Raw genomic sequence first — 60,948 nt, forward strand, 5'->3', positions numbered from 1 at the left:
TTACTGAGCATGTTTTAACTGTCGAGTCATCAACTGGAGGGGAGGTCAGCTTTATCCCTGGACCTTTAATAATAAAGGACACAGCGCTTGTTTGTTTACTACTTAGCATTAAATGTCTCATTAAGGTAATTGCTTTAGAATAAATAGCAATAAAAAAATGCTTAAGAAAAGGGGATTTAAATGTTTTGTAAAATACGCTGGTGTAAAAAATTATTTCACACAAAGTAAACTTCTAAAGCCTTATTTAACTAATTAAAATAATAATAATATTTATTATTATTGTTGTTATTATTATTATTATTAATTATAATTTATTTATTATTTTTATTATTAATTATTTATTTATGTATTATTATTGTTGTTGTTGTTATCATTATTATTAAAAATAATTATTATTTATTTATGTATTATTATTATTATTGTTATTATTATTAATAATTATTATTATTATTATTTATTTATGTATTATTATTATTTATTAATATTTTTAAAAATTATTGTTTATTTATGTATTATAATTATTATTATTGTTGTTATTATTATTATTATTATTAAAAATAATATGTATTTTTTTTAATTATTATTATTATTATTATTATTATTATTATTATTATTATTATTATTATTATTATTACACATGCAAAGTAGAAAGCAAATACACTATACAGCCAAAACTATTTGGACACCTAACCATGACATCCCATTAGACATCAGTGGAATTGCTGGACATCCCATTCAAATACAGTGACCTCTATATGATCTTTTCAGCTATTACAACAGCCACTCCTCTGAGAAGGCATCTTACAAGAACTATGTTTGTTGGAATTTGTGCCCATTCAGCCAGCCATTTGTACGACCGGGCAGTGATGTTGGTCAAGAAAGCCTTAATTGCTAAATTGATGTTCCAGTTCATTAAACAAATCACACAAAGGGAACTTCTAAAGCCTCATTTCAGTAATGAAAATATTGATAATTATAATAATTCCACATGCATAGTAGAAATGATTTTCCCTAAAGCAAATACACTATATGGCCAAAAGTATTTGGACACCTGATCATGACATCCCATTACACATCAGTGGAACTGCTGGACATCCCATTCAATTAGAGTGACCTCTATACAATCTTTTCAGCTATTAAAACAGCCACTCCTCTGAGAAGGCTGAAAACGTTCAGATCTATGTGGCCGGACTAAAAGTACAAGATTAGTGTATAATGTGTGTTCCAGGATTTTGTGCTTATGTATTCTGATCTTAAGTTTCCCAAGCTTGGAAAAAATAGAAAGCATTTCATACAGTATAAATAGCCATTAATGGTGAAGCGCCCTTGAAAAGCACAGCATCAGAATGGAGTGTGTGTGGTCCAGGCCTCACACAAGTTCCATGCTTCAACTGCTGCTGCACCTCTGTAAGTGCTAACATGTATGTTAGCATGTGAACCTGAAAGCTGCGTCTAGATTTGAGGAGACAGGATGCATGTTCACATACGTGCATACATGTAATACAGTGTTAAAGTTTGTTCATAAGTGTGTTTGCACGTGAGAACGTTTTTGATGGGGCCTCCACTAAAGTTCTCCTCTGGTTGCCAAGCGAATGCCATATGGGCGGCCAGTGAGGGTGTAGCTAAGGTCCGTTCCCAGAATTGATATGGTAATTAGGTTGCTCTCTTTCACTGAGCGCTGAAGCACCGGTGGATAGCAGCACACACACACATACGCACTCATACACACCAAACAGGCTGTGGTACAGGCCACCTCCAGTCCACACAGCTTTTCCAACAGGACCAAACCACCTGTTTGATTTTCCCAGGGAGGGAGGGAACGAGAGAGCGAGAGGAAGGGAGGGTTAAGGAATGTGTCCTGCTTTTGTCACACAGTGTCTGCTTCCCTCCATTCTCTTCCTTTACATTCCTGCGAACACCCCTCCACACATAAACACTCACACACACAAAAGCCCAACGCAACAAGTGGCGCCGGCTCCCAGATGGTCCGGCGCACAGATGTAGAGACGCTAGAACATGTGACTCCACTCAGAGTGCGCTCACGCCTGCTTTTCTTACTGTAAACGGTGAGAAAGAAACATGAAAATTAGGACACACTGGTTCCAGTTCTCCAGAATAGAGTTCAATAGCTTTAGGCCTTATAGTGGCGGGTGTGTCAGTGGAATGGAAGTGCTTTATTAAGAACCTGTGAATGATATTTGTACAATTTCCAACTAAAATTATATGTGACAGCATTTGTTAGCATTTATAAATACTTATATATACTTTATTAACGTCTGTATCTATTTCTTACTAATATTATATTATAATATTTTTATCTTATGGCACATTTTGAGTTTTTTAATGAAAAGACAAAATAAAATAATATAAAATTTACCACAAAAACAAACAGTAATAATAATAATAATCATAAAACTATTATTTATGACTTTTTGTTTTAGATATGAGAATAGTAATTTAATTTCATTTTTTTACCACTGCTTTATCCTGGTCAGGGTCGAGGTGGGTCCGGTATCACTGGGTGCAATGCAGTAACACACCTCAGACAGGACGTCAATTAACCATGTGTCCTCATCATCTGTATGTAGACGACTGACTGGACGATAGCACAGCTGATAATAATAATAATAATAATTAGTAATAATAATAATTATTATTATTGTTATTATTATTATTATTATTATATGTGCAGAAATTATCATACAAAATAATTATAATAATCATGTAAAACTATTAATGTGGCACAGCTGCCTGAGTGGGGTCTTGGGTTCTTGGGTCTTGGGTTTAATCCTCAATTCAGGTCACACTGTCTGTAATGAATTTTGAATGTTTTTCCTTCGGGTTTCAAAGCAGATAATGATAATAATCTAATAATAATCTAATAATAATAATAAACAATTAACATTTCTATAGATGTGAGGTTCCACAGCATGCTTTCACCTTGGTCTCAGTGTTTTAGGTGCCATCAGACCCACTGCGTCCCTGACTAGGATAGAGCAGTTTGTGAAAACGGGTGAGTAAATACCCTCCTAACCCTAACCCTAATACACCCCCCCCCCCCATTACCATGTTAAAAAACTTAACAATTAAATCGTTTAAATCACTTTAGGTTTCATTGAGTGAGGGAGTGTTTGGCTGGCGGCTAGTCCTATTATGCTGTGTAACACTGACCAGGATGAAGCAGATTCTGAAAATGAATACATGATGAGTCATTTGGAATAATGATTTATGATTCAACATCTGGCAGACTGACAGACTAATCTTTGTATGCCATGCTGCATGCCAACAAGGATTCGATCCCTGACTCTGCAGACTGTCTGTGAGGCATGTTCTTTATGTGGGTAAATGTATGACTGTGAATGTATTCATGCCCTGCCTCTGGTGTTTCCAGTGGCTGGACACACCGTAACTATGACCAGGATGAAGCAGCTATTAACAAATTTTAAATGAAAACATTTTATTACCCTAGTTTTCCTAAAACCAGCTTGACTCCTGATGCGTATGTTGACAGCTCAAGGCGACGCTCCTCAAGGGTTTTTTTTGCACATGGGAGGTAGAATAAATTAAAAACCTCACCTGTGATGGGTGTTAATGCTGCAGGCTAAACACCTGTGTGATATGTATTTGCAAATAAGGAAGAACCACAGAGGCACCCAGCACAGGTGTGGCTTTGGTTGCATGTCCGCAAGAAGATTTCACACCGTTTCTGTGAAGGAAGAAAAACAATGAGTAAACTCAGAGTTATTTGGCCCAGGCTGCTCTAAAGACTGTGAAATTCTGTATTGCCAAATCTTCATTCTGAAGTTCCTCAAGCTTGTGAAATAGGGGGTGAAAACATGACACATATATAAGAAAATGAATGAATAAAGGATGTAATTTTACATAAAGGTATGTGGAAATGTATTAAATATATAAGGGCTTGGGATATAATGTTTAAATCTTATAGCCGTATAGCATGTCTCTATAGCACAATGAAATTTGTTGTGGTTCTCATGACCCGCTCAGTTCTTTTTAACCCAGTTCCCATTAACTGAATGCCGCACCACAGAGATGACCCACCAAATAGTCCTGAACCTCAAGATGTGCATGCTGGTAGCAGCTGTTTTCCCTTCACAAAGCTCTATTCAGCGTGAGGACTGCTGGAGGAGGACAATGCCTGGGTCCGGTCACTTATTTCTCTTCCGTTTTTGTGCCGAGATTAATTCCTCAAATCCGTTCGTACCCCAGTCTCCCAGGATGGAGACGCCTCCTCTTCTACAGAGTGTATTGTACTGGTTGCCTGAGAGAGAAGCCTATACAGGTCAGTGACAAGTGGACAACTGATCTGGCCCTCTCAGTGCTTTTGTCCAAATTATTGCACATAAATAATCTGGATTATTCTGGATTGGAGGCGTTCTCACTTCAGACAATGAAGTCTTCTTAAGGGTCTTTAGTTCAGCCTCAATTGCTTAAGAGGCTCCAGGATCGTCTTGTTTTTGCCAAAATTTTTTTTTTTTTTTTTTTTTTTACTTCTGTATTGGGATACTTCAATCTGGGCATACAAGTTTGAGAAATCAAAGCTGCAATATTTTGTATAGTAAGAAATAATACAAATACTTATTTTTGGCTTTTTAATCCTTTTCCATTGCACTGTTTCTTAGTGTATGCATCAAAATCCAGAACTATCCATGTTCTTTGCTTCAAATTGCACAGAGGTACCAGCAAAAGTGAGGCTGTGACATCATTCTCGACACTCGACAATGTAAACAACCAACAAACGTTGGATCATAGATTAAAAAATTTAGCGTACCAACATACACTATGGCCAAAGGTATGCAAACACCCATTATTATTGAGTTTAGGTCACATGTATTGCTAATGGGTGTTGCAATATGCTTCCAACTTTGCATTAACAGTTTGGGAAAGGCCATTTTCTTCTTTCGGCCTGACCCTGCCCCTGTGCACAAAGCCAAATCTATAAAGACATGGTTTTGTAAGTTTAACGTGAAGGAACTCAGATGACCTGTGGAGAGTCCTGACATCAACCCTATTAAACATCTTTGGGATAAATTGGAATGTTGATTGTAAGCCAGACCTTATCCAAAATCAGGGCTTGGCCACAAATGCTTGACCACAAATGCTTTGACTAAATGGGCACAATTTGTCACAGACACCCTCCAAACTCTTGTGACAAGCCTTTCCAGAGAAATGGAAGATGCTATAACTTATGTTTAACATGTCCACATACTTTTGGCCATATAATGTAGGTCAACACAAAGGTTTTCTTCACCCTGAAGGTGCAGCGCAAACTGACTGTGTGGGGTGTTTTGTCTCTGTGTCCCTCCCCACTGGTAGTGACAGCTGCCCAGTAGCAGCGGTCTTTCCCTCCAAAACCTAGCCATTATGCCCCAGCTGTGAACAGCTGGTCTCCACACACACTCACACAGCCTATTGCTGCTTATTCAATCATACAATGGCAGTGTGATGTAAATGAAACAGCAAGAGGATGCTATTCACCTTTAAAAAAAAAGAAGTATGAATCAGAGTTTATGTAAACAAGTCAAATGCACAAGTCCACCACTATACTGATGAGCCAAACCAATAGGACCATCCCAAAAACTGTGTATGGTAATGCATACTTCAATGTCAGGTATATAATAAATGGAATTTTGGTATTTATTCATAGTTCCTGTATTGCTGTGTGACCCTAATGAGGGACCAGCTGGTAAAGTCCTGGTAGCAGATACCACAGGACTTTTTCAGATGTCTCATGCAGTCAACTTCTCAAAATCCAAGGAGTAATTCTGTTCCTCTTTATGCAGCAGGGAATAAACACTGCAGTCTCTGTGATAGTGTTTATTCCCATCACGCACATACAATAATTACACACTCCAAACAAGCCGTTCCTAGAAGATGATGCAGTTGCAAATTAACTTCCAGCACTTGTCAGTGGGACTGAGAAATCCTTAAACACTGAGAGCAGGAGAAATAAAGGGCGGGTGGAGGAGCCTCCTGCATTATTAGATTTGCAACACTCAAGTCATTCAGAAACCCCCCCCCCCCCCCCCCCCTCCCCATCCCTAACCCCGTCCACCCCACCCAATCTTTCCTCTCTTCTCCAAACGGCCGGGTCTCTCTCCAGGCCGTCTCCAGCCGAGTGGAAACTACCCGGCCGCACAATGGCCGCCCTCTGAATGGAACTCTGGTGTGCCACCGGTGCTCTGTCACCAGCAGATTGGGAGCTAATTAGAAGCCATTAAGAGCCTTTGATAGAATGTGGGAGCCGGGCGAGAAGGGCTCGGAGGCTAGCTATGTGTGTGTGGGAAGCTAGCCTGGAGCAAGAGCACTGCTTGCAAGCTGTTGTTAAACTGGGTCCACCCTGAGAGCTCGGGTCAGGTGGTCAGATCTCGCAGAAACAATACAGGAGCAATGACGGCCTGCGGTAGAGATTGTAGACACTTGTTGTAGTATCTGCTGGTATCTGTAGATGCATTTTAAGATACTTGAATGCTAAAAAATATTCAAAGTATTTCAAACAGGTTTGGTCAGATAGAAAAGTTCTCTTGATTAAAAAATACCCAGAGTTGATGTCAATTTGAATATTTTATGAACTGAAATCCTATCCAGGGGGTGTTTCTGCTATTCACACAGTGTTTCTGAGTGTGCATAACCCACCACAACTCTGACCAGGATAAATCAGTGAATAAATAACCAACCCAACATACAGTATAGCCATCTATGTTCACCTAATACCAAGTACATAAACATGCACTTAAACATTGACTGGAAGTGTTGTTGTGAAATGTGTCTGTCTGTCTGTCTCTCTGTGTGTGTGTGTGTGTGTGTGTGTGTGTGTGTGTGTGTGTGTGTAGAAAGTTCGAGGATGACGCAGTTCTGAACACTGCACCCTCTTACACAGGCAGATCTTCACACAGGATATGATTCCCTCAGGAACAATTACCAACTGCCCACTCATCCCATGAGACAGGGGACAGAGACGCCACTCTTTAAACCAGTCAAAGAAGCTCTGTGAGGGTTGACATGCAATATCTAGACACAACGGGTGCCATTTAACTACTGAAGTCTGTCATTCTTTAGGATATTTGCCTGGCTTGTTTATGATAAGCTTGGCTGGGAGAGCACTAGTCCACCACTGCTAGGATCCAGGTTTTAAATCCTTAATCTACATGAAGACATAATTGGCTAAGTCTGAGGGAAAGGGGTGGTTGAGGCCAAATAATGATCAATAATGTACCATGACCCTTACCCAACTTTTTATGCTTGCAAAGAAAAACATGAGACTTTTTTGCCACCTTCATCTCCACATTTGTTATAACCATTACATAAAATGACCCAAGTTTTCACTACACTAAAAAGCAGCCCCAAAACATTATTTCTCCTTCACCAACCTTCAACCTTCACTTGGCACTTTTTATTCAGACAGGTAGTGCTCTGCTTGTGTCCCCCAAACCTAGGTTTATTTGTCCGGCTGTTTGATAGTATTAGATGGCAGTCATTTTTAACCCCAGTGATCATGTTTTTACTACTCTAGAGTCCAATGTTTCAGTGATGTTCCTCAGACCACTCCAGTCAACATGTGGTATAAAGCATGGTGATCTTTGAGTGTCCAGCTGGTCAGCCATAAAAACCCAATTCATAACGCTTCTGATGAACACGTTTTTCGAGGTTGCTTTTAAAGGCAGCTTCCCTATTTTAAACAGTGCATTTAAAGTCGAGAGGCAGGTTCTGCAGGCCAGATCATCTGACAAACTGGCTTGATGGAGAGGTGCCAACATATGACAATGCAGCTTTGCATGTAACTCTGCTTTGCAGTGTCACACATTTTACTGCTAGTGTTTATTTATGGAGATGTGTGGCTGTTTGCTTCATTTTTATGCACATGGAGCATGAAAAAAGTGCCAACATTATTTTGGCTATGTGTTGTTTTTAGTATATAACTTCTAATAAGTGACCTTGTTCGATAATGTTTTCACTAAAAACATGAAATTATTACATACACTATATACACAAAAGTATGTGGACTGATCATGAACTGGTTTGACATGGGCATTAATAGCAAGCTGTGAGAAGTTGTGCTCATTTAGTCAAACTGGTATTTTGAGGATTAGACAGTGATGTTGTATGAGAAGACCTGGCTCGCAATCAAGGCTGTAATTCATCCCATAAGTGTTTAATAGGGATGAAGTCAGGGCTTTCTCCAGGGAATTTCTCCACACCAAACTGGTCGACTATGTCTTGTTGGAGTTTGTGCTTTATGCACAGGGGTACATACATGCTGGAACAGAAAGGAGACTTCCCTAACCTGTTGCAAAAATGCTGAAACCATAATAATAAGACTTTGCATTTTAAATGAAGGGCCGTGATAGCTGAGTGGTTAAGGTACTGGACTAGTAATCAGAAGGTTGCCGGTTCAAGCCCCACCACTGCTAAGTTGCCACTGTTGGGCCCCTGAGCAAGGCCCTTAACCCTCAACTGCTTAAAATCATGTTCATGTCATAATTGTAAGTCGCTTTGGATAAAAGCGTCTGCTAAATGCCAGAAATGTAAATGTAAATGAACATGTCTTGTTTGGTAATTTCTTACTGGGTTAATGTGGGTGAATGTACGTACAAAGGGCATCTACACCTCCACGCAACTTCTTTCACTTTTCTTCATCTCACTCCTTCTCTTAAGCTCTGATGTGCAGTAAACAGGCTCTGCACAGTCCGGCCAGCTGTGAAGGCTTATTGTTGGCTGTCGGTAGGAAGTGCTGATAGCTTGTGTAGCAGAACAAAAGGCTGACTGAGCAAGTGGTGGGGCGCTCCAGACTTGCCGGCTCCAGCCCAGATTTCTCAAGCTGTGGTTCAACCTGTGTACTTGTGTTTTAACTAGAGAGCTTAGCCTCTGCATACATTCCCAGCTGCACGTGATAGTGGCTCAAACTTTTAGCACTCCAAATAAAAAAAATCAACAACTTTTTTTAGCATGTCACTATGCACTCAGAGCAGCAGTTAACTGTTCTGAATGTACACAATTTTACTAAGTACTCTAGAGCCTCTATATGCAAAAATGCAACAAGTGCATATACCCTATGAGATAAAATGCAAAAATTGCGTGTCATTTAAAATAATTAAGAGACATTTCAGTGTTGATTTGAAAGCAAAAATTGTGCAGGAACTCAAAGTAATCATATGCAACAAAATGTACTTATTAAATTGCAATGTAGCCTTTTATGCTAATAATTTTATGCAGATCAAGCAGAAATGCAACATTCTGTCCATTATTCTTAAAAAATGTATAACGTTTATATCGCCACTTTTCAACTCTCTAAATAACTGAAAAATATATTCAAATATAATACAGAAGTAAGAAAATCATGCACATTTTACATTATACAGTTTTTTACAATGGAATGGTATTGCAAATGAGCAAAGTTCCAAACAACAAGAACAAAAATGTATGATATAATTGTGCACAAATGAACCCTTACGTGATGCAATGCAATACCTACCACCCACCTGCAAAAACAACATTTTAAAATGACACTTTGTGGAAACTTTTCCAAATTTTAAATAAATAAGAAAATAAATTTAAACGTTCATTTTATACATTTTAAAGGTAATTTTAAATTAGCCTGAAATACAAATATTGTAAGGAAAGATTGTGCAGAATTGTTAACCATGTGTGATGAGATGCAAGATTATTAATGAAGGAATAAATAATAATAATAATAATAATAATAATAACAATAACAATAATGCAAAACAAAGAAAACTACAAAGAAATAAAAACAAAAATAAAGTTTAATTCTATACAGATTTTGGAATAATTTGGAAAGTGAGGGTTTTTTTACAAAAAGGCTTAAACAGTGCAAACAAAATAAATTTTAAAAATAGTGAAGAAGTGCTATTTTGTTTAACAGAATTAAAAATTAAAGACTGTGTAAAGGAATGCAAGATTTACTTATGTATAAAAGGAACTGAAAAGTAATCTAAAAACTAATAACGAATAAAAATAAATGATTAACTTAGTTTTAAAACTTTATGGCTTCTGCAAAAGTTCAACACTGTGAAGCGCAGTGCTAAACAGATCTGCATCTCTATACAGAGAAGAAAAGGCTGAGCGCTGTGGAGCTGTGAGAGGGGATGAAACTCTGTCCGGCTGCAGCTTTTCTCTGCTCTGAATCGAGCCTGTTTTTCGGTACAATGGCCGGTTTGCAGGTGCGGGTTCGGTAATCGCATCAGAGACTTTGCACCGGGTGAGAACTGCGCGCGCTGATGGTGCAGGTGAATGGAGCGCGCGCCCCTGCTGCTCGGGGTCGCCATGGAGACCGCCCGCGCGGCGCCAGCCTGACAGGCGTCAGTGCGCGAATGAATGGGTGACGTCACGGCCCTGGCGCCCGGCAGTCTGCGGTGGCTTGTTTGGACAATCTGAGCGCGAGGAGGAGGAGGGAGGGGGGAGAGGAGGGAGGGGGGAGGGGGGGGAGGGGAGGGGGGGGGGGGGGTGCAGCACATGCAGCTCAGCGTGTGAAGGAATTCAGCAGCTTCATCCAACACAGTTCTGCTGCAAAAACATTACAGGCTGCTTCTTTAAAAAGAAAAAAACGATTTAGTACAAACAGAAATAGACTAAGTTAAACTTTTACTTTAAACTTTGAGTCATAATGGAATTTACAACTTCTACACTAATATTTTATGATGTGTTTTTACAGCTTCATAAGCACTTGAAGGTCAGATAATAAAATGAACTGCATTATTAAATCATGTTGTAACAGTCTAAATCATGATGTAACATCCAATGTGCAAACTTGTAAAATTGCATAACATTTGTACATATTTGCAGAATATTTACTGTGCTAATTCTTAAAATAGGTCCACAAAAGTCTAAATTTGTAATAACCCAGTGCAACATTTAAATAAACACCAATGTGCACAATCCTAACATACAGTAAATAAACAATTTATATTGTAATTCTTTTGTGTGTAATATTTTTTATTGCCCAACAATTATTATTTATTTGTAGCATTGTAAACCACATAACAATGCATGTTTAAATGTAGTATCTTAGTCTTGTAACTCATTTGATTATATTCCAGTGGAACAATTTGTTGTGTATTCTTTCTTAATTATATAGGCATAGGGGATATAGTATATAGTATAATAAAATAGATAGATAGATAGAGAGAGAGAGAGAGAGAGAGAGAGAGAGAGAGAGAGAGAGAGATGGATAGATGGATAGATGGATAGACGGATAGACGGACAGACAGACAGATAGACAGATGGATAGACGGATAGACGGATAGACAGACAGATAGACAGATAGACAGATGGATAGATGGATAGACGGATAGACAGATGGATAGATGGATAGACGGATAGACGGATAGACGGATAGACGGATGGACAGATGGACAGATGGACAGATGGACAGATAGACAGATAGACGGATGGATGGATGGATGGATGGATGGATGGATGGATGGATGGATAGATAGATAGATAGATAGATAGATAGATAGATAGATAGATAGATAGATTAGATACATTAAAGCAAAAAGTATTAAAGTACACAAGTATTAAGTACAACATTAAATAAATTATTGAATGTAGTATGTATATAAATATCATTGCAGTAAATATTATCAGTACGAAATATAGACCTCAGTTGGGCAAATAAGATTGGTAGACAACATGTAATTATACAAAAATTGATTTTTTTCCTTCTTGATTTGTATAAATAAACCATAACCAACCCAACCCAAATTTACAAACAAGGTGCATCATAATAATGATAATCTTTTCACAAAGCAGATGAGCATCATTAGATTTAAAGATAATTAGATTCTAGGATCATTATATTCAGACTGTTTCCATGTGCTGAACTATTATTCTTGGAATTTGAAAGATGAAGAAGGCTGTTTTGGTGTGAAAGTACTGAAGATTGAAGTTTGGGGGTTAAGCAAGCCCCTCTGTGTACACCTGCAGAGTTGGGGGGGGGCTCAGACAGCTGGATTTCCACAGATCATCCGTAAAACACTCACATTTGTTTCCATTTGTAACACCATCCCCCTCTAAACAGATTGTAAACGTGATAAACGATAACGCGCTCTCATTGGTCAGGAGTGCAGGAGCGCTTGGTTTCTTATTGGCCCGCTGGCGCAAACATGCGCTCTTTGGCCCCGCCCCCCAGCCCCAGAACTGAATAAATAGCGCGCAGTGCGGCGTACTGGACAAACTGTCACTTCAACCTGATCGGATTAAACTCGGATCTTCTGCTTTCGCAAGAAACTTTAACTTCAACCACAAGAATGAAGGTTGTGGGACCAACATGCGCTCTGAAGAGCAAGGTCGGGGGTGAGGACGTGGTCCGATGCCTGTCTGACCAGAGCCTGGGCATCTCCAAGTGCAAGCTTCCTCTTCTGGATGAACACGTGAGCGTGTTCCTCCTGCAGGACATGAACAGCTGCTACAGCAAGCTGAAGGAACTTGTGCCAACCCTGCCTGCCAACAAGAAGGCCAGCAAGGTGGAGATCCTTCAGCATGTCATTGACTACATCTGGGATCTTCAGGTGGAGCTGAACGAGCCTGGCAGGAAGAACTCCACACCAAGAAACCCTCTCACCACCCTCAATGCAGAGCTGGCCAGCATTTCTGTCGAGGTAAATACTCCTTACCATGTATTATACCATGTATTATACCATGTATTATACCATGTATTATACCATGTACTATACCATGTATTATTTATAACAATCTGTGCTTGATCACAATGTGGTCAATCAAATAAAATCAGATCCAAATATCTAAATTTCTTTCTTCTTGTTGTTCTTACAGAATGGCTGCTGTTAAGACTCGTCATCCAAAGGACATCTTCAAACCAGCATCATCAGGGCTGTTTGACCCAAGATGCCTACCGAGTTTGATCCAGTGCCCAAAAAGACTTGGATAACTCCACGAGGACATTCCTCTGTTTTTGAAACCATGACGATCCATGATGATCATACGAACACATTTGAGGTGCCAACTGGATTCAACCCAGCTGCTGTGGAATCTACAGCATGTTAACACCCAGAATTAGTTTTCATTCCCGTGTTTTTAAAGTTTCTCTACTTTATACGCCTTGCAAGAATTGATTATTGCATTAAGCTGTAAAGCTTTGATTTCTCAGATTGCTGAGTGAAATGATGTATTGTATATTACAATGACATGTCTTATTGTTTTTGACAATGTATGATGTTTTTATTAAAACAAGACTAAAAACTTTATCCTTGACTCCAGTGATTTTTTGCACAATTTGTATTTAGGGGCACGTGTGTTAACTTTTTTATTCTGTAAACTTACTTGATTTAAAAAAGTAAACAGTTTTACAAAATCTGAACATCTGAATCAGGTGTTTACAAAAAAATAAGTGAATTTGATGGCTCTAATTCAGTGTTATTACCAATTGTCTGACAACTCTAAGGTTAACATCTTAGTTTCTAGTCATAACAGAATTGAATGTTTTTCAAATATCTACCATTTTTATTTTACCTTTTTAAAGAAAGAATTTAATAAAATAAGAAACAAAAATAGTTTCCAGTTGAAATTTAATAAAGAATCAGTATGTAATGAAGGGGTACATGCTAACTTGCACAAGATCTTTCAAGCATCCGATACAAAAAAAATTCCCTGCCATCTGTCAGGTGGCATTGCTTGGCATTGGCATTGCTTACAGCGGCTGCTTAAGTCCATGGTAATAGATGCTGGAGTAGTGTCATCAAAAACACGCCTTTTGTAGCTTTACTATGTAAATATGTAACATGAAAAGTACATAAAAGTGTCATGTACCTCCAATAAATGTAAAGTAGATGTACATGTACAAAATAAAATGTATAAGAGTCACATGTTGGTGGCATCAGTTCTAAAATTAAATCCACATGTTGAATGCAGCAAAAATGGGCAGCATGAAGATGAGTGACTTTCATAAGGGCCAAATCGTTATAGCCAGAGGACTGGGTTAAAGTATCTCCCAAACAGCAAGAGGTGCTCACAGGCAGCTGTGGTGAGTACCTACTGACTGTGGTTCGAGAAGGTAGAGGTTGCAAACACAGAAGAAACTGTGGCTCAGATTGTGCAGATAATTTTAATACTAATGATGAGGTAAATGTGTCACAGCACACATCATACCAGGTCAGTCAAAGTGTCCATGCTAATCCTGTCTACTGTACTATCGAAAGCACCTACAACGGGCACGCAGACCTTGGAACTGGACATCGGACAATGTCGACTGGTCTGACGAATCCTGTTTTCTCCAAAATAATTTGGACGGCTGGACAGGCGTGCATCATTTACATGCAGAAAAAATGGCACCATGTGCTATAGGACTATTCAACTCACATCTTACAGATGTTAAAGGTATGTCCTGGTACCAGATACCACAAGACTTCTATGGAGGCCTAGTCTCGGTGGGTCAGAGCTGTTTTGACAGCATATGATGGGAGTCGGACTCTCTTGTATTAGTAGTAGTGGATTAGAGAGACAGAAACAGACAGACAGACAGACAGAGACAGACAGACAGATTCAACTATTGTCATTGCTTAAAAAACAAGGAATATCAGTGAACTTATATATCTACATTTACAATAATAAATATATACACATCTATCTATATATATATATATATATATAATGTTAGGCTACATTCTAATCGTAAATATAAAAGTAAAAGCAGATGTTAAAATAAAATCTAGTGTAACAACACTATCATTACCCTGCAGCATCTGCCTGTGATGTACAACGAATAAATACTGCCAACCAACCCCGTTCTCCCTATCATAATATATGTTTTATTTATATTTTCAGTAAATAAGTGGTTATAGTTTTAATCCTATAGTTTTATGTATGTAGATGAATTAGTTGAATGAGAGGAAATGCGCATGATTCGCACTTTAAGATTGATGTATTCTCCAAAACGCGCCCCCCACCACCCCCGGTTTCTCTGCATGCGCAGCTGTGTGTGAGTGAGTGTGTGATAGTATGTGCCAAGGGCAGGAGGGGGGCAGGAGGGAGGAGGAAGAGGGGCAGGAGGGGAGGGAGGGGTGCAGACTGAGCGGCGCCGCGGTGCACCTGGGGAGCTTCAGGTTAAAGCGCGCTACATTCCAGTGCACACAGCTGATTGAAACATTAACAAACAGTGAAATCCGCAGAGGCTCGGAGGCGCAGATGCGCCGGGTGCTGCGCCAAGAGCAAAAGCTCAATCCCCTCTGGAGAGTTTCTCCCACACACTCACACCATCCTACACCAACTGTTTTTATATACAGGACAGTAGGTACAGGATGGGGGTACCTACAGTACCTATTGGGGAGGGGGTTAAAATAATCGTACATTTGAACTGATTTCTTTGCAGTAGTAAATGTATTTGTATTTAGCAGATGCTTTTATCTTTATTAACAGTACTGTGAAAGCAATTGGGGCTTATTAAGGGGCCCAACAGTGGCAACCTGGCAGTGGTAGGGCTTGAACAAGCAACCTTTTGATTACTAGTCCAGTACCTTAACCACTAGGCTACAACTGCCCCTAGTAATGTATTTATGTAGACTTTAGTAATGTAGACTTTAAAGTATGTCTGTGGGAATTTGTGCCCATTCAAACAAAAGTGCATTTGTATAGCTGTATAGCTGGGCACTGCTGTTGGTCAAGAATGCCTCAATTGATGTTCCAGTTCATTCCAATACCGTTCAGTGTGGCTGAGGTCAGGGCTCTGTGCCACTTTGATTAATTAATGCAGACCAAAAGCCCCAGTTCAACCCCTCTACTAAAGACCAAGATGAGTGGGTAAAAAATTAGAAGAGTTTTAAAATGCTAATTGTTTCTTACCATATACATCTTAAAGCTGAACCTGACAACAATGCGTTTGCAACAAAGCACTAGTGTTATATGTGGTGGCTAGTTTGGTATTTAAAGCATTTTGTTAATGCTTATTAATACATACAATTTTGTTGTTTAATGATGTGTGTACAAAAAGGAATATTTATAATATTTATAATATAAAAGTGCTCAAATAATAAAACACTTCTTTCCTCATTGGAGTAGTCTCTTCCAGGATGGCAAGGCCCCAATCCACATGACACAATAGGTCCACTAAACAGCTTGATGAGTATGTAAAATATGTAAAGCATATAATTTGGCTTTCTTAATCACTAGATTTCAATCCAGTGAAACAGTTAACACTTAACACTTGATTAAATTGTAGTGTAGCCAATCCAGCATTTTTAGGAGACAAACCCATATATATAAAAACCTCTTCATGACTGCACAATCATTTAGATACAGTGACCTTAGGTGAGGACGATTAAACCTAATCCAAAGGATCTGTGACTGTTTGGCCATAATGCAAACGGTAGAAGAGCAATAATGCATTGTAAAGCTTTGGCGCCCCCTGTGACTGAAATCCTGAAGTGACACCCATAATAAAGGCAGCAGTCCATGCATAACGTTTAAATAGAAATTTTATTTACAACAATATGAACATCGAGGAGAAGAATAAAATGTATTGCAATTTACATCTTCAGCTGCTCCCCTCTTAATATAACTTAAACCAACCCTGCCCACGACTCAAACCAAACGTGGATTTCGCATTTCAAATATCCGTATTTAACCATTATCCAACATAATTTTAAAAATAAAAACACAAAAAACTGTTGATTTCCAACCTATTAAAGACTGACATGTTTCCATTGTCTTTCGTTGGAGTCTCTTGCAAAATGTTGACAACTGTTGACATTTTTCCAATATGAACTGGCCTCAGAACTGAAGAATTACAACGGTTGTCTGTATGTGAAGGCCCGTGTACCTTGAACTCTGCATTTGCACAAATAACCGTAGAGAAAAAAACAATCACTTGATATCTTTGGATTGTGCAAATTCAGGTAGAAAAAGCGGAGTCAAAACACGAAACATTTCATGATAGTAACAGCTCATAGAGACAGGTCGAGCAAAGGGGGCTTCCTCCGTAAAATGTACACCTAAAATGCAAACTATGAAATCTTGCCTGCTTACAACAGATCCGATAGAATTTATAGAATTTCCCGCTTTACAAAAAAGTGCCCTGCAAAAACGAATGATGGCTCTCATGTCTGCAATACTGTAAAAAAAAAAAAAAAAAGACAAGGCAAGATCTGAATAGATAAAAGTCTTCTTAAAATTCCCTTTTACAAGCTAAAATAGAATTAAACCCAAAGCAATGTTGACCTAAAATAATATGCAGGACAGAGCCCGAATCTGTGCAAAAACTAAAAACAAAAATCCAGTATGTAATATACATATGAAGCGCACTGCATGTACAAGCCCGTTCTTATTCACATATAAAACAAAAAGCCCATTTAATACTGCAGTACCTTTTGTTTTCAGAGGGCTGCACCAGTTCTATAGTATTCATGACATTTCATCATACAAAGAAGTTTATTGCTCAGAGCTGCATATGGTGTCCGGAGAGTACGGCTTCTGTTCAGACTTGCTATAGTCAATGGCAAAGTTTCAGAATAAGGCTAGAACAAGCAGGAAATATTGCAGCCATCCTTTTTTCCTAATTCAGCTGCGTGATAAAGTGCATCCCCACCCGTCTGAGAAGCACCAGATCGGTTCTACAGCGAGAGAAGAGCGCGCTCTACTGGACAGAGAAGAGATCAGCAGCTCAGGTGGAGATGGATGGCTATTTTTTAAGCTCATGTACATTCCAGCTTCCTCTGCAGAATGTGCAGAAATGAGCAGTGCTGAGTGTCCTTTTCGGTTATTTGCTGTTAGTGCAGGTCGGACGAGGGCTTGGTTCGTTTGTGCTTTCTCGCTGAGGCGCTGCTCTGCTTCAGTACTTCTGCAAAACGCACAATATAACATTCATTTATCCAAAGCGACTTACAGTACTGTGACAGTATACTGTCTAAGCAATTGAAGGTTAAGGGCCGTACTTAAGGGCCCAACAGTGGCAACCTGGCAACCAGCAATCTTTTGATTATTAATCCAGTACCTTAACCACTAGGCTACAACTGCCCTACATTCAAAATGACACGCCAAAACAAAGTGTACTTATAAGAAGTATAGTAAGGTGTTAGCATTAGTTTCTATTTATTTATTTATTAGGATTTTTAACATCACTTTGGTTACATTCATGACAGGACAGGTGGTCACTGGTTACACGAGATTCATCAGTTCAAGTTTATTATCAAACACAGTCATGGACAATTTTGTATCTCCAATTCACTTCACTTGCACGTCTTTGTACTGTGGGAGGAAACCCACGCACACACGGGGAGAACATGCAAAGTCCACACAGAAAGGACCCGGACCGCTCCACCTGGGAATCGAACCCAGGACCTTCTTGCTGTGAGGCTAAATCCAGTGGTTCTGAACCTGTGGCCCAGTTGTTCGGCCTGCACCGTGTTCATTGGCATATAATTTCCTTCGGAAATAAAGTGTCTGTCTGTCTGTCTGTCTGTCTGTCTGTCTATTTATTATTGTTATGCATCAATGCACACACGACACCGTTACAATGACTTTAATTATTTAAAAATTTTTCATTATGTATGACTTGACTCTCTTGACTTCCTGCTTATGTGTGTGTGTGTGTGTGTGTGTGTGTGTGTGTGTGCGATGACTTGTAATAATTCTGCACAGGGTGCCAATCCAAGCTGAATAAAGGCTGAATTTATAATTTATATAATTATGTATTCTGCAGATTCAGTGTGTGATAGTTCAGACATGCAGTTTGTGTATTTATTTGGGTTTTAATGCTATGTTTAACACGTATGTGTCATTCTATGGTGAGATTATGTATATTATGTAAATATATATGTAGATAGGTATTATGTGTCTGCTTATTTTATGTTGTCTTTATAATTTGGGCTATTTTATATTCACAGTTTGTTTAAAGCTCACGAGTTTTAAGAAGTAAGGAGAATTTTGTATAACTGTATGCTGCTTTAAGCTATAGAAATGATGCGTACCTGATCAGGACCCAGTGGCATGCGACCCATGCCCATGTTCATTCCCATCTGCCCTTGCATGGGAGACATCATCCCTCCATACTGAGCCGGCGCCCCCTGCTGAGGGAACGGTTGCTGCTGCTGCTGTTGCTGCTGAGGGTATGAACTGTAAACAAAAACCACAGGAAATGTATTCATCGTTGGACTCCAAAAATTGAGATTATTTTAAATTTTAATAGATATTAATGATGATTTTATTTGCATTTACTTGTTCATAGGCATGCCGCCCTGCCCCCAGCCCTTCATCTCGGCCGACTGGTACATGGGGCCGCTCTGAGGGTGTTGTTGCATCATGGGATTCTGGGGGCCACCCATACGCACTGCAACCATAATCGGAGGACTGCTGTTGCTGCCCATGAACGAAGGGTCGTTCTGCTGTCCCATACCTGTAATCACGTCGTACAGAGTTAGCAAAAATACACACTGTTCTAAAGAGTATTAACATTAATATAATTTTATTTTAAAATGTAAGTTCTTGGAGATAAAATAATAATAATATTTTTAAACACACAGTGACTCACCATAGTTTCCTCCATAGTTGAATGGCTGCTGGCCAGGCTGGTTCATGGCTGTTGCTCCAATGGGGTTTTCCATCGCACTGGGGGCAGTGACGTTGGGAGGGGGGCTGAAGGCACCGGCCACAGCCTGCTGTTGTGGCTGCTGCTGCTGCATCATCATCATCCTCTGTCTCCTCTGAAGTATCTCTCGATTGCGCTGAGCCATCATCTGTGCGTTCAGAAACCCAGGCTGAGGAAAAAAAAAAGGGACGCCGTCCGTTAATCAGTCGCTTTCAGTTCTATATTACCAAGGAAATTGAGGATTATTATTCCTGTATTATCTGGTGTGAGAGGTTTCATTGTTGTACTTTGTGCAACTTTCGTTCAGGATTTCATGGGTGTCTGACATTTCTCCCCAGAGTCTGGGGTCTTCTCCTAGTATTGAGTGTTGGTGTGTCAGAACTGGAACATACTATTCTGACATACTATGAAGTTTGGGATGCAGCATGAGCCTCTATTTTTAAAAGTTGTTTACGCCCCAAAGCTTTCTCACCCCATCTGAGGGCCTTATGATGAACATACTTTTATGTAAATAATTAGTGGTAAGAGAACACCGTTTAGCTCCTAGCCTGCCTGCTGAATTTACCATCCTGCAAACTTTTTGTCACACATCCAGTTAAATGTTTGTCTGGTGTTTTATTTGTGCAGATGTATTACCTGCCCGCCCATGTTAGGCTGCATGCCAGGCTGCATGACAGGCCTCATTCCAGGATTTGCCACCGGTGCATTCTCCATTTGTATCGGCATACCCTGCCGGCTCTGGTTCATGAACTGTAAAACAAAAGAATTCGGTGTTAGTAAAGTAAAATATAGGCTGGTTACTCCAGTTTTATTTAATTGGTGTATTGTGCCCACTACAACAGACAAAAATAATAATAATTAAATAAACAAACTTTAACAGGCATATAAAAAAAGAAACTTGTACACGAACGTGTACGTACCCCTTGTGAAGGCTTTAGGTTACATCTTGTAAACCACAGTGGGACCAGATTGCCACAATTTTTATTAATCAAGTATATTTTGTTTTGTGATTCTGATATTTTGATATAAAAATTATGGACAAAATGTGGGTTGCTTAAATTTTTTTTTTAAACCCTGCACTAGAAAAAACACAGGGTCATTTGTCCATTTCATTGCATTGGCAGAGCAGTATGTTGATGCCAACCTGGAACAACCTCCAGGTATTTCATTGAATGTTGCATGAAAGAGCACAGAAATGTTTCTTAGCGGTTTTAGCCCATGCAAGTGACGCATCACACCAGCTCTCACCTGCTGTCCCTGAAGTCTCTGCTGAAGCTGCAACCTGAGAGGCTTGTTGGCGTTTATCATACGTGGGCGCATCATGGCTGCTCGAGTGTGCATGCCTGCCATCCCGGCCATCTGGGGCATCATGGGGTTAAAGCCGGGACCTGGCTGGCCCGGCATGGGGCCCGAGCCCGGCCCAGGTCCGTGTCCTGGCCCGTAGCCACCCTGCATGTTCATGGAGGGTGGGCCGGGATACCCTGCACCATACACAGCCTTAGGATCCATGGGCATCGGGGAATTCGGCGGACCTGGAAACGTTTCGGCAGGAGCAGATGGTTGCGCTGTGTTACGGCCCTGTGAGGAAAGCGAATACACAGTCATACTACGGTACACAAAATTATTTGAAATTATTGTCAAAGCATCTGAATATGTGTGTGTGTATACACAATGATCGGCCAAAACATTTGGACCACGCCAACAAAATGTGCATGGCAATGCCTATTTGGAACAATTGAGTAAAAGCCATTTCACAGCCAAAACTTGGGTAAATACGTCTTCATAATATCAAGTACTGAGGGTAGGAAATAAGAAAAGTATTGTTTTTATAACTCTGGTAAGGTACTGGTGTAATAATTGGAATGTTGCTGGTTCTAGCCCACTCTCTGCCACTGTTGGGCCCTTAAGCAAGACCCTGAGCCATCAATTGTTCGAACTGTATTAATTCACAATTTTATGTCGCTTTGGATAAAGTCGTTTGCTAAACGCCATAAATGTAAGAAGATCGTTCAAGAACGTTTCTCAGACCTGGCCGATGAGGTCTGGGATCCCAAGCGCTCGGTCGATTTCCTCCAGGTTGATGACGTCCGTGTTGCTGAGAATGTTGTCCAGCTGGTCCAGCAGAGCTCGCTCATCACTCTGGCCTTCGCTGGTGGTTGGAGGACCGAGCAGATCATCCAGTGGGTTGGAGAATGGCACGCTGCACAGACAAAAAGCAACTTGAGATCAAATTGTAATTAAAAACACACAACACGGCTAGAATGTCATGTATCAACTGCTGCCATTAATCCCAACCACAAACACCGGCGCTGATGTTAGAGGCACCTGCAGCTGTTTATGAGCTGTTGTGGAGCCCTAACAGAAGCTTTACCTGTCGGGATATTTCTGGATGGGCTCTCTTCACTTACAAATAATGGCTCGCACTGTGGTTTGGTTAAGTCCAATAACCACTGACTGAAATTGAACTAGGTTATAAAACTGGTTTTCAATGTGCTCCCCTGCAAATACCATAAACACCCTAAATGTATGTTTTTTTACCTGTTATTACTGGTACCCATGCCAAAGTCAGACCATGAAGGTGACCGAGGGGGGTGCTGCTGCCCTCTGAATGCATTCACTCCCATTCCCATTTCATTAGGACCTGCAAGCACAACCATTCCACAGACACCTCAAGTTTTTTGCATACACACCATCACTGCACGAGATGAATCAAGACTTTTAATTAGAAGTTGCGGACGAGCCTATACTCACCAATTTCCATTAACTGCTGCTGTAGCATGGATCTGGGTGTGGGTACGCTGTTTGATCTGTTCATCACGGGACCGCCCATCATCCCCTTGGCGTTCGGATCCACGCTAGGGCAGCCCATACCGGGGTGTCCGCTGGGGACGCTGGGGACGCCGGGGCTGCCGGCAGAGCCCGACATCCTCCAATCAGCACCTGAGCCCATCATGGGTGGCATCTGGTTCATGCCCATCTGCCTGTTAGGAACTCCTGCGGGCAGAAATGTGAGGTTTAGAATGCTAGTAAGAGGAAAGAAATGGTAGAAACACAGCTACCAAGTAATGAAAGTATTTTATTTGCTAAACTATTCATTAAAGAAGATGAGTAATTACGGTCTCGTCATCCTTACCCATATTCATGTCCGCACTCTTCTGCTTGATGAAGGAGGATGGGGCACTTCTTCTGCCTGTTCCTCTTGCGCCACCCATTGGTTTCCCATCCATGGACATTGCTCTCTGGAAAGGCACTCGAGGCCCAGGGGGTGCTACACCACAAAAGTACAAGCACAATGTGTTTTAATCTTCCTGTACTCTCTTATCACTGGACACTTTCTGACCAAAGAATGCTAGTGGCCAAACATCTCCTCACAGCCTTAACAATGATGTGCTTAGAAAACCCAACAACACTGCTGCACTTGCTGTACTAAACACCAGCATAACACACACTACTATGTTATTACCATGTTAGTATCATTGCAGTGCCAAACACATTTGGTTAGTGCAGCCCCTACAGTGTCCCTTTCACTTGATAAATGGGTTGGCATGGGGGGGTACCAGATTTTGCGGTGGGTGCTGTTTCCCTGGAATCACTGAGCGCAATGTAACAACCCGGAAAGAACACCAATCCACCACACACAGCCAAACATGTCAGTACAAATTTGCCCAAACTGCCCAAAGCACCACCAGGGGTTCAACCTGGGCTAGCGTAATTTACTCCTGTGCCACCCGAGCACCCCAAAACAGTCATGATCAGCATAAATCATTAAGGTTTGCTGACTGAGTAATAACTGTGACAGGTTTCTATTGTTACTGCTGTTAATAAAGGTTAAGGTCTTACGGATGATGGCGCTGTTGGGAGGTCCTTTCCCTTTTTCTCCGTCGGACCCGCCTCCGCTTCCAGAGTCAGACAAAGTCTCAGAATTGGATTTCCTTAAGCCTCCTAAGATGCTCTCCAAACTCTCCAGCTGAAAACAGAAACAAATTAGATGTAAATATGATCGTTCTCAGTTTATACCAAAGTGTATAAAATCCTTTATTTATTTATTAGGATTTTAACGTCATGTTTTACACACTTTGGTTACATTCATGACAGAACAGGTAGTTACTGGTTACACAAGATTATCAGTTGATTTATTACACCTGTTAGTAATTGTTGTAGCTGAAAAGCACGAATTCGAAAATTAGAATGGGTGTCCCATTACTTTTGGGATGAACCATTGAGTAATATTGCATGAGCTACAGCACTGGCTGGCTTGAGATGTCTTGGAAAGAGCACAAGATGGGAAATAGAAATAAATCAAATACATTTACAAAAAAATTGGACATACCTCATCAGCTGGGTCGCGCTTGATCTTGATATCGTGGCTGCCGGAGTCTGAGGTTGTGACTCCTCCCCCTTGCCTGACCCTATGAGCCTCTAGGTCATCCAGCGCCGGCTTGACATCGCCAATGCAGGGGTCCTTGGCATCGTCCTTGTTGAGAAGATACTGAAGCAGGACGTTCGGCTTCTTCGGACTGAGCTGCTCCTGTTTGATCTCCACCCTGACGCCCTCTTGGCCCTGGTGCTCGCCACCCATGCTGACCTTCCCGGTGGCCTCGGCCGTGATGCGCGCCACCTCGTCTGGCGTGTTGCCGTTCTGCAGAAGCTTGTGGAGGATCTTGTGTTTCTCTTGAAGCGAGCCCACGCCCGTGGATGACACGCACCCCGGACCCTGCTGCGGACCACCGGCTCCCGACGAACCAGAGGACGAGGACGAAACCCCGGTGGAAGATGGGCTGGTCATGCAGCCGCCAGCCTCTTTCAGATCAGGAGTGGAAGGACGGCCGGAGGAAGGTCCGCCGTTGTCCGCACCCAAATTAAGCTCTTCTGGTGGAGACGTGAGCAGCTGAAGTAGCTTATTATGGCCTTCCCTTCGTATCCCGTCAGGACCCACCTGACCGTCTTTGCCGCACTGGCTGTCTGCCTTGTCCGCCAAGGTTTCCGATGAACTTGTATGCGGGTCAGGTCCAGCGCTAGGTGTACCAGCAGGACTCTTGGTTTCCACCATATTGGCTACTTTAGTGGCGCTGGACTGGTTTGGCGGACCAGGCTGAGTGGAATTGATGCTAGGGGAGCTGTCCAGTTTGTGAGAAGGGGAGCTAAGTGCCGAGGGAAGGGAGGAACCTACTCCTTCACTAATTGCCTGCAGGGCATTTAGGGAGCTGCTTGAGAACGTGCTGCCACCTGTTGGACCGGAGGAGCCGGTGCTTCCGGATATTGCCATGGAGCCCATAGGAGAGTGCATACCTGCTAAACATAATAAAGCATAAATAAAGGTCATAAATGGACAGTTCTTCATGTTTGCAACCATCACAAATAATCTATTATAATCAAATAAAATATTTTAACATTTCTAACACTCTGTAATTAAGAGAAAAATGTGTGTATGTCTCAATTGCATACCTCCAGGAGAGAGGGCGCTGATCCCTATTTTGGGGCTTCCTCGTATCCGTGGAGAGCCCATGATGTTCTGCTGATTTGGGTTCATACCCGGACTACTATGGGACGGACTCGTCATGACCATCCCATAACCTCCGCTGTGGAAGTGCTGCTGTTGCTGATTCATTCCCGGATGTGCCATCTGACCCATGGGATTCATCTGGTTCATCTGATTCATGGAACCCATCTGATTCATTTGATTCATCTGGCCCATCTGATTTACTTGATTCATCTGGCCCATCTGATTTACTTGATTCATTTGGCTCATCTGATTCATCGAGTTCACCTGCATCATTTGGGGCATTTGATTCGGCTGGTTCATTCTGTTTCCGGGTCCATACATGGGGCCTCCTCTGGGTCCCACGTGCCCCGAGTCATTCATGACGTAGCCCCTGGAATTGGCCATGGCCATCTGTCCGCCGGAAGCCATGTACATTTGGGAGTTATGGCTGGCACCTCCTATTCCTTGGGACCGCATTACACCTCCTTGGTTTGGCCTGTAACCGTTCTGCTCCCTAAAAATAAAAAACATTTAAAATTGGAACAGAGCAGGTCTAACATAAGCTAAAGTTAAGGACACCAGCAGTACTTGTTAGATGGAAGGAGTACAGCTTGCATACCTTTGCAGTAGATGAGTGGAAAGGAAGTTTATAGGCTCGTTGGTGTTGGGGTTTCGGCAGAGCTCGCTGCGTGTCTGGGCGGTTACTGGAGTTCCGTCAGAAAGAGAAAAGTGGTAGAGTGGAGTCTCTGCGCGACCTCGTGCATATACTAGCGGAAAAAAAAGATACACCGTGAAATGAGCCTTTTTTCGTGTATTTGCAGTGAAATTTAAGATTTACGGTTTGTGTTTAACGATTTAACAAGTACACTATGAGGCGGGTCCTGGCAATCCTACGGCAATTCAGTTAGCAATTGGTTAGTCAAAATGTCCAAGGTGTTGAAGTCTACAGCGGATAAAAACACAACTCGGGTAACTAAATTTTTGACCAGTTTATATCCCCATAGGACCCCCACTGACCAGGTGTTATTGGACTTTTGGACCATACTCTGCACTACAGTGACACTAACATGGTGATTAGAGGATACTGTGTTGTACTGGTAGAAGTCCATGAGGTCATTTTAAACAATAAAACCCACCCAAGCCACTAGCAATTAACGCAAAAAATGCATCAACACATTTATTCACTAATACGGTCACACAGACAAACACCTACCCTCGTGGAAGTGTCGTTTGAAGGACCAAGGCTGGCCTTCGCTGTGATGCAGGAACATTTGCATACACCTTCGCACCAGGTCCTCCCAACCAGGACGCATGGTGGCGTGTAACGCGTTCTGCTGTTCGATCTCGATCAGCTTACCTGGAACAATAAATAATAAATAAATACACAAGTTCAAAATCAATCGCATTCACGTTTCATTACCTTCTACTAATGTCAATACTATTAGTATCACCAAAATGTAAAGCACTCTTAAATACGTACAGGTAATTAAATCAGAAAATGTATCTATCAATCCATACATGACTAAATTGGGAGAAAACTGGAAATGGGATTTTGTATTAGTAGTAACAATATGGGACAATCTGCATATCTGGTGCACCGTCACTGGTGTGAGAAGGACGGGTTGGCGTACTCACCTGAGAGCTCATGCCTAGTACTGAATCTCTCCATTCTCTCCACTGGTATTACTCTTCGTGCCACACAGATCATACACAGCTGCAGGTCTGTAACACAACACACACATTCATGAGTTCAGACATCTAAGATTCGAAGATCTAAGCTTGTGTCAGTGTGTGGAGAGAGTCTGTACCTTCACCCTCCTCCATCATGGATTTAGGCTGGGTAAGAGCGAAACACTGCATGGTCTCATAACGAGGCCTTCCTGCTCCGTCCTCCGCTCCGGGCCCTCCATGGCCGAACTTCACCAGCATCCGGCAGTTAAACGTGTGACTCTTCTGACGGGAAGCGTCTCCTGTCCATGAAACACCATTCGGTCCTACATTTACAAACAGATTGTAGATTAATAAGCGCAACAGTGGCTCCATGCATTTCAGTTCAGTGTTAAAGCGTAAATAATTATTTAGGTGAAGAAAAGACACGCACCGTTGGCCTTGGGCAGGTTTTTCTGCAGCTCCTCTCCATCCTCCGGGTGCAGGATCTTGTAGACGCTGGTGTTGATCAGCTCCTCCTGCTTGTACTGCAGATACTGAGTCACGTTGTCGGACACAAACACGATGTTTCCCTCACGGTTCACTACGAACAGGAATCCATCCAAAGCCTGAGAGACAGAAAAAAGATTGATTAGGCAAACACTGCCGGGCTCTTGCAAGAAAAAAGTCAGTGAACCCTTCAAAATGATGCATTACTCGTGGGCTTAGTCATAAACACATTTAATGAGCATTTTAGTTAAGATCTGCACTTAATTCAAACCAGAAATGTTCATCTTATTGAACATCTGATTTACAAACCCAATTTTCAGAAAAGTGGGGATATTTTGTAAAATGCAATAAAATCAAGACTTGATTCTATAGAAAAAAAAGATTTCCAATGTTTTCACATACCAACTTAATTGTATTTTGTACATACAGTATTTACAAATTACAATTTGATACCTTGAACACATTCAAAAACACTTGAGACATGGCATGTTTACCACATTGTTACATTACTTTTTCTATTAATCACACTTTTTAATGGTTTGGAAACTAAGGACACTAAGTGGAATTTCAGCTAATTTTTGCTTGATACAAGACTGCCACTCATTCTCCTCATTACACACTATATACTTTCAATAGAGGACAAATCTGTACTGCAGGCAGGCCAGTCGAACATATGCACTCTTATAGGCAGTTGGGGTGCATGTAGAATGAGTCCTGGCATTGTCTTGCTTAAACAAGCATGAGCTTCCCGGGTAAAGACGTCGCCTTGATGGCAGAGTGTACCGTCACAGATATGCTAGACATCCATGCTGAGACCAACATCAATGCCATGACAGATGCTGGCTTTTGCTTTTTGCACGGTCTTTGAAAAAGAGAACTCAATGTCTTATTTAGACTCTGTCCCAACATTTTTTGAGTTTGTTGCAGGCATCATATTTGTTTACATTTACAAAATACAATCCCACTGGTAAGATTTTTTTTTATGTCAGTTAAATAAAGGTTCAACAACATCAGAAAACATTCTACATGACCAAACAAATAACTAAAATAAAGCAAACATATTAAATATGGGAATATAGAACATTTCCACATACTACAGTCAATCTCCTAACCTGCAGCAGCAGAGGGCCAAGATGGTCCTTGTCGATGACCCCCTGACCTGTGGAGGACACGTCTGCCTTTTGAACGTCGTCATCGCCGCAAGAGCTCTTTCCTGTTCATAAAACACCACAAATGAAAAATTCGTTTTGGATTCAAACCACTACCATACTAGAATAAAGAAAATCCACTGAATATAACTGCAGAAAAACTACTTTAAGAGATTGTTTATTAAATGTTGGACCAGGCACTAGATAGCAGCACTTCACAGAAATCACTGGTTCTTAAACCAAATCGCTTCAGCAGTAAATGTGGATCTTTTACCGTGCTCCTTGATCTGCCGAATCTGGCGCACTGTCTCTTTAAGAATGGCGCATTTGTCCGGTTTGACGTTAAAATTATCGATGTCGCTGAGGTTAGCAGAGATCAGTTCGGCGAGCTCTTCGATGTATTTGCATTCCTGCTCTCTCCTACGCTTATCACACCTAAAAAACACAAACACGCGCACACACACACACACACACACCTATATGGGTGACTGACATTCGCATACTGGCCACTTCGTTGGAAACACCTGCAGAGCTGACAGGAATTCTGAGGTAAATCAAAAGTGCTTAATTACATGGATCTCGTTTCTTAAAAATCACAAATTTCATGGATTTTTTAAGAAAAATGCCACATTACACACAGCAGTCATTAAATTACACATAAATTAAGTGATAAATAAGTAAAAGTTACAATACATAGCACAGCCTACCTTAATGGTCGAATGTAAACCTAGAACAATCAACGACGGTTTGAGGCTCCGTCTCAAATACGAAAATACTCGTCCCTGTTTTGAATCACCCCCCACTGCGTCTACAGAACTGGTTGAGTGTTTTCCAAACTCAGTTACCCGAGTTGTGTTTTCAGCTGCTTTTCTTCGACATCTTGCACATTTTGACTAACTGATTGTTAACTGAATTGCCGTAGGATTGCTAGGACCGCCTTGTAGTGCAAATGAACCAGTAAACATCCTCGATTCCTCTTCAAGGAAGGTTTTCCACAGGATTCTGGACTGCGTCTAATGTTAGTCGGGAAGGCCTGACTCACAGTTGATGTTCCAGTTCATCCTTAACACTTTAAAGGTCTCACCAAGAAAATAATGTTTAAAAATTATTTCTTTGCATTTTTAGTTTCTTGAAGTTCTTGAAGGACCTGAGTTCTTCCTCTCCAGTAAGCTAAGAACAGGATTCTGGGACTACATTTTGCACAATATTACTAGATATATGTAGATCTGTTGCCTGATCTGAAGAATCACTGTTCCTGGTGCGACATGCAGAACCATGGATCCAACATGGCATTATTCAGGTTAGTTAGGTTTGGGTTCTTGAATTCATGTTTATGCCAAATTCTGACCCTATTATCTGCATAGTGCAACAGAAAACACTTCCCAATCTAGAACTGTCCAGTTTCTGTGAGCCTGTGCCCACTGTAGGCTCATATCTGAGTTCTTGGCTGTCGAAGCCCATCGTTCCTCAAGGTTACTCATGTTTGTTTGTTCGGCGATGCTTTTCTGCTGACTGTTGTTGCACAGTAGATACCATCAGCTAAAACCAGTCCGGTCATTCCACTCTGACCACAGAAGCATTTGTTTACCTGCAAACCAGTTGATCATTTGATGTTTATTTTATTTTTTACACCATACTGTGTAAACTCCAGACACCGTTAGTAAAAATCCTAGGTTAGCAGTTTCTGACATACTCAAACAAGCCTGTCTGGCACCAACAACCCGGCCATGGTCACCGAGATCCTGTTTCCCTATTCTGAGGTTATTATTAAACATTAGCTTGTCTGGATGAGTTTTTGCACTTTGCTGCCGTGTCATGAATTATCAACAGGATAATAAAACAACAGAGCAGGTACGTCATCAGCTTCTCCACCCTTGACATGGGGTCAAAAGTCTACAAATACCTATCTAAATTAAGTTGTTATTGAGGTGTTTTAGTCACACCCAATGCTAAGAGGTGTACACAGTTATATTAAATGGATTGTATGCTTTAGACTTAGTAGGAACAGTTTGGGGAAGATCCTTTCCTGTTCCAGCACACAAAGCTGGGTATGGAGAGTCTCTCAGGGTCCCAACCTCACCCCTGTTAAACACCTTAACCCTTTAATGGTCGAGCTTACTTTGAGTCTAGAAGCTGATCTTAACTAAACAGTATTCTCTTGGCAGGACCATTAAAGTGTTAAGGATGAACTGGAACATCAACTGCGAGTCAGGCCTTCCCGACTAACATCAGCGCCTGATCACAAAAATGCTTATTTATTTTAGTTGAATAAGCCCAAATTCCAATAGACACAGTCCAGAATCCTGTGGAAAACCTTCCTTGAAGAGTGAAGAGGCGGCTTCATTATAGAATGGCAAAGTCTCATGTCCACATAATTTGGCCATTTAGTGTTTAAATGAGCTGTATATTTTCTCATACACACACACACTCACCCGAGTCCTGGCGTGTCACACGTGGACAGTTTGCGTTTCCGATCGTAGAACAGCGTCTCCTGAGAGTTATCTCCTGCTCCGCTCATTTTCAACACATACCAGCACCTGGAGACACACAGAGACGTAATACAGACAGAACACATGAGCAAACACCCCACACACACAGACACAACCCACCCCGCTAACACGGCACCGGAGATGAACCCACGCTGTGACTGCACACCTCGGTGTGAGTAAGTGAGTCGTAGGACAAATACGTAACGAACTCGTCGAGTGTGGGTGAATCGGACAGCCTGTTTTGATGGGTTCCCACATAATGCTGAATGTGGAGAATGTTCCGGGCGGGCAGACTGTGTGTGAGCGTATACGCTGATGATGATGGAGTGAAGCAGGGACCCCGACTAGATTGGGTACGACTAGATTGGGAGGAAAATCTGTTCATGATTCCCAGTTCATGCCTCGTCACATGTTTCTCAGAGGACCACCTAAAAGGAACTTCAGGAAGGCAGCCTTGAGGCCACCAGTAGGATGTTTAAAACTGTCCATTAAGGAAGAAGACAAACAGGTACTGGGGTAAGATGCTTCTAAAACACACACCTGAAACCAAATATTTACATACACTCACAACTGTACACTCATAAGCAATTTTATGAGCTGTGTTTACCATACAGGATAAATGTTGTTGGTATACAAATACTGACTGTAACTCAAGTGTTGCTCTACACACATAGTTACCCACTTCAGTTAGTTAGCAAACTTCGTAAGAGAATGATCACTTCTCATCTGAAAAATTAAAATAATAATATGTTTGGGATCGTTCACCGTCTACTGTACCTAATGTGAAAAGAAATCTGGGGGTCTGTGTCGGGCAAGGCGTGTGACCTTTAGGTTCAAAAGTACTTTGGAAAACCATTGTCAGTGAAAACCTGAAACTACTACACAACTAGGGCAGTGGTGGCTCAGCAGGTAAGGTACCGGACTAGTAATTGGAAGGTGGGTGGTTCAAGCCCCACCACTGCCAAGTTGCCACTGTTGGTTCCCTAAACAAGGCCCTTAATTGTCACTTTGGTTCTTTCAACGAGACGATGCCAGACATGATTCTGCATGTATAACAACAGTGTGGCTTCGTAGACGAAGAGTGCCTGTGCTCGTCTGGCCTGCCTGCAGTCCAGACCCGTTTACTATTAAAAATGTATGGCACATACATGACGACCACAGATTGTTTAGCAGCTTAAGTCTTGTAGAAAGTTTAATTCATAGGAAAGGTGATGCAACAGTGGGAAACCTGCTTCTGTCCCATTTTTTATTTGCTCCAGGCATCAAATTCTAAATTTGGTTATAATAACTAAATATAAACAGTTGTTGAGCACCACAGAGGCTCAAACTCTCCACAGCCACCCATAAAATGCCAGAAAACGTTGTAGCCTTTCTGCAACAACAACACTAATAGTCCACGTTGCTGTAAGTCAATTTTTGAATTTTTTCCCCCCTCAAAAAAAATCATAACACGTCTTCAACAAGCGTATAAACTTTGGATTCTAGCTGTAGAATTTGCAGACACGAAACTTCCATCGTTTGCCTGTTGCGCCCCCTCCGACACGCAGTCAGTACAGCCTGCATTTTTCACCCGCACGAGCCGAGTTCATACACCGAGAGACACTGCGCACGGAGGGTCACACCCCCCTCAATGTTATTCCTCAGCCCTGTGCAGGCGCCGTCAGTCAACCGGCAGGGGTCGCAGTCGCACCAGTTATGAGGACCTATGCCCCGACTCAGTAAACCAGTAAACCCTGAACGTTGTTCATACTGCCGCCCAACCCAGTCGGAAAGGCAGAGCTGAGTTTCGATACGATGTTTCTAGAAACCCAACTTACCGCTGCGCCACCTGAGCGGCCCGTTTGCCTGTTCTTTACATACTTCTCCACCCCCCCCCACCTGCATTCTTTACTGCAGAATTCTGATCAACTGCACTCTCTCTCCATTCCTACGTTCTCCTGCAGCGTAATCCACCTTCCTCATGCACGTCCGTGTGTCAGCGCGACCTCGCCGTACGAACGACCCCTCTCAGAGTTCAGCGGAAACCTCTCAGAACAGGCCATCAGGTCACTTTGCTTTTCCCTCGGCCTCTCTCTCTCACACACACCCTTCCCATTCCCGTCCCCTTCCACACGGAACAGAGCCACGCATTCCTGCATGAGCTCATCATTCCTGAGACGGAGCGTCGGACCAAACCGTCACTTTACGCAACGCGCTGCGGCGCCTGCCCGGACACGTACAACTTCCACTCAGACACCTTATATCACAAAGCTAATTCTCATCAACTCGTTCAGCTCCCTGCCTCCTCCTCACCTTTGCAGTCAATGTAGAACGATGACATTCACTCGGTTCCTCCTCACATCCTGCAAAACACACACACACACACACAGAGTGTGAGCTGTACGGCTAAAATTGTCGTCTTAACATTCAGTATAGATCAGCACTTTTCCCAGATCAGCCTTTACACCATACACAGAGATAGATTCACCCGATCGTAAGCTTGTTGGACATCCGATCACAAAAGCATGGGCATTATTATTGATTTGTGTTGCTCTTGTGTGAATACGTTAGTATGTTAACTACGTTTGCTACGGTCGCTCAGGTGGCACAGCGGTAAAACATGCTACCACACCATCTGTCGGTTCGAATCTCAGCTCCGCTACCGGCAGGCTGGGCGTCTGTTCTAACGAACGAATGATCGGCTCGTTTGCAGGGATGAAATTACGCACAGAGACGGGGATAATGAGGATCAAGGCGTGTCTCTCCGGACACAAAGCTGATCCACATGTAAACTCGCCTCGTGCAGGTGAACAGATGCAGTCGGCTACTGCACACGTGTCGTTTGGTAGCTCCGGTAGTAGTTTGTAGAAAAGAATCACACGTTCACTCACCTTTAAGTGACCCTGCGGCAGCTTGGTTTAAAACCCCCAGGTGGGCACCTATGGATTCATCAAGGCCACGAACTGTTCCAAAAAAAGAGAAGAATAAAAATGAATCACCATTTTTATAAATAATTAATAAATTAATACATTTATAATAAATAAACAGCAGTTTTAGCTCTGCTGAGTTAATTACAGGTGTTTTGTTTTCTTTTATTCTATTTTGATTTAAAAAATACATTCCAGGCGTCTACACAAAAGGCGGTTGATCACAGATGGCAGTGCGTGGCTTTCTGTACGTGGTTCTTTTCTTGTAAATACAGACAATCGTAATTGCAATTGCCCACATTCGGATATAGGTAACTTCCCTGGGTGATGTGGTGACCACTGCTAGTTACACAACACCCACACTGGCCCCGGAAGGCCAAAGGTTCCTCCAACACTTTTAGAGCCACCAACCACTTCTTTACACCAACCAGCAACAGATTTTACATAAACTACTGTGTCTGCTGAGTGCATGGAAAGTCCATTAGCACTGCGGAAACTTGAACTCCAGACTCACTGGTGGTGGGTTGGTGTGTTAGTGCTGCACCTGCCGAGTGCCCGGGACTGGAGCATGTTTAACACCTTGTTATATCAACTTTCCATCTAACTGAACGCTAAAGGCACCAACGGGAAGTTTTGAAAGCAGAATATAGTTGCCACTCGACATATTTTAAAGCTTGCATTTTTAAAAGGAGACAAGTCTGGGCTGCTGGCAGGCCAATCTAGCACACACAATGTGTCCTAGATAGTTAGAATCATCTTGGCTCGGTGGGTAGTACCGTCACGTCCAAGTGAGGTGAACTGGAGATACAAAATGAATATTAAATACCCAGACTAAAGAAACTTGAGTAACCAGTAACTACCTGTTCTGTCATGAATGTAAAAAAATAATAAATAAATAAAAACAACACAATGCAAGTTCAGTGTGACTATCAGAAAGACAGCTTCTAATCGCAGCTGTTTTGGTCTGAAACAGGAAGAAGTAAAAGCTGGCATCCTGTTTGTGTCCTCTTCACACTCGCTACTCACACACTCCTTCACGTCATCACTTCCTACTGCTATTAAAAGCCCGTGTGCTGTTCAAACACCCCTGCTCAGCGACCAAACGGCTCCACTGAATCATCAGTCATTTTTCCTAATGCCTACCTTCCGTACCCGTGAAGCGGCACCTTCCTTCTCTACCACCGTATTCAGTCTAAAGATCTTTATGCTGTTCGAATTTTATTTTAAGGGTGACCAGGCTGCTGGACGTCTTCCAAATTCAGTCCATGTTTAAACATTTCACAACGATTCATTCCAGGTAAAAAAAAAAAAATTGTACAGAAAACAAAGAAAGGGACACACTGTGGGCAGCATGCCAATCTACTGTGTGGCAGAGTATGTATGTAGACCTAGAGGTAGTTTAAAAGAAGTAGGAGAACGCCTTTATTTGCCATATATACATACACACGTGTACAGTACAATGAAATTCTTTCTACGCATACCCCAGCTTGTTTGGCCACTGTACGGCGCACCTAAAGCAGACAGGATTAAAGGCCTTGCTCAAGGGCCCAACAGCAGAGCCTGGATTGGAACCGACAATCTTCCGATTGATAGCCCAAAGCTATACCCACTTGGCTTCCACTCCCCCCCCCCCCCCCAAAGGAATCCACCTGATAGTGTTTTTTTTATATATATTCTCTTTATGCATTTTCTCCCTTTTTAGCGCGTCCAATTGCCCGATTGCGTCATGCTTCCTCTCCCCCAATGCCGATCCCCGCTCTGATTGAGGAGAACGAAGCTAACCCACGCCCCCTCCGACACGTGGGCAGCATGCCGTACGCATCTCATCACCTACACTTTGACGAGTGCAGTGCAGCTCAGCGTCGTGTACGGAGAGACACACCCTGACAGCACTCTTTTCTCATCTCTGTGCAGGCGCCATCAATCAGCCAGCAGAGGTCGGAATTGCACCGGTCATGAGCGAGAGAGAGAGAGAGAGAGAGAGAGAGACCCTATCCGGCTTAGTCCCGCCCATATGAACAACAGGCCAATCGTTGCTAACCGGCAGGCAGAGCTGAGATTCGATACGACGTATTCGAGATCCCAGCTCTGGTTCCAGCGCGTGTTTTTTACCACTACGCGAATTGAGACGCAGCCCTTCAGCATGTCAGCTAAGCGGAGATCTTTTTGCTCTGTGTGCAGCCTGACTATCATGTTATTACCAATTTAGCCGGTGCACGCCCTAGAATTTTCCATTTTATTTAATTTGCACTAATAATTTGTGGCACGCGTTTTTCTTACGTATTGGTTAAAATAACCCAAAGGTTGCCAGGTTTCTGACAGTGTGTTGCATCCACTATCTCCACCTTTGTGTGTGTTGGGGTCTGTGTGTCTGAACCCAGATTCCTGGAGCTGTTCAGATTTACTGTGACCCTGACCAGCATGGAGTGATTTGAGAATAATGAATGAATAAAAAATGAAGGGTCAGGTATACAGGAAGCAAGTCAGAAATACCACCTGGACCGGACACCTAAACTAAGACATTGACTCGGTACTTTCTTGCTCATGAAGGCAATTTACAGCAGCAAATCCACCTTCTGCATTACATTAACATTTTTGGCATTTAGTAGACGCTTTTATCCAAAGTGACTTACAGTATACAGTCTAAGCAATTGAAGGTTAAGGGTAGCTCAGTGGTTAAGGTACTGGACTAGTAATCGAAAGGTCACTGGTTCAAGCGCCATAACTGCCAGGTTGCCAGTGTTGGGCCCTTGAGCAAGGCCCTTAACCTTCAATTGATTAGACAATATACTGTCATCGTACTGCAAGTCGATTAGAATAAAAGCGTCTGCTAAATGCAGAAAACGTAAATATAAATAAGGATTTCTTTTCAGACTGGCGCTGCTTCAGCTCACGTCTTCATTTCCCATCATTCCCCTGTCCCAATGAGAGCGTACCTGCATTATTTATGTAGCTGCTTCCTGTCATTATGCTAACACGCACAAACCCGAACGGCTTCAGGAGCTTCTGTTAGCAGATCGGTGACGAACAGGCCGAGAGCGGCCGGAACACCGAGCTAAAAGGCGAGCCGCGTTGTTGAGAGTGCGATGGATGAAATGCACCTAATCTCACCAAAAAATAGGTTTTAAAATGAGAGCAAATACAGTTACCAGTATCTTTTTTTCCATTTATATATTTTTTTAATGCCTTTTCTCCCCCTTTAGCACGTCCAATTGCTCAATTTGCATGGTGCTTCCTCTCTGTCTATGCCGATCCCTGCCCTGACCGAGGAGATCGAGGCTAACCCATATCCCCTCGGAAACATGAGCAGCAGCCGCCTGCATTTTTTCACCTACACATTGATGTGTTTGGCGCCACCTAGCGTTGCATGCGGAGAGACAAACCCTAAGAGCACTCTTCCTCATCTCTTGTGCAGGCGCCTCTAATCAGCCGGCAGAGGTCATAACTGCACCGTTCTGACAGAGAGAGACCCACTTCCCGCCCCCCAACTGAACAACCAGCCAATCGTTGTTCATGTAGCCACTCAGCCTCGAGCTGGTAAGGCAGAGCTGGATTCGATACCATGTATCCGGAATCCAGTTCTGGTTGCAGCGTGTGTTTTTACCGCTGTGCCACCTGAGCGGCACAAGTATGTTATAGGTATCTGGAATAGTAAATACTGGCATGGCCTTGCTCAAGGACCCAACAGCAGCAACAAGGCAGTGGTGGGACTTGAACCAGCAACCTCATGATTATTACTCCAGTACCTTGTCCACTAGGCTACGGCCTGCAAGTATGATCAAGCATGCAAGTAGAAAGGAATCTCCAAAAACAGCAAGTATAGTGAATTAGTAAATAAGTCATGGGGATGGACTGGGGTGAAGGAAGGACTAACAAGTGTTTACGTGTTGCTCTGTACAGCGACGGTTCATTGAGGCCCAGAATAGCCGGGACATTCTGGCAGAGCCTGAAATACAGCATGAAATGTGAGCCGAGACGCGCTCGCCGAAACAACAAACACCTCACGTCCGCGCACCGCCATGGACGGACGAAAACCTCCACAAAACCTCTGGAAACAATGTTCTGTCTTTTTCCGTCTCGAGCAAAACAGACAGAGCGGTAAACAAGGGAATTAAAAAAGGGGGGAAAAACAGGAATGAGCTTGGCACGGATATTTGGCACCGAATGACTCTTCGCTAAACATGCCCCGTCATCACTTTATCTGGAGTGAGTGGGGGAGGATGGGGAGGGAGGGGCGAAAGCCGAGGTGGAAGGAAAGTACGAGAAAGAGTGGAACGGCTACCGAATAGACAATAGATTGTGTTTCAGATGGATGGACATGCAGCAGGCATGCGTACGTGACTCCAGTACTCAAACTGCACCAGTTAACACCAGTCAGACCACTTAACTTTTAGAGACAGGGCAGTTGTGGACTAGCGATTAAGGTACTGAACTAGTAATCAAAAGGTCGCTGCTTCAGGTCCCACCACTGCTGTTGGGTCATTGAGCTAGACCCTTAACCCTCAATTGCTCAGGCCGTATTCTGTCACACTACTGTAAATCGCTTGGATGAGAGCGTCTGCTAAGTGCCGAAAATGTAGATCAGAACGGCGTCGGTTGGCACTCGGGTGGCGCGGCGGGTGAACGTGCTAGCACAGAGCGTTCACCACAGCTGAGGAGAACACAAAAAGACAGAAAGAAGTAGAGAAAAGACAAAGACGTTGAGAAAAGACAGGAAGACGCACATTAGAGACAGAAAGACGTAGAGATGAGACAGAAAGACTGACAGAAAGAAAAGACAGAAAGACGTAAAGAAAAGACAGAAAGACGTAGAGACGCAGAGAAAAGACGTAGAGAAGACAGAAAGACGTCAAGAAAAGACAGAAAGACATAGAAAAGACAGAAAGACGTCAAGAAAAGACAGAAAGACGTAGAGACGCAGAGAAAAGACGTAGAGAAGACAGAAAGACGTCAAGAAAAGACAGAAAGACATAGAAAAGACAGAAAGACGTCAAGTAAAGACGGAAAGACAGAAAGAAAAGACGGAAAGACAGAAAGAAAAGACGGAAAGACGTAGAGAAAACAGAAAGACGTAGAGAAAAGACAAAGACAGAAAGATGTAGAGAAAAGACAGAAAGACGTAGAGACGCAGAGAAAAGACGTAGAGAAGACAGAAAGACGTCAAGAAAAGACAGAAAGACATAGAAAAGACAGAAAGACGTCAAGAAAAGACGGAAAGACAGAAAGAAAAGACGGAAAGACGTAGAGAAAACAGAAAGACGTAGAGAAAAGACAAAGACAGAAAGACGTAGAGAAAAGACAGAAAGACGTAGAGAAAAGACAGAAAGACGTAGAGAAGACAGAAAGTCGTAGAGAGAAAAGACAGAAAGACGTAGAGACGTAGAGAAAAGACAGAAAGTCATAGAGAGAAAAGACAGAAAGTCGTAGAGAAAAGACAGAAAGACGTAGAGAAAAGACAGAAAGACGTAGAGAAAAGACAGAAAGACGTAGAGAGAAAAGACAGAAAGACGTAGAGAAAAGACAAAGACAGAAAGAAGTAGAGAAAAGACAGAAAGACGTAGAGAAAAGACAGAAAGACGGAAAGACGTAGAGAAAAGACAGAAAGACGTAGAGAAAAGACAGAGACAGAAGTAGAAAGAGAAAAAAGAGAAAAAAGAGAAAATACAATTTTCCTATTTATCTGGGCTTTGCCTAGGAATCAAACCCGGCACCATCTATTGGGCACAACTTGCAGTGCCTGCAGCAGACAAAAGTGGCCACCGTGTCTGATGGGTGGGAAAAGACCGGACTAAATGGGTGGGGCAAATCTGTGCAAGGACCCTGGTTAGCAGGCCGACGCGCCTGTGCAGAAGTGGGTGAACCTCATGTGCGGGTGAAAAAAGAAAGGGTTGAGGGGCTGCGCAGGTGTCGGAGGGGGCGTGCAGCAGGCGAATATACCCTCCTCGAACGCAATCGGGATCCCCAGCAGCAGAAGTTTTTTAAAATCCTAAACAAAAATCTGCAAAGGTGGCGTGATGTTAGCAATTCAGCTCTATTTCTGTGACCCCCACGTCAACCATGACTCCTCTCTCTCCCGCCCTCGCCTGAAACGCCACATGCTGCCCCTTTCTTCCCTCCCTGCATCTCACAGCGAAGCAAAAACTGCCGACTGCGAGAAAGAGAGAGAGAATGCACGCGAGAGAGATACAACCCTGGTGCAATCACCTCTGCGCGAGAGAGAGAGGACGAGCCGCGAGAGGGACGGGGAAAGGCGAAAGCCAAGAGTCTATTTTATGCAGATCGGTTCATTACTCTATGACAGGGGGTCGCTTTCATCAGGCTGACAGGAGAACGGAGGCGAGAGAACGGGGGAACAAAAAGTAAAGAGAAAATAATACAACAATATGAAATAAAAAAAGAGAAAGCAAAAAGGAGGAAAAACAGGCGGGAACGTTGCCTAAAAAGTGCAGGGTTCCAGCTTTGCCTCGGCTTTACTCAGTGAGCTAATGTAGCATTACCTCTCTCACACACACACACACGTTGGCCAGCAAATGGAAAAGGCAGAGGGTGGGCCTCATTTTCCTCATAAAAAAAGACCCATTTTAAGAGCTTTGCTTCTCTTAAAAAAAACATCCATGGCTTTTTGAACCCGCTCCACACTCGCAGAGGGAACGAGGGGAAAAGGAACGGAGGGAGAACACTACCCAGGGTACAGCGAGAATTCGAAACGCTGCATTTCTGCTTCCGTAAACGGCATGTGGACGCTCCGGTACAGAGAGCTTTTTATTCATTTCGGAGCCATGCTGATTTCTACCCCACTTCCAGCTCTCTCGCTTCGATCACCCCTCCCTTCTCTGTACTAGCCTCCTAATCTCCCTCCCTCCCTCCCGGTCGCGAGCGTGGCCTCGGCTCCTCGCTGGCGCTGGGCGTTCCAGAGTGCCTCCTGCGGGGTCAAAAGTTTATAGTGGTTTTGATTTCACCTTTCCTCAGCCAATCGCGGCGCACCGGCCAACCTCTGACCCCGGCGAAAGAATTCCACTGGCAGGAAGAGAGCGCTCTCCTGCTCCAGCTCTCGCTCATACGTTTCTTTTTTTTTTTTTTTTTCCTGCGCTCCATCGCTGCTTTTACCTTTTCTTTACTGCTCTGTTTTTCATTCGCTTAAGGTCACATTCAGTTTACAGACGCTACACGCCCGAAGAAACAAAAACAAGGTTAAACGACGTGACCCGCCCTAATTGGTTTGTTTGCTTTCTAATAATAAAGTGCTGATTTATATAATTGGCGGCCGCAATGCGATTCATCACATTAACAGATTTGTTTAGGATTATCGTCAGCCATCGTGCTTAGACTTTAAATTCTCAAAATATTGCAAAAAAAATTAAAAAATTAAAAAAAATTAAGGACTGTAATAGTTTTAACTAGTTGCAGTTTTACACACAGATTTCTATTACTGACGGAAAGTGAAAGTAAAATTAAAGAGAGCTTTACGACGTCTCTGAATTCTCTACATGTCTACATAATGAATAAATACATACAATAAATATTGTAATGGAGTTGTAAAGATTTTAGTCTGTTCACACCAAATTAGCAAACAAATGTTACACTTAAATAAATATTATAATAATTACTACTTTCGAATACTGTCGAATGTTTCCCAGCCTAATTAGAATAATTTGTAACATATTATGCAACTATTAGCAGTTTAACATTGCACACTGATTTTAAAAGAATTTAAAACATCACTAATTACACTCCTGCTCGGCTCTGGCCACCGCCGAAGTGACGGTCCTATCAATATTTGTGTTCGCTCAATAATGGAGGATAGATGAACTTAGTAACTGAAATTCTCATCAGTAATTAAGTTATTAACATTAGTAACAAACAAAAACAGCCGAAAATACTGCAATTATACACGATAAACTATTTAGAAAATGTGACATTTTAAGAAATGGAGCAAGCTGATCAGGAGAGCAAACAACACAAATAATCGTGTCTGAGGGAGGGAAGGTCTAGAGCAGCAAATCAGTTGACAGAATGACGAACGAACGAACGAACGAAAGAAAGAAAGAACGAAAGAGAGAGAAAGAAAGAGGACAGTCAGAAAAAAGAGAAAAGAAAGAAAGAAAGAAAGAAAGAAAGAAAGAAAGAAAGAAAGAAAGAAAGAGGACAGTCAGAAAAAAAGTGGAAAAAGAAAGAAAGAAAGAAAGAAAGAAAGAAAGAAAGAAAGAAAGAAAGAAAGAGAGAAAAGAAAGAAAGAAAGAAAGAAAGAAAGAAAGAAAGAAAGAAAGAAAGAAAGAAAGAAAGAAAGAAAGAAAGAAAGAAAGAAAGAAAGAAAGAAAGAAAGAAAGAAAGAAAGAAAGAAAGAAAGAAAGAAAGAAAGAAAGAAAGAAAGAAAGAAAGAAAGAAAGAAAGAAAGAAAGAAAGAAAGAAAGAAAGAAAGAAAGAAAGAAAGAAAGAAAGAAAGAAAGAAAGAAAGAAAGAAAGAAAGAAAGAAAGAAAGAAAGAAAGAAAGAAAGAAAGAAAGAAAGAAAGAAAGAAAGAAAGAAAGAAAGAAAGAAAAGAAGGAAGAAAGAAAGAAAGAAAGAAAGAAAGAAAGAAAGAAAGAAAGAAAGAAAAGAAAGAAAAGAAAGAAAGAAAGAAAGAAAGAAAGAAAGAAAGAAAGAAAGAAAGAAAGAAAGAAAGAAAGAAAGAAAAGAAAGAAAAGAAAGAAAGAAAGAAAGAAAGAAAGACAAAAGGAAAAAAAGAAAAGAAAAAGACAGAGAGAAAGAATCCAAACACAGGAGTTTTATAAAGTAAATGTAACCCTTTATAGGAGGAAGAGTTTTTTAAGCACTTTTATTATTATGGTTTATTTCTTTCAAAGAATTCAGTATTTTGAGCCAGAATGTGCAGAAGAAAACACGTCCGGACTCGTTCCCTGCAGCCTCATTTTAAATGATCTGAACTTTTTCATGTGTAGAAACGACGGTGTAGCTTCAGCTCTAAACAACACAAATGTTAGAACTCTTTTATCCACAAGCACAAATTCTCGCTGCACCACCATCACATCCATCTTGTTCCCCACTGCCTCCGTGTCCTTATCTCGTCCAGCAGCTGCTCGGCTGCGGGCTGCGACCAAGCGCCTTCGAAGCCCTTTATCTTAGCTATTCACAAATCGAATTAAATAGTTTTCATAGCGAAGTGAGCCGGGCGCCCTTCCCTGACCCTGTGGGAGTGACCTCGGCCCGTAACCCCCTCTGTTCAGGGGGCTCGATGCGCGCTAACACTATTAAAAGCGTGTTTAAATGACTTATGAACGCTGAGCGGACAGAAGGGTCGCGAGGGGCAGGAGCCCTCGGGAACAGCGGCAACAGATTCCCCGCTCCCGAACCACATGGGCACTGATGCTAAACGTCAACTAATCGAGTTAGCACCACCAAACGGCGGCTTTTGAACCTTTTAAGAGTGCGTTTAGCTCGCTGTTAAATTAATTGAGCCATGAGGAGGCGATCATCTGGCACAAAGCTATGTGACGTGCACCTCGGAAAGCAGGAGGAGGTTTCTAAATCTTCCGTCACGTGGCTGTAATGTGTCGGAGCAGGAGGGTAAGTAAAGGTTAGCATGCTGGACGAGAGTCGTATAAGAACAGCGGACGTCTGATAACGTGAACCTGATCATGACGGCAAAGTGTGTAAAATTGCTTTACATTTTATAGCTGCCATGACTGATACAGCAGAGGTCAAAAGTTTACACACACAAATATGTCCACACCCATTGCTAAAAAGTCTATACAATTAATTATATAATATAAACACTATGCTTCCAGCCTTGAGGAGCGTGGAGAAACTCCAGTGGAGTCTGAGGTGGAGGAACTCCAGTGGAGTCTGGTGTGGAGAAACTCCAGTGGAGTCTGGGGTGGAGGAACTCCAGTGGTGTCTGGGGTGGAGGAACTCCAGTGGTGTCTGGGGTGGAGGAACTCCAGTGGTGTCTGGGGTGGAGGAACTCCAGTGGTGTCTGGGGTTGGAGGAACTCCAGTGGAGTCTGGGGTTGGAGGAACTCCAGTGGAGTCTGGTGTGGAGAAACTCCAGTAGAGTTTTAGGTGGAGGAACTCCAGTGGAGTCTGGGGTGGAGGATCTCCAGTGGAGTCTGGGGTGGAGGAACTCCAGTGGAGTCTGGGGTGGAGGAACTCCAGTGGAGTCTGGGGTGGAGGAACTCCAGTGGAGTCTGGGGTTGGAGGAACTCCAGTGGAGTCTGGGGTTGGAGGAACTCCAGTGGAGTCTGGGGTTGGAGGAACTCCAGTGGAGTCTGGGGTTGGAGGAACTCCAGTGGAGTCTGGGGTTGGAGGAACTCCAGTGGAGTCTGGGGTGGAGGAGCTCCAGTGGAGTCTGGGGTGGCGGAACTCCAGTGGAGTCTGGCGTGGAGGAACTCCAGTGGAGTCTGGCGTGGAGGAACTCCAGTGGAGTCCGGTGTGGAGGAACTCCAGTGGAGTCCGGTGTGGAGGAACTCCAGTGGAGTCTAGGGGTGGAGGAACTCCAGTGGCCTTCACGAAGCTCCACATTAATGCCAGTGGTTTTGGAAGTGAATGTCCACATCATCAAGGACTTGAGGGTTGCTGGGCAGAAGATGCCTCCAAGCTCATGATGATATACTGTAAAGCTTGCTTGACTGTGGACAGTGTCTCCAATGTTCTACAACTCCCAATTCTTCTGAGGATTCAGTGGTGGCCTTTCATAAAGTGACTTATAATCAAGATTAAACACAATCCAAGCAATTAGGGGTTTAGGGCCTTGCTCAGGGGCCCAACAGAGCCAACCTGGAAGTGTCTGTGATATTGTGAATCTTTCCAACAAATCAGTTCATCACACTTCATTCCTTCAGTTGCTGTTGAGGCTAACTTTAAGTGCTGATTTTGTAAAGAGGAAAGTCTAGGAGCAACAACTGCTCAACTGGAAAAAAATGCATAAGTCCAAGAGTGATGAATCAAGCATCATAACCCAGCAGTCTGGTAAATAAACCAAGGTTTGGTGGAGGAGGGTTTGAGCCAAAATGGCTCAAAAGTGATTCCCTTAATTCAATCAAAAAGGAATCATGATTCTATACGACTCGATGCTATTCCAGTAGGTCCATAAATGATGCTTTAAAAAATTGCAAAGCTCTGATTTCACACCCTAAAGGCTTTGGAGGAAAATGGAACGTCGACCTCAGGCCGGCCATATGCTCAAACGTCAATGCCTGACCTTAGTGTTTCAAAATCAAATGGAGTCGGAACACAGTCAAACCAGCCCCCATACTCATGGTTCTGGATGTAAATTCTGGGTGCTAAGTGCCCACAAAACACTTCTTTCTAACCACCCAGCTCCCTAGTTGCGCAATCACTCCTATCAGTGAGACTCGTGCTGCCAAATTAGTTTGATTTAGAAAAAGGACACCGGCGCTTTCCAGAGCCAACAGAAGCCGTGACGTGACACTAAACACTCAGCACAAGAGATAATGAGACGGGTTAAAGGCCGAGCGGTTCAGTCGGCTTCTCCGAGATAACCCCTGACCGGGCGTGGACCGCCGAAGCTGTACGATTGGCCGCGTGCTGAAGGGAGCTAAACACCGCTTGGTTCGGTGGCGAAGTCAGACGAGCGCAGGTGAAGGGGTCGGGAGTTCGGATGCCACCGTTGTGGACAACACCTTTGTTGGCTTTTTAATGGATCACCTTCTTAACAAAGAGTGATGAGTGAAGAGGAAGCTTATTGAAACCGTCAACATCAATTAGGTACGGACCGCTGAGCAGTTGTGTGACATTCGACACCCAGTGCTGGCGGAGGAATCAGTGCAAGTAGCATCTTCAAGCGACTTCAGTTAGTTTGACTACATTTTCTAGCAGTGAGCTGGTTGCACGACTACGTTTCAAATCAACCAGCTTAACCCAAGAACCTCAATTAATCTAAACTGTACCAATGATATAGCATTTACATTTCCAGCATTTAGGAGACACTTTTATCCTAAGCAACTTACAGTATGTATTCTAAGCAATTGAGGACTAAGAGCTTTGCTCAAGGGCCCAACAGTGTCAATCCAGCAGTGGAGGGGTTTGAACCAGCAACCTTTTGCTTACAAGTCCAGTACATTCATTGCTAGACTACAACTGCCTCATAGCCTGTCCCGGGCCAGGCTATAGTATGAGACTTGTACCTCCCAACGGCTAGGCTGCTTGGACGACTCCAATTCCTTCACAGCACTTTAGTGTCGCCTCCCTTGTGGAACATCTGTATTCGTAGTATGTATTACAAGCCATCAAAGTATTTACACAACTACTAAATACAAATATTGCAAAAACTAACACCCCAACACCACTGAACAAGTTCTACAAGAAAAAGCACTAATTCCCACAGACACACACTAAAATCCCTGGAAATCGTTTACAGAACACAACAGGCTGCTATAACAGGCAGCTCCATATTAACGCCAGTGGTTTTGGAGGAGGATATGCACATGATCATGGACTTGGGGGTTGCTGGGCAGGAGCAGGAGCTACTTTCTTGGATGCCTCCAATCCCATAATGATGTAAAGCTTGCTTGACTGTAAACAGGGTCCCAATGTTCTGCAGCTTCCAATTGTTTGTGGATTTAGTGGTCACCTTTTATAAAGTGACTTCTAATTGAGAGCAAACACAATCTAAGTATTTAAGGGTTAGGGACCTTGGCCCAGGGGTCCAACAGTGGCAAGCTGGCAGTGTCTGGGATACAAATCAGTCAATTCGAGAAGTATGTTTAACTATTAACATGCCTAATAGCACTATGGAGCAGTGGTAGCTTAGTTGTTAGGGTACTGAACCGCCACACAACTGGTAAATACAACCCATCAACCATGGCACCGTCATGTGAACTTAAACCCCTGACCTTTGTCCGTCTGATTTATGCGCCGCGCTGCTGACACGCGACTGGCGGATCTGATAAAAACGTGCACCAGCGGGCGTACACGTGTTGCTAATAAAGCGGCGGGTGAACGTGAATCTTAGAGGTTCTCTTATCTAAGCGGAGGAGCTAATCAGTGACCGAGTAAACAAGCGTCACGTGCGTTATACCAACGATTGCTGACGCATCACGACACAGTCAGTTCCACCAAGGTTCCTAAGCTAAACGTGTCTTTCTAAACCTAAACTAGGGACTATGGGTATTTAGGTTTTTGTTTGAGCTATAAAATGACAGTGATCCAGACCACAAGTCTCAAACTTTCTACCTTTTCCATCTGAGACGACATGTCTAGTTCCTAGGGCTTAAATTGCCAATCCAATGTTACAGTCACAAAGGAATCCCGAAGTCTTAAAAAAACACATCATTCCACCATAAAAACCATTTTTAAAAGCCGTACCAGTGATATCAGAGCACCGTGTATTGAGCAAACAAGATTCAAGATTCAAGATTTCTTTATTGTCAATTCACTACGTACAGTAGAAATTGAGATATTGTTTCTCTCTCACCTTAATACAAAGAAAAAAAAGAGAAACAAGCTTCCCAAGTATCATTAAAGCTGCATAAATCTAAAAGTCTGCGGTCTCAGCCTGATACGGAAATTATGACATCATTACGCCTTCCTATCGATGCCATTATACCACCGCTGGTAGAGGATGTTGTACGGTTACCAGGTGCAGCAGCAGATCTGGATTTTTAAACTCTGTTTAGATATCCTGGCCTTAATATGAGGTTCACACAGAGACGTAGAGTTATACCACACACATTTTGTTCCATGCACAATGGGTGTTCGTTCTATTTTGGCCTTTTTATTAGCGGACCGCTTGTAATCCAGGAAGCTGTTGGGGTTTTTTTTCTGACTGAGGAAGTACTTTACCAGAATCCTAACAACACTACTGCACCTGATACCACTTCTTCTGGCAGATTATTAAACTAATGACACTTAGCTATTGAGGGGACAGTTTTGATCTGGGTCATGGCAGGTACCATTACCATGATACATGATGGTGACTTGTTTATTTTGGTCTACAGTCTAGTAGCACTATGGAGCTGTGGTAGCTTAGTGGTTAAAGTACTGTTCTAGTGATCAGAAGGCTGCTGGTTCAAGCCATACGAATGGTAAATACAACTGGTAAATAGAGGGCAGTTGTAGCCTAGCGGTCAGGGTACTGGACTAGTAATCAGAAGGCCCTTAACCCTCAATTGCTTAGACTGTATACTGTAACTGTAATGTAAGTCACTTTGGATAAAAAGCGTCTGCTAAATGCCGACAACCCATCAACAACTGTTTAATGGTTTTCACTATGACTGGTGTTCACTGTGTAAATATTTTTCAATATTTTAGCTGAAAAACACGAGGTGACAAACGTGATGAACTGAAAAGACATCTCAAAAATAATACCAGCGTGGAACTGGCTCTTTTACATTCCTACTGCTTGTCACGTTATAGACACTCCTACGAAAACTCTAGGTCTAAAGCTAGCAGATTACGGCACTATGGTTGCAAGGAAAACAACACGCAAACCTCTCCTAAAGTTGATCTGGTAAACACCAGAGCCACATTCTACCTTCCAAACCCTTTGTGCCAAAAGTCGAGAGTACAGGTGCACCATTTATCATCATCTAAATACCAGGGCTGTGTCCGTAGCACAAACTAAATTGGAGGCAGTGCGCAACGCTCGGCTGGTAAAGGAGTACGCTCTTTAAGTACGCGAGTATGCGGTATTCACACAACAGTGGAAGTACTACGTCCGCCATCTGACCAACGTCACGTGATGCATGACGTCACATTGCCACGTTCCCCACAAAGCTACTCATAACGTTATTCGGGGTTGTACACAATAATAACATTGTTAATCTAGGTCTCTACGCAGTTGCAGCTCCTGTTGAATTATGGGCAGTAGGTCATCCGGGTACTTCTTACGTACTGTTTAATGAATACTACGTATTCGGATACACTACCTGCTTTCACATACTGTTTAGTATGGAAGTATGGGATTTCGGACATAGCCAATATCATATCATATAGAGCTTCTTACAGTGGACATTGTCTTAGAGCAACCTTACCGAATCCAGGACCGACTGACCAAAAACGGACCAAAAAATATGACCATAAATATCAGCACGACTGATAGTGATTAGCTTTAGTATCGGACACCTGAAAATCAGTCCGGTCCTCAAGAGATCTGCAAACCTGTCGGATGTCCCTGATTAAATCCCTGCCCACCTTTTCACCCGCGCAACATGTGAGCCAGAACTCGACACACACCAAGAGTTCATCAACCAAACCAACACCAAACACTCGAGGATCATTTCATACCACCGACTGACTGCTGCATTTCAAAAGAAGGTGGCTGACGGTCGTACTTTCTCTTAATTAAGACGACAGAACGGAGTGTACCGTCTGCCGGGCTGCCCTGACAACAGCCCACAAACAGCGGTGACATAACGGAGCCTGCCGAACGTAGCGAAAGACATCAGTCCAGGAAGTAGTCTCGCTTACCACAGAACAACCTGTCGAACAAACTGTAGAGACTATTCTTAGAAATGAACCGAGTGTGCCAGATCCTTCCTAAAAAACTATTCAACACGATTAGGCGTGGAAGACTGAGCCAAAGTTCACCAGTCTGTGGAATTACACTGTAGAGTGTACAATATTGTACTTTTGGTGTAAAAATTTTTTATTAAATGGCTAAAAAAGTAACTATTTCTATAGCCCAATGTTGGCTGGACAGTAGAATGGACGTTGTAAGATATTTAGCTGTATTTTTTATTGCAAATTCAGGAGCAACAACAGCTCAGCAGCCAAACGCACCCTCTCTCCACATTTTTTTAAAGTTACGTAATTCTGATCATGTGATCAGGTACCCACATGACATCAAAGGCAAAACCATATTCATGACCGAACTGGCCAGTCCTTTGGTCAGTTGAGCAGTGGATGCTCAGCCTTTTAGGGTTGCCAGTTCAAGTTCCGCCATCACCAAGCTGCCACTGTTGGGTTGAGTTCTAATTCAGGTCATGGTTCATTTGTGCTACACATGAGTGCGCAATGGAAGTGTGACGTCTCTTATTGAAGCGTGATCATCACTGCTGTTGTGTGTTGTCTATTGATGCTTTGAAAACACTTTTGCCCCCTTAACACTGACTAAACACCTTTGGAATGAATTGGAATGTCAATTGCAAGCCAGGGCGTCCCATCCTACATTGGTTCCTTGAGTTTATAAATGTTCTTTGGACTAACCTGGCACAAATTCCCACAGACATTACTAAACATTTTGTGTAAAGTGGTGCCTGTATATATTTATATATATTTATAAGTATGGCAGCTATTTACAGGGTTGTAGCCTATTACTGGACTAGTAATTGAAAGGTCTCTGGTTTAAGCCCAACCACTGCCAGGTAGCCACTGTTGGGCCCTTGAGCAAGGCCCTTAGCCCTCAATTGCTTAAACAATATTAAATCGCAGTACTGTAAGTATTTTTTTTTAATAAACGCGTCTGCTTAATGCCGAAAATGTAAATGTAAATATGAATACTCAAGGTTATAAGGCTCATGGTCATTTGTTTGTATACTTTTGGCCATGTGGTGTAGTATCAATTATCTATTTATTTCCACTCTGCCCTAGTTAGGTCTACAAACCCTTAAACACATAAGCAACAGATCCCAAGTCGCTAAATATCAACTAATCAAATTTTGCACCACCAATTCGGTCCAAAACGACTCCTTTGAATCTTCTGAGAGTGAGTTTAGCTCCCTGTTCAATTCACTCAGCCAGGAGGAAGCGGTCATCTGGCATAAAGCTACACAAAGTGCATCTAATTCTTTCATCATCCGACTGTAATGCGTTCGAGCGGCAGGGCGAGTAAAGGTTAGCATGGTACAACTTGCTAGACTACTGATAAGAGCGACACGAAGAGCTACGGAAACACATCCTTTAAACCTCTAAAAGATTAAAAACGATAATTAAAGTTTCATCCCCACCCAGGCTTCCATTACTCGTTAGAGAGCGTCTAACATATCAGCTGAGGTTTGAACCCTGTAGATCTCCTACTCTGAAGTAAAGTATCGCTCCTCGAAGAACCGAAAGTATCGCTTTACAGACTGTGAGGCATAGGTCCAGTTCACGAGCTGGTAGAACTTGCTCTGGTAGATCCAGCTCTTCCTGAAAGTATGAAGCCGCATTCTGAACCCGTGCGTCACCCGGATTGACCTGATTACACACGTCATCACGTGGTGGCTTCGAAATGCGAATTAAGACATCCAGAATCATAAAAAAGCCAATAAGTTTCTAACGTAATCAAATCAACAAGGTTAGATTTATTTATTTAGTATTTTATTAGGATTTTAACGTCATGTTTTACACACTTTGGTTACATTCATGACAGGACAGGTAGTTACTGGTTACTGGTTCATCTGTTCTAGTTTAATTTTATATCTCCGGTTCACCTCACTTACTTTGTACTAAGTCTTTGTACTAAGGGAGGAAACCGGAGCTCCCGGAGGAAACCCACAGACACGGAGAGAAGGGGCAAACTCCACACAGAAAGGACCTGGCCCGTTCCACCTGGGAATCGAACCCAGGACCTTCTGGGAACAGTGCTACCCCTCGAGCCACCATCTGCTAGTTTGATATATTGATGCAAATTGACCTAAAAGATTAAAAACCTAAAACATTAGTCCAACATTGGCTGGTCAGTAGAATGGACATCTTAGTCCCGTTTAGCAGTATTTTTCTTTAGGAGCAACAACAGCTCAGCAGCCTATAGAATCCTCTCTCCAGAAAACCCAAAATAAACCTTAAAAACAGTTATGCAGCTTCGATCATGTGATGAGATACCCACATGACATTGAAGGCAGAGTCGTGAAAGGTCTTGTGGACGGACTCGTGGTTTGACATCATGACATGGATCGCATTATCAGAGGATAGTCTGATACAGGCGACACGGGACAGAGGGCATTGGAAAAAGCTGACCCATCTGTGCAGCCAACCATCACAAAGCCATGGCGGCGTATTGACATTAGAGGGATATGATAACGTATACGGTGTTTCATTATTTATTTACAGAAAAGAAGCATTCCAGACATAGTCCAGAAATAGTCCATGTCATGTCCGTTGTGTTTTTGTGTAAGCACAGCTGGTTAAAAAAATAATAATAATAATAAATCTAAAATAACGATTGATTGATTGGTGTATAGCACACCACCATTGGATTGGAGTGTGGAATCGAAACGTACACATTGGCAGACTGAGGACACATCTGGGTTATGGTAATCTGCATGCAGTGCCAGATGTGAACTATAGTGGAGGGTGAACACTGGGAGGTCTGGGTTTGGTCCAGTAAATGGAAATCTTCATCCATGCTTCGGATGTTTGGGGTCTTTTTGCAAAGCTCTTGTTTCAGCATGATGATGCCTTCAAGAACAAATGACTATCGCTTGGTTCGTTTCTGAATGTACATAAATCCCTGCAGTCTTGTTCCAAAATCTAAAGAAAAGACTTTCCAGAGGTGTAGATGAATGGAAGCCTACTGGATGTCAGAGTAAATATGGTCCACTGTCATTTGCATCAGTTGCATCAGCACAAAAACTGACTACGACTTATTGATCGGTATAAAGCACACCACCATTGGATTTCGGAGCAGTATGGAACGTGAACTATAGTGGAGGGTGAACACTGGGAGGTCTGGGTTTGGTCCAGTACATGGAAATCTTAATAAAATTCATGCTTCGGCTGTTTGGCGTAATGTTTGGCATGATGATGCCTTCTGGAACAAAAGACCATCGCTTGGTTTGTTTCTGAATGTATGTAAATCCTTGCAGTTATGTTCCAGAATCTAATGGAAGCCTACTGGATCTCAGGTGTCAGCCGAGCACAATTCAAAAGTCTGAAAGCTTCCTTCTAATCCTTCTAAAATGGATTCCACAGCTTTCCACTACTGCTCGGAATAAACAGGCATTTTTACGCAGTTAAAATTCGGAGCCGTACGTGCCGGAGCGTCAGGAAGGGGGCGGGGAGGCTGGCAGAATGAAAACAAGGTGGCTGCTTAGCAGTTCAGAAGTTCATCCAGAGTTGACGCTCCCTCGCTCCGGCTCTTTCTTTCCGTGCTCGCTGATTGACGAAGGAAGCATCTGGTAACGCTTAAGCCGCTACTCCGAACTTTTCTCTGGTTTTATACAAGGGGGCCTGTAACGTAACACATGCACACGGCTACCTTTTTACGGCGGTTACATTGCCGGACCCTTCCTGGGGGCTCGCTCAGGCGAACCTGGTTTACGAGCGTTCTTCGAGAGAGAGAGAGAGAGAGAGAGAGAGAGAAAGAATCAGAAAGGAAGATTGTGCTTAACGAAAGGAACGAATCTGCCAACAAACAAAAAAAAGTACAAGTTACGCTTTATATTTACAAAAAGCTCCGCAATTAGCTTCCATCCAAAACGCCTGGGTTAAGATAAACAGCTCCGTCACTGCTGGTGTTTGTGGCTTTTCCTGAGCTAAACAATTCCCGACACGCACAGGACATCAGGATTCGATCAACGCCGGCTACACTCGACAACGACTGCTCAGAAATCTGAACTGAAATTGCGCAATGTCTTTAAATCTATAGAGCAGGGGTTTGTATATTCGGGAGGGGGTTCAATCTGAACATTTCTTTTATTTATTATGACTTTAATGTCATGTTTTACACACTTTGGTTACACTCATGACAGGACAGGTAGTTACTGGTTACACAAGATTCATCAGCTGAAATGGAGAATTTTGTATCTCCAATTCACCTCACTTGCACGTCTGGGACTCATTATCCTGTAGAAAGAAACCCATGCAGACACGTGGAGAACATGCAAACTCTACACAGAAAGGACCCGGACCGCTCCACCTGGGAATCGAACCCGGGACCTTCTTGCTGTGAGGCGACAGTGCTACCCACCGAGCTACTGCTTCTGTGATATTGGGATCCGGGGTTCGAACCTCAGTGATGAACTCGACCGGTCGAGTGTCCGCCCGGATGTGATTGGCTAACGTCCTGGTAGGGGGTGAAGGGGGTGGCCGAAACAGCCTAGCCATTATAAGGTGCACTTGTCAGTGTGATCTCAGTGCTGGTCCCAAGCCCGGATATATAAGAGATTTGGGTCCGGAAGGGCGTCCAGCGTAAAAAACTGTGCAGATTAGTCACTGTAGGTAGATGGATGGATGGATGGATGGATGGATGGAGTTTTTCATTCACGTAGTGTTCAAGTGCATCACGTTTACTGGTTAATCTGTACTATAAAGCGTCCCAGCAATCCTAAGGCAATTCAGTTAGGAATCGGTTGAAGTCTAAAGCAGCTAAAAACACGACTCTGGTAACTGAGCTTGGAAAACTCCCAACCAATTCTGTTGACGCGGGGTGGGGGGTGTCAAAACACGGACAAGTATTTACATCTGAGTCAGTCGCTGGATGTTTTAGGTTTACATTCAACTATTAAGGTAGCTGTGCTCTGTATTGTAGCTTTAATTTATTCTATCATTCAATTTATGAGTGTAATTCAATGTGCGGCTCTAATTACAAGAGGGGGGGGGGGGGGGGGGGGGGTGTTTGAATTACTTCTGCAAGTGACCGTATGTGTGTGAGTGATGAGTCATCAATCCCATTCCGTTCATCAATCCAACCCTGCTAACCTTGAGCTGACCATGCAGAGGTGTCGTTATGGAAACATGAGTTTACACCAGAACAGCAGCTGGAAGAAACTAACACACACACACACACACACACACGGCCCTCTAATTTAATATACATAAGGACACACACGCATGCGCACGCAGACACAGTCACACATGTACGATCACATGCAGTCACACGTCAAAACGTATGCACACGTACACACACACACAGTCACACACACACACACACACACACAGTCACACGTCAAAACGTATGCACACGTACACACACACAGTCACACACACACAGTCACACGTCAAAACGTATGCACACGTACACACACACAGTCACACACACAGTCACACGTCAAAACTTACGCACACGTACACACACACAGTCACACACACACAGTCAGTAAAACAGATGCAGTCACACGTCAAAACGTATGCGCACGTACACACACACACACACACACACACACACCCACTGCATGCAGCACCACAGTGACTCATGTGAATTTCCAAGCACTTTTTGGTTTGTTGTTTGTGACTAATTAAGGACTCGTGCCCTGTTTTAAATGTCAGGACTTTAGTAACGTTCTCACCTAAATGCTAAACTTTAGAAATCGATTCCAACAAGACTGATGGTCTTTAATTCAGAATAATCATATAGTTTACTCTCACTGGCCAGAAGACTCTCTCTTAATGACCCAGAACTAGTATATGTAGTATACTTTAATATATACTATATATATTTATTATCAGGCCAGAGATTTGTGGACACCTGAACATAAGCATGTAGGACAATCCATCCCAAATCCATGATATTTATTAATTCATGAGGATTTTAAAGTCACGTTTTTTACACACTTTGGTAACATTCATAACAGGACAGATTCATCAGTTCAAGTTTAATATCAAACACAGTCATGGACAATTTTGTATCTCCAATTCACCGCACTTGCATGTTTTTGGACTGTGAGAGAAAACCCACACAGACACGGGGAGAATATGCAAACTCCACACAGGAAGGACCCGAACCGCACCACTTGGGAATCGAACCCAGGACCTCCTTTCTGTGAGGCGACAGTGCTACCCATTGAGCCGGGCCTCCCTCATGTTAATACAAAAATGATATGGATATTTTGCATTGTATCTCAGTAAAGAGTTAAAACTCTGCTTAATAACCACCAGTCTGCCACTGGTCGGTGAAAAGAAGTGGTCAGTGGCATCACAGGGGAGGGGCAATTTGAACATACTTCATCTGTAAAGTGTGCGGACAGACCAGTGGCACCATTAAGACTCCAGCTCTCCAGACTAGGTATTAATACTGGTATTTCATCTCAGCCCCTATTACAATGCATCCCTACTGAAGGTTGAAGATAGATATCGAAGTATATTACTTTAAAACAAAGCCAGTGTGCTGAATTGTGCTTAAACGCCTAGCATGCTAATATCACACAAGACTAAAGCAGCGCGCATCGACACCTTTAACTAGCTCGAGGCAAAAAAGCCGCTGCTGCCGCCAAGGCCGAGGTATCAGATTTCAATTGGGGCAACAATCAAGCTGTTGTTTCAGCACACTGTCATCTGCAGCCCTCCCATAGCCACGGCAACACACACACACACACACACCACACACACACCTCCTGTCTACAAGCAATTGTCTCCCATGCACACTATTTTTCTCTCCCTCGCTTGCTCGCGCAGGCACACGAAAACAAGCTCTGACTCCACACTAAAAGAATGTCACCAATTCGAGCTCTCTGGTGGAAAGAGCGGACGTCGACAAAAACGCAGCGTGCCAACGAGAGGCGATGAGACGTCCACTTTTCACACTGTTTCAACTTCACCCAATCAATACCCGACCCACTATCCAGCACCGCGAGCTCAACTCGCACACTCAGAACGGTCTACCAGAGTAGCGCAGTGAACTACCCAGCTACCTTTGGAACAGGCGTATTCCTGTCGTGTTGACGCAACACCGAAAACTGGTCCGCCCGCTCCAGCTGAAACCAGAGCGCGAAACCCACGGACGCTCCTCTCGTCCCCAGAGAGAACCGCGGCGTTAATAAGTAACAGAGTGCACGGTAAGATGTGGAGGAGGACGTGGAATCTATAAACCGGCTCAGCCCGCAACCCCCGCTTCAGTCAAAGCCTCTGACACAAGATTGATTCATAGTTAATGCAGCCTGACACCCAGCGAGTGTGAGAGAGGGACGGAGAGAAAAGAGCAGATAAAGGGATCGGAGCCGGGAGGAGGGGGCTCGGCTTGCGGTCAGTGCGAGGAAGAGTTCAGGGGGTCTTTTCCCACACAGAGAGTCAGAGCCGTGCGCAGACGTCCAGTGAGCGGGAATTCATTCACAAATCTTTTATTTCTCTCCTATATTTCATATCCACGATCACATGACCGGTGAGGTTGTGGAATTAAAATGCCACTAGAATTAATTATTAGAAGTAGATCGTTTAGGGCCAGAGAAATTAGGATTAAATTTACCACAGAGATCGGATCTGCACATGCCACCATTTAGTGGACGCTTTCTATCCAAAGCGATTTACAATTGTAAGACTTAAGGGCCTTGCTAAGGGGCCCAACTGTGACAACTCTGGAAGTGGACTTGAAACAGCAACCCTCAAACAACAGTCCAGTATCTAAAGCACTAAGCTACCACAGTCCCTTATTGGATGTTCTGCCACAAACAGCAGAACTGCTTGCTGTGTTGATGTATAAAGCTTTAACTTTAAATTACTTCAAGTTTACACCATTTAGCAGATGGTTCTATAAAGAAGAACTGTATTTAGCGACAGTCAGGAGTCTAAATAAGGTCAATTCACTCATAAATATATTTTAAAGATGCATTTTTGTTGTTTACAGAGACCAAAATAGTTCAGCTTGGTAACAGTGACCCAGACTGCGATGTATACATAAGTTCTAGTTCCAAAGTTAGGTACAGCCAAAATAAAGTCACAGCCAAGCTCCTAAATAAACATTAGCAGACCATTTTTAACAAAACACATTTTGAGAAAAGTTGTACGTAAGTGTACAAAGCAACACAAACAGGTCAAAGGTAGATCTGTAAAGCTGTGGTAACACCAGGTATTTTTGAGTAAGAACACTGTGATTTTAGCTTCCGATATTTAAATTAGATCAATGGTATCGCATTACAAATCTTCAGCATGACTCAAATCAGCAAGGAAAACTTGGAGTCAGGATAAAGTCGTAGCATTGGCCAGACGCAGAACTACTTCGCTGATTTAAAAAGAGCTGAAGTAGCCGTATCACAACAAGGGAGATTAAAACGAGGGCTAACTTGAGAAGTTTTATCAGCTAAACTTGTATACAAGACTATACATAATACAATACCTACCAACAAAGGTGGTGTAAATGCCTTACCCATTTGTACTATTTACAGTTTCTGCTAAGTCTTAGCTAAAAATGATTGACATGTTGTTAGCAAGTCACATAGGCTGTTATATGTACTATATGCACAGCTATCTAAACTACAACAGAGTCTAATTCCATCTCCAACCACTTAGTCCCAGTCTGACTACAGAAGGTCTCTGGTGTGGCCACAGGTTGACCATAGAAATGCAGATGATAAGTATGTTCACTGGCATGTTCACTGGCATGCTGACTTACTCAACACCCAGCCAGCCATCATAGTTTGGTAATTAGAGAAGATATTTCATAACTTTTAATTATGGCTCTATTATTCATAACTAAGATCCTGGTCAAACCAAATGCTGTGTAATTTGTGTTGCAAACTTCAAAGTATTGCAGTTTTTCCTATCAGCCTCAACATGACCAGAGAATCTCAAACAAGCCATAACAACAACCTTTCGAACGCACTGGTAATAACCCTTGAAGTGTATAAAGCATAAAAGGTTTAAAGGTAAATTAATCAAGTTGGCTAATAAGACACACCAACAGGGCTTATTTTTCACCTCAAGGTGCTGAATGATACACCATGTTGCTGTATTTTAGTATATTAAGATACAGCAAAATAAAGTCTGGCTGGACTTGTATGAGCCCTGCTGTGGGCTGGGCTGAGAAGCCAATGGGAATTTGGAAATACTGCGATTGTCCCTTTAGTGTTGGTCACTCACCTTGACTTATGCCACCTTCAGGTGCTCATCAGAAGCTTAGACTTAAGTTTAAAGTTGTCTGTACAAACTGGTTGTGAAACTTTCTTCAGCTGCCATTTGATTTGAACTGAGATCACACAGCACTACAAAATGCTGAATGCTGGCTCAATGTATATAAAATTCCCAATTTACAGTTTGGTGTCAGAAATGATCATTGTACAGAAATGATTTGGATATTTTGCATCGTGTCCCAACGTGAAGATAGAACTCTGCTTATCGTGTTACAATCACCAACTAAGACGTATTTTTGATATATTAAAGTGATTTGAATGCACTTTTGCTTGTCTGGTGTTAAAAAGACATAACAGCCTGCAAGATTTCATGGGTCAGTGATGAACAACACAAACAAAACCAATTTACAAGTCAATCTGTCTACATATGTTATTTATGTCTCCTTACAAATCTGGGGTATATAAAAAATTCCTACTAGTTATTACCAGATTGTGGTGGTGTGATTATGATCATTTTGACAGGATTTGAAGGCAGGATCAGCTTGATTAGGGGCAGTAGTAACTCAGCGATACTTGACTAGTGATCTAAAGGTAACTGGTTCAAGCCCCAATGCTGGCATTAACCTTCAATTGATTGGATTGTGGATGGTTGCAATTGTAAGTTGCTTTGGATAAAAACATCTGCTAAATGCCATACAGTTCAACAAACTGGATTGTGATTTTGTCTGCATTGTCAAGTAAAGTCCCAACTTGAGTTCCCATAGTGTCTGGTTAGTCTTTAGACGTGTAGTCTGGTTAGTCTTTAGTGAGCCAATGGGGGAATGGTTGTCAAAAACAACAACATGAGAGGAAATGTAATATAATATTAATACAGAGAACACAATTACCAACAGTGAGTGGCTTCCAGTTAACAACTACCAGTGCTCCATGGAGAATGCCAACCATTAAACATTGGACTTCATTTTTTGTTTACCTGACTGGTCAAATTCGAACAAACATGGACTTATATTGCATAAAAGCAATACAGTGACTGTGATTGTAAAAGCTGAAGTCTGGTTTCATTTTGACGTGTAGTGTAGTGACAGAAAGGTTTGAGGAATTTCTTGTAAAAGTGCATGTTCACACCGTGACCTTTGGTCAGACCAGCGGTGTGATGAAGTGGTTATTATTTATTACATTGAAACGTTATAAGGTGTAGAAAGTGTCCATTTGAACAGTTAATTTCACTTCGGCACTGTTTTGCTAACATTTTAGCTGACCTCAAAACAATACAAATCTCGCGATACCTAGAGACACTGCCACAATAAAGCCTGAAGTATCGCGATATTTGGTGTTGACTAGTTAGTTATGCACCATATCACCAAATTGTAATAAAGTTTAACGCAACAAACGGTTATGTATTAATATATATTTATAATACTAACAAAAAAAGCTTTATGTTTATTTGTGTCGATTTAACTAGAATTATAAAAGAATGTGCATGTTAAACGCGTGATTATTGGAATAAGTGCAAACGTAACTAATTTTGAGCCTGTTATTAACTTGCTAACCGAGATAAAACCATATTCAGTATAAATAATGTACAAATAAATGTGGCACCACATTCATTACTTATAAAGTATTGTCTGTATGGATTATTAGTACATAAAGAAATATTAAACGTGCACCAAACGGTAACAAACTTCAACTTTTAAAGCGCAATTCTTTCTAAACACGGATAATAAAGCACCGGAGACTAATTAAGATACGGATAAACTGCACATATTATGATAACATTCAGATTAGTGAATAAAATACGAGTTAAATGCATGCAAATCCAGGACAGGACAGGACAGATCACACTGTGCGATTCTGTACCAAGCAGCATTTCTATAAGAAAACTACAAACACGAAGAAGAAGCTCCATTCTAACTACTCACATCATGTAATTAATACCCAAAACATCAACCAAACAGAAACATTGTAATTCCTCCATCGCGATTACTTACCGGTTTAAATACGTCCACTCGAAACCACCCTGGTTCCTTTAAGCCACTTCGAAAAGCTCCGCCATCTTCAGCGCTGGCTGTGTTTGTTTAAATGGGAAACACTCCCTAAGCGCAGAGAAGCCTAGCCGAGCTGACACCACGGCACAAAGCATCCTGGGTAATGTAGTCTCTTCCTGCGCAGCGCCCATGCAACCAGCGTAAATGCACCGCCAAAAGAACTACAAGTTCACAAGCTCCGCTCAGATCGAAAACAGCCACTAGGAGATGTGAAGTTGTAGCGATATTAAACAAAAAAAAAATACATGGTGCGTTTATTTTTAGCACACCCCGAGGAGCACGTAGGCCCAGACTGTCCCCACTGAAAAGTGACAGAGTTTACATACTATAGTGCACGCAGTCTGCTTAACTTTGTTGACTGGTCTTGTTTAATATGTTGTTATGTGTACATCAGTGTGAAACACATGCAGTTGTAAGAACTAATTCAGACATAAGTTGCATTGAAATATACACATTCAGTATGAAAGCAGAATGCATCGTTCTCAAACTCGTTT

General features: G+C 42.5%; 2 protein-coding genes across 2 annotated transcripts; one reads left to right on the forward strand and one right to left on the reverse strand.

Moving 5' to 3' along the window:
- The first annotated feature begins 12,225 nt into the window (after positions 1-12,225).
- Positions 12,226-13,244, forward strand: LOC134301728 (DNA-binding protein inhibitor ID-1-like). Its single transcript, XM_062986569.1, has 2 exons — positions 12,226-12,638; positions 12,814-13,244. Exons 1-2 carry the CDS (start codon positions 12,288-12,290, stop codon positions 12,826-12,828), a joined length of 366 nt encoding a protein of 121 aa, XP_062842639.1. The 5' UTR covers positions 12,226-12,287; the 3' UTR covers positions 12,829-13,244.
- A 3,204-nt stretch (positions 13,245-16,448) lies between these two features.
- On the reverse strand, positions 16,449-60,477 carry ncoa3 (nuclear receptor coactivator 3). The gene is made up of 24 exons (XM_062986542.1): positions 60,398-60,477; positions 33,720-33,791; positions 33,142-33,191; positions 30,793-30,897; positions 28,635-28,795; positions 28,325-28,425; positions 27,157-27,331; positions 26,864-27,049; positions 26,691-26,777; positions 26,269-26,412; positions 25,675-25,822; positions 25,019-25,569; positions 23,904-24,865; positions 23,414-23,540; positions 22,707-22,841; positions 22,325-22,567; positions 22,112-22,214; positions 21,602-21,773; positions 20,822-21,151; positions 20,210-20,323; positions 19,517-19,742; positions 19,204-19,381; positions 18,957-19,101; positions 16,449-17,827 (listed from the first exon to the last, which is right to left on the reverse strand). Exons 4-24 carry the CDS (start codon positions 30,876-30,878, stop codon positions 17,819-17,821), a joined length of 4,383 nt encoding a protein of 1,460 aa, XP_062842612.1. The 5' UTR covers positions 30,879-30,897; positions 33,142-33,191; positions 33,720-33,791; positions 60,398-60,477; the 3' UTR covers positions 16,449-17,818.
- Between the last annotated feature and the right edge of the window lie 471 nt (positions 60,478-60,948).

This window comes from Trichomycterus rosablanca, chromosome 24, assembly GCF_030014385.1.
Source record: "Trichomycterus rosablanca isolate fTriRos1 chromosome 24, fTriRos1.hap1, whole genome shotgun sequence".
NCBI lineage: Eukaryota > Metazoa > Chordata > Actinopteri > Siluriformes > Trichomycteridae > Trichomycterus > Trichomycterus rosablanca.

Coding starts and splice junctions, on each gene's coding strand:
- LOC134301728 (XM_062986569.1), top strand. CDS start 12,288: ATGAAGGTTGTGGGACCAACATGCGCTCTGAAGAGCAAGGTCGGGGGT.
- ncoa3 (XM_062986542.1), bottom strand. CDS start 30,878: ATGAGCGGAGCAGGAGATAACTCTCAGGAGACGCTGTTCTACGATCGG. Junction 25,570..25,674: donor TCCACTCATCTACTGCAAAG/GTATGCAAGCTG, acceptor TTTTATTTTTAG/GGAGCAGAACGGTTACAGGC. Junction 20,324..20,821: donor AGAGACTTCAGGGACAGCAG/GTGAGAGCTGGT, acceptor TTTGTTTTACAG/TTCATGAACCAGAGCCGGCA.